The sequence below is a fragment of the Polypterus senegalus genome, chromosome 11 (assembly GCF_016835505.1).
Source record: "Polypterus senegalus isolate Bchr_013 chromosome 11, ASM1683550v1, whole genome shotgun sequence".
Taxonomy (NCBI): domain Eukaryota; kingdom Metazoa; phylum Chordata; class Cladistia; order Polypteriformes; family Polypteridae; genus Polypterus; species Polypterus senegalus.
In genome coordinates, this window is record NC_053164.1 from 26,853,209 (window position 1) to 26,914,156 (window position 60,948).

At 38.2% G+C, this 60,948-nt stretch overlaps 1 protein-coding gene across 1 annotated transcript; it reads left to right on the plus strand.

Moving 5' to 3' along the window:
* Positions 1-3,984: 3,984 nt before the first annotated feature.
* On the plus strand, positions 3,985-59,322 carry LOC120539727 (cytochrome P450 2B4-like). The gene is made up of 9 exons (XM_039770110.1): positions 3,985-4,158; positions 11,573-11,735; positions 22,757-22,906; positions 33,667-33,827; positions 33,942-34,118; positions 42,585-42,726; positions 54,479-54,666; positions 55,334-55,475; positions 59,141-59,322. The coding sequence occupies exons 1-9, from the start codon at positions 3,985-3,987 to the stop codon at positions 59,320-59,322; spliced, it is 1,479 nt and encodes a 492-aa protein (XP_039626044.1).
* The last annotated feature ends 1,626 nt before the right edge of the window (positions 59,323-60,948 follow it).

Here is a 60,948-nt window from a genome sequence, read left to right on the forward strand (position 1 = left end):
AGCGCATTTCCGTTGTTGCCAAACGCTTCATAACGGCTGTTCATCGATCTCCTCTCCAGACCACTGATCTTCTGCAAAGACTTCTTGAACACAGCTTGTAAGGTGTATCGCGACAAATCCCAGGAGTTATTAATAAGTTTAGAGTTTCCACAGTGGCAGGCCGATGTTCATCATGCATGCATTCAACCCTGTCTATGTGTTTGAAAATGCGTTTGAGTGGTAAACCAGATGCAGCTGAAGTTTCTTTTTTTAATGGTTTCGGACAAGTGTACAAGGTCATGTTTGCTTGTTTTTGAAATAACGTTGAAAGTTAATATAAAACGAAGGACCTATAAAGTACAGGGTATATCGAACAAGTGAAGAAGTTCTGCTGTCATTACATAAGATACTGGGTGCCATCAAGATATTAACAAAAAAACGAATTTCGAAGGGATGGGATGTATTTCATAAAAGGACGGAACTGGCCCCAAAAAAGCTAATGGCTTGATGCTTGAATGTGGCAGAAATATGGAAGTTCAGCAAAGAAAAAATAAAACGAAAAGAATACAGTCATTCGAGATGTGAGCATATGGAGGTGAACGTTGATCAACCGTACGTGATTATTTTAACAGAGCAGCCAATTCAGAGTTTCACATTCTTAAAAATAAAGTTGTCAGGGTGGTTCTTCAGAGCAATGCCCAAGAGCACTGTTTCCCAACATATCTTTTAGGGTGGCGCACTTTTTGTAACCAAAAACATCCTAAGGCACACCACTGCATCTAAACACAAACACGTTCTATTCACATCCTTTCTCAAACGTCAAAAGAGAAGCTGATTAAAAAAAACAGTTTGGATTTCATCGTTCGCAGCCACTACTCTTAAAGAGCGTTTCTCCCACCTGCTTTGTCTCTTTGCCTGTCCCCATCTGCCACAGAGGCAACTTGTCATCTATCCACCTGCCCTAAGACTCGCTAGCGATCACATATTCTGGAAGATGGACTCTAGCAGCCCCGAATCGCGTCTGAATTGCCCTGTGCTGTGTCTGCAACATATGGAGCCGCTTTTACGCGTTTCGACCACCTGAGGAGCGTGTCCTTCTGAGGTTTAGACCAGGTGTGCTACAGTCCACGGCACACAAGGTAGCTCTCACGGCGCCCCACTGTGATGCGGCACACTGGTTGAAAAAACTATGCCATAGTTGATCCGTTTTTGGTTCCCAAAAGAACCATCCACATGAAGGTTTCAGAAATAGCCTTTTTAATTTGGATCCTCAACAGCCTCTATACAGTAAATAACCATAGACAGATGACTGGAAGCAGATTTGTGAAATACCAATAAGTCATGATTTGAAAAGGAGTCATGCTTACAATAACACAAACTAAGTCCAGGTTTTCTTAATTCATTCGTGTCCTAGGTGTAGCGTACGCACTTTCGTTTTTTTTTACTACATATAAGAAAGTTTTTCAAAATACAAGGAACCAAACCCTTCCCAGAATAAAATGATGTTTGTCAAGCAGAATGGCTCAATTAGGAATCACAATAACCCACGAAGAACCATAAAATACCATTATCCATTCCTCTATATCAGGGTCACGGGGGTCTGCTAGAGCCAATCCCACAGGGCGAAAGGCAGGGACAAATCCCGGGCAGGTTGCCAGCCCACCACAGGGCACACACTAGGGAACATTTAGAATAATCGGACGAAACCCACGCGGAGGACATGCAAATTCCACGCAAGGAAACGAACAAATCTCCTTACTGCAAGGCAACAGCGCTACCACTGCGTCACCGTGCCGCCCATTAAATGCCATTAAAAAACATTATTTTTAATAGTAAACAAACTAATCTAATCGCCAGTCCAGATTTAACTTAACGAGAGGTTTAAAATGTTTCCGCACTTTTTTTAACTCTGTTTAAGAATTTCAAAAACATATTATATCACTTTTCTACACTTCTTTTGCGTCGTACTAACTTTTTAATCACCAATTGCTATACTCTTCCCACCTTTACCGTTTCAAATGAAAATATAAAAATGCAGAAACTTTTTGAACGTTCATCGTATTTGTATTTTGCTTTTAAAAATAGATCTAATAGTTTCCTCCCACAATCCAAAGACATGCAGGTTAGGTGGATTGGTGATTCTAAATTGGCCCTAGTGTGTGCTTGGTGTGTTTGTGTGTGTCCTGCGGTGGGTTGGCACCCTGCCCAGGATTGGTTCCTGCCTTGTGCCCTGTGTTGGCTGGGATTGGCTCCAGCAGACCCCCGTGACCCTATTCGGATTCAGCGGGTTAGAGAATGGATGGATGGAAATAGATCTAATTATCTCTCCATCCATAAAACCATTAATATCAGTTAATAAGCGCAGTATGGGACGTTGGTGTACTGTAAAAATGTAAATAAAAAGTAATATCAAAAAAATGAAATACTGCGTTTAAGATAACAGGGATAAGCCTACTTTAATCAGTATCATTTAATTCATAAAGGTATAAAATATATGCTCAAAACTTATTATGGTGGACTAATGAAGCTGCACTTTTCAATACGTTTAGTCTTCATCAGGTGTGTATTTTGTTAACTTTTTTTTCGTTTGCAGTATTACATATAAATGATGTTATCAACATTACAGAACATTCCATTCATCAATTCAAACTTAACGTGTTCTGGTGTCTACCATTACGCAGAGGCTGTCAGCAAATAATCGTTGACGGGTCGCCAGTGTTTTGTAACACGAACTCACTCGCAAATATCTGGCGGTTCTAAATACTCCAGTAAGTGAAAGTCATATTTAGAAAAAAACAAACTTCCAAACTCTTTCATCAGTTTGAGTGTTGAACCCTTGTAACTAGAGGCGTACAGGCAATATAACGCGCCTTCTGACCACCCCAATTAAACACATGCATATGATTACAAAAAAAAAAACAATATGCTGTTGAGGTACATTATTCTCTTATTTTGTACTAGTAAATACAAAAGTGCAGTGGCCAAACGTTTTGACAGTGACACAAATGTTGTGTTTTGCAAACTGTGCTGCTTTCGCATTTTCAGATTGTTTTTTACATGTTTCTATGGTATATTGAGGAACAATTATAAACATTTCAAGTTTCAAAGGTTTTTATTGGCAAACACATCAAATTTACGTAGAGTCAATATTTACATTGTTGACCCTTCTTCATAACTTCTGCAATTTGCTCTGGCATGGTGGATATCAGCTTCTGGGCGAAATCCTGACTGATGGTGATCTAATCTTGCATTTTTTGTTCTTGGAGTTAATCACAATTAGTGAGAACTGACTGTGTGTTCTCTAAGGGTTTAAGAGGGGGGTTTCCTGCAGGTCCAAACGTTTAATTCTATGATCTCAGAGTCACTTCGTTATCACTTTTGCCTTGTAACATGGTGCTCCATCATGCTAGAAAATACATAGATCATCACCAAATTGCCCCTGGATTGGGGGAAGTTGCTCTTGGAGAACACTTTGATATAATTCTTTATTTATGGAAGTGTTCTTGGGCAGAATTTTTATTAAGCCCACTCTCTTGGATAAGAAGCAACCCCACACATGGTTTGTCTCAGGATGCTTCACTGTTGGCTGCATGGACACAGGACTCATGGTATAGTGTTTACCTTTTCCTTCTCTGGACAATCGATTTTCCAGATGTCCCAAACAGTCCTTGTACTTCATGTAGAATTTCAGTGTGTCCCTGGTGTTTTTCATGAAAAGAAGTGGCTTCTTTGCTGCTCTTTTTGACAAAAGGTCAGTTGTCCAAAAGTCATCCCCTATGGGTGCAGAGGCACTCTGCGCTGCAAATGCGTCACTGCCAAAACCTTTGATCACTACTGTACATTTGATTGGTGTGCTGCCAAAGAACTTAATGTTACAGACTACTGCTAGTGACGGAAATGCCTTTTGACTATTGATAAACCAGCCACGTGAATTTGACCGTATTTAGGCATAACGTCCTTGTATTTACTTTATTTTTTCATCCTTACTGGCTTCAACGCTTGAGCATGCAGCTCTTCTGGACACTGGTTCTGTCCGCGATCGTCTTGGGTCTGTTGCTGTTGTTATTTCAGGAACACTCGTCTCGATACACAAAGATGCCGCCCGGTCCGACACCACTGCCTTTAATTGGGAACATGCTGCAGCTGAATTCCAAAGCACTCCACGAGAGTTTTATGGAGGTGAAAAACGTTTCATTTTAAAAGTGGTCTTTGCACTTGAAAATCACTGAAAGAGGCTTTTAGATGATTTATATTATTTGTTTTCTGCCCCGCAGCTGAAAGAGAAGTTTGGACCCGTGATGACGGTGCACTTGGGCACGATACCCCTCGTGGTTCTTGTTGGGTTTGAAGCGGTTCATGAAGCGCTGGTTCAACAGGCTGACACGTTTGCTGGGAGAGAGGTGCCGTCTCTGATTAAGGAGCTCTCTCTTGACTTCGGTAATATTTTTTTCCCTAACTGGTACCTGACAAAAACTTCAGAGAACTGCACGTCTCTGCTCCCATTATGCCATTTGATGTCAAGTTTAATACCCTTCAGAAAGTTACAATGTCTCCAGAAGGAAAGGTGTACATAATGGCCACGTTTCAAGTTATTAAAAAAGTATATTTCGGGACAGGTGAAATAAATGAAACATTTGACATTCACGTCGATTATCCTTGTGCGATCCGCGTGGCAGTCAGGATTCGTAACAGATATTGTTGAATCCAAGTCATCCCCTGCACCCCCCATTATCCCACCAACAACCCCCCCACAACACACTCATACCCACATTTAAAAATGTCAATCGAACTGGAAATCTGTGACGTTTCACGATCAGGGCTTGCACAGAATCAAAGATCACGCATTTTCTCTACGGATCACTGCAAGGTTCTAATTGAATTCTCTGAAGAATAGTTAGCCGCAAAGACGCGGGAGCGCGCGTTTTATGTGGCTCATTTACCAGTGAATATTGTGGGCATAATGCTTGATGCTTTTAAGGTGTGGACATCAGAGAATAAATGAAGTTTCCCGCAAAGGAACTTTTATACATAAAATAGATTATTTCACTGCTTTTTGTGAAACTTGCTTGACTAAGCGGTTTAATTATCAGATGTATGACATGCAGCCTCCCCAAACGTTCGCTAGAAGGGAGAAAATGATTATCTTGTGATGTCTCGAACTGAAATCTCATCAGTTACGAGAGTACATGTCTGTTCCTTATGGCATCAATGTTTGAATGTCTGCTACATTAAAGTATGCATAAAAAGCATCTGTCATTTCTCGTGATACTTTTTTCCCAGTAAATAATTTGCATTCTTATAAATTTTAGATGGAAAGATTTTGGAGATACAAAGTAATTAAACACAATTACTTCATGTCAATATAGGGGATCTAACACTGACAAATTTTTTTTAGCCACCTTTTGTTGAAAAAGAACAAAGAACAGAAAAACATAGACGAGAACAAAGAAGGGGGGACATTACCGCAAAAAAAAAAAATTCTATTTCTCATAAGGTAGGAAAAACACAATCTTAAAAGCATATTTCTACTCTAATAAAATATATATATATATATATATATATATATATATATATATATATATATATATATATATATATATATATATACGTTCTTACTCTGCTATCTTGTTTCATTAACTGAAATGGCACTTACCTGAATCATATGTGGGTTACGATTTCCACTTTAAATATAAAAATCACAAAAGTGGAAAAATGTGTAAACCCCTCTTATATCTTACAAAAAATAGGAAAAGGAAGTCAGAGGTAGACAATTTGCGGTGGTTATTAACTGACAGATAGCCATTATCCTGTCTCAAGACAAGGAAAAAAGTTAATTTTGTTGTATATGAAATTTGTTCCTCAAGCTTTAAAAGTGCTGCTAATATGAGGACAAAACTAAAATCTTTAATAGATAGTAGTTTATACCTAACATTATACTAACAGTTAAAGAAAATCAAAATTTAGCCATGCATGTGCTATGCAGCAAAAGTCCTTTTAAAATCAGAAACCCATTGGTGTTTCACATATCTGTTATCATCTTCCCGTGGTTATTTATGGAGACTATGATTAAAATAAATGGTTCTTTCTGGAACCTTTACTATTAGGAATCATAATGGTTCCAAAATGGTCTCACTCTGAAGAACTACTCTGGCATCTTTATTTTAAAGTAGGTGGAAAACTTCAGCTTTAATATCTAATTGACAGCTAGAGGCACATGCTTACCTATCATGATGTGACGAAATAGTTCTCTTGTATTTTGTTCCAGCTTCCCACAACACTTTGTGTAAAGAAGTGCTTCCTGGCTTCAGTCCTAAACACACTTCCCCTTAATTTCTACTGGTATTCTCAAATACATGATTCATTAAGAAGAAGAAAGATTTCTGCTGTATCTACTTTATTAAACCTTTTGAGAATTTTGAGGACCTGGATTAGGTATCCATGCAGTCTCCTCAGGATGAGACTAAGCAGGTTTAACTCTTAGAGCCTGTTATAGTAAAATAAGTCCTTAAGTCCTGGGATTCATCTGGTTGCTCTCATGTCTTTCTTGCAGCACTATGACTAGAACTGCACATAATATTCCAGAAGAAGTCTCACTAGAGCTATACATAATCTGAACATAATGTCCCTTCATTTATTTTTAAGTCTTTATGACATTGCCCTTTCATTTTATATGCCTTTTTAATAGCTTCTAAAAATTGCTTAGATGATGAAAACATTGTGTTAACATAAGCCCCTAGATCCTTTCTGATTGTTGCTTCCTTTGAAAAGTGTCCCCCATCATGTATTTATAATTTATTTTTGCCTGTACATGTTTCTGCATTAAACTGCATTTTAAAGGGTTCACCAAATTATGCAGCTTGCCCAGGGACCTCATGTTTAAATAGTGTGCATGACAAGAATGCATACTCCCGTTTCCACGCTCACATTAACTCCTTTCTGAGTTACAGCCTTTAAAAGGCAGCTGCTTATCACTTTCAAATGACACTCAGATGAGGACTGTGATATCTGGCAACTTCTTTTTTATTTCGGGCACTGTGCGACTTTGTGAACTTGAGTTTCTCCGACACTCTATGTCACTCGATCAACTTCCGTTTGTTGTTTATACCACTGTTTAAACCAACAAATAGTTTGTTTGTCCTTGCCTCCAGTTGGTATTCGCTGATATTCTTCTCTTTTGCTTTTGCCATTGCCTTTTCACAGAACACTGAGCTTAAGTGCTGTTTATATTGATTTCCATATTCAAAGTGGCGTAATTCTGGGAGGATGTGGGGAGTGGCAGCAGGCATGTGCACGTGCATTACTTTTCACGCTGACTGGGATTTATGCAGCGGAAGACCGTGGAAGTTGGCGTTCAAACAGATTGATGCATTTGGATTTTTTTGTGCATAAGCACATTTCCGTTTTTGTCCTTATGCCATGTTTTAGTGTGAATTCTACGAAAGGCATTATGCATGATGCCCCAGGTCTTTTTAAATTGTTGCTACTGCCTCCTCAGTATTCTTTACATATATAGCACTTTCTCACAAATTAAAGCACTTTTTTCAAAGTTAGTTGGGGGCCACTTCTGCCACCACTAATGTGCGGTATTCACCTGTATGATGCAATAGCAGCCATTTTTGTGTCATTCCTCCAATTGTCTTGCAACTTTCACAAGTTTTCTTCAGACTCAATTGAGCTGATAGGTGGCCAATGCCCCTCATTTATTGATGAATGTTGTGTTCCCTTTGGGTTTCAGTAAGCCATTGCAAATAATGTTTAAACAAAATCGCTTTTTGAACACTTTGACCGTACAATGTATATCTGGCATATGGATTATGCAATACGATTTAAGTGAGAAATTTCTTTTTTTTTAATAGACGTTTTTCACATCGTTTGGCATTGTTCAGAGCTGACCACCTATCGACTGAGTTTGAATATTCAGTATTTAAATTTATCCACAACAACATGATATGTTTTTCTCGGCCACAACTACAAACTACATGCGGTAAACACTCTTTTTTTAAAAAAAAAAAAAAGAATCCCCATATAGTACATGGACCATATTTTATGTCAGACATGCAAAATGTCACCAGAACGGACCATCTGTTACCATATACAACCATTATTTGTGTGCATTATTCTTTTAGAAAAATAATAGTAATAACATGGGAAACGAAATTCAAATCATTGTGCAAATATAGTACTTACGTTTTAATGTATGTTCTGTTAAATGTTTTGTTTTAAATAAAATATTCTTAAATACTGTAATGAACGCCGAGAAGTACAGCCGCACACCAAATGATATTTAAGATTGGTGCATTTATTTAACAAGAAAAGATCGTAGAAGTAGCGCATTCCCATTGTTACCAAACGCTTCATAACGGCTATTCATCGGTCTCATGAACGGTAAAGTCTCATGGATACATTCTTAAAAATAAAGATGTCAAGGTGGTTCTTCAGAGCAATGCCCAAGAGCACTGTTTCCCAACATGTTTTTTTTTAGGGTGGCGCACTTTTTGTAACCAAAAACATCCTAAGGCACACCACTGCAACTAAACACAAACACGTTCTATTCACATACTTTCTCAAACGTCCGACGGGGTGGGACTACACCAGAAAAGCTGATTAAAAAAAACAGTTTGGATTTCAGCTTTAGCAGACACTGCACTTAAAGAGCATTTCTCCCACCTGCTTTGTCTCTTTGCCTGCCCCATCTGCCTCAGAGGCAACTGTCATCTATCCACCTGCCCTAAGACTCGCTAGCGATCACATATTCTGGAAGATGGATTCTAGCAGACCTGAATCGCGTCTGAGTTGCCCTGTGCTGTGTCTGCAACATATGGAGCCGCTTTTACGCGTTTCGACCACCTGAGGAGCGTGTCCTTCTGAGGTTTAGACCAGGTGTGCTACAGTCCACGGCACACCAAGGTAGCTCTCACGGCGCTCCACTGTGATGCGGTACACTGGGTAAAAATACTATGTCATAGATGATCCATTTTTGGTTCTCAAAAGACTGTCACATAACCCACGAAAGAACCATAAAATACAGTACAATTATCCATCCCTCTATATCCTAACACAGGGTCACGGGGGTCTGCTGGAGCCAATCCCACTGGGTGCAAGGCAGGAACAGATCCCGGGCAGGGTGCCAGCCCACCACAGGGCACAATTTAGAATAATCACCACTTTGGGACGAAACCCACGCAGACACGGGAGAACATGAAACTTCCACGCAGGGAAGCGAACTCAGATCCCCTTACTGCCAGGCAGCAGCGCGCCACCGTGCCGAGTGTTAAATACCATTAAAGAACCATTATTTTTAATAGTAATAGTAGAGGCGGAAACAAACAAACCAAATCGCCAGTCCAGATTTAATAGTTCCATTTTAGTGACTGACAGTCGTCTACAGTAAAATTTAATTGGTTAAACCCAACTTACGATAAACGTTTAAAATGTTTCCGCACTCTTTTTTAACTCTGTTTATTAAGAATTTCTAAAACATATTATATCACTTTTAGTTAATAGTTACCTTCTTTTGCATCGTACCAACTTTTTAATGTCCAATTGCTACTCTTCCCGCCTTTACCGTTTCAAATGAAAATATAAAAATGCAGAAAATTTTTGAACGTCCACTGTATTTGTATTTTACTTTAAAGAATAGATCTAATAATCTATCAATCCATAAAGCCGTGACTGTCAGTTAATAAGCGCAGTATGGGACGTTGTTGTACTGTAAAAAATGTAAATAAAAAGTAATATCAACAAAATGAAATACTGCGTTTAAGATAACAGCGCTAAGCCTACTTTAATCAGTTTCATTTAATTCATAAAGGTATAAAATATATGGTTAAAACTTATTATAGTGGACTGATGAAGCTGCACTTTTCAATGCGTTTAGCCTTCATCAGATGTGTATTTTATCAACGTTTTTGGTTTTTTTTCGTTTGCAGTATTACATATAAATGATGCTATCAACATACAGAACATTCCATTCATCAATTCAAACTTAACGTGTTCTGGTGTCTACCATTACGCAGAGGCTGTCAGCAAATAATCGTTGACGGGTCGCCAGTCTTTTGTAACGCGAACTCACTCGCAAATATCTGGCGGTTCTAAATACTCCAGTAAGTGAAAGTCATATTTAGAAAAAACAAAATTCCAAACTCTGTCATCAATTTGAGTGTTGAACCCAGAGGCCTACAGGCACAATAATGCGCCTTCTGACCACCCCAATTAAACACATGCATATGATTACATAAAAAGATAATATGCTGTTGAGGTGTTGTCTATAGTAAATACAAACGTGCAGTGGTCAAACGTTTTGACAGCGACACAGATGTTGTATTTTGCAAACTTTGCTGCTTCAGCATTTTCAGGTTATTTTTTTACATGTTTCTATGGTATACTGAGGAACAATTATAAACATTTTTTCGGTTTCAAAGGTTTTTATTGACGAACACATCAAATTTACGTAGAGTCAATATTTACATTGTTGATCCTTCTTCATCATAACTTCTGCAATTTGCTCTTGCATGCTGGATATCAGCTTCTGGGCGAAATCCTGACTGATGGTGATCTACTCTTGCATTTTTAGTGCTTGGAGTTAATCACAATAGTGAGAACAGACTGTGTGTTCTCTAAGGGTTTAAGATCTGGGGAGATTCCTGCAGGTCCAAACGTTAAATGCTATGATCTCAGAGTCACTTCGTTATCACTTTTGCCTTGTAACATGGTGCTCCATCATGCTAGAAAATACATAGATCATCACCAAATTGCCCCTGGATTGGGGGAAGTTGCTCTTGGAGAACACTTTGATATAATTCTTTATTTATGGAAGTGTTCTTGGGCAGAATTTTATTGAGCACATTCCTGGGATTAGAAGCAACCCCACACATGGATTGTTTCAGGATGCTTCACTGTTGGCTAGACACAGGACTCATGGTACTAGTGTTTACCTTTTCCTTCTCTGGACAATCGATTTTCCAGATGTCCCAAACAGTCCTTGTACTTCATGTAGAATTTCAGTGTGTCCCTGATGTTTTTCATGAAAAGAAGTGGCTTCTTTGCTGCTCTTTTTGAAACAAGGCCAGTTGTCCAAAAGTCATCCCCTCGCTATGGGTACAGAGGCACTCTGCGCTGGAAATGCGTCACTGCCAAAACCTTTGACCATTACTGTACATTTGATTGGTGTGCTGCCAAAGACCTTAATGCTACAGACTACTGCTAGTGACGGAAATGACTTTTGACTATTGATAAAGCAGCCACGTGAATCTGACCGTATTTAGGCATGATGTCCTTGTATTTTCTTTGTCTTTTTTCATCCTTACTGCCTTCAACGCTTGAGCATGCATCTCTTCTGGACACTGGTTCTGTCCGCAATCGTCTTGGGTCTGTTGCTGTTGTTATTTCAGGAACACTCGTCTCGATACACGAGGATGCCGCCCGGTCCGACACCACTGCCTTTAATTGGGAACATGCTGCAGCTGAATTCCAAAGCACCCTACGAGAGTTTTATGGAGGTCAAAAAAGTTTCATTTTAAAAGTGATCTTTGCACTTGAAAATCACTGAAAGAGGCTTTTAGATGATTTATATTATTTGTTTTCTGCCCCGCAGCTGAAAGAGAAGTTTGGACCCGTGATGACGGTGCACTTGGGCCCGATACCCCTCGTGGTTCTTGTTGGGTTTGAAGCGGTTCATGAAGCGCTGGTTCAACAGGCTGACACGTTTGCTGGGAGAGCGGTGCCGTCTCTGATTAAGGAGCTCTCTCTTGACTTCGGTAATCATACTTTTTCCCTAACTGGTACCTGACAAAAACTTCAGAGAACTACACGTCTCCGCTCCCATTAAGCAATTTGATGTCATGTTTAATACACTTCAGAAAGTTACAAGGTCTCCAGAAGGAAAGGTGTACATAATGGTCACGTTTCAAGTTATTAAAAAAGTATATTTCGGGACAGGTAAAATGAATGGAACATTTGAGATTCAAGTCGATTATCCGTGTGCGATCCGCGTGACAGTCAGGATTCTTAACAGGTATCGTTGAATCCAAGTCACCCTCATTCTCCCACCACCAACCCCCCACAACACACACTTACAGTATACTTACAATTAAAAATGTCAATCGAACTGGAAATCTGTGACGTTTCACGATCAGGGCTTGCACAGAATCAATACTAGATCATGCCTTTCTCTACGGATCACTGCAAGGTTTTCTAATTGTATTCTCTTAAGAAAAGTTGTCAGCAAAGACGCGAGAGCGCGCGTTTTATGTGGCTCATTTAGCAGTGAATACTGTGGGCACAATGCTTGATTTTTTTAAGGTGTGGACATTACAGAATAAATTAAGTTTCCCGCAAAGGAACTTTTATACATAAAATATATTAGATTATTTTACGGCTTTTTGTGAAACTTGCTAGACTTAGTGGTTTAATTCTCAGGTGCATGACATGCAGCCTCCCCAAACGTTCGCTAAAAGGGAGAAGAAAGATTATCTTGCGATGTCTCGAACTGAAATCTCACCAGTTACCAGAGTACATGTCTGTTCTTTATGGCATCAATGTCTGAATGTCTGCTTCATTAAAGTATGCATAAAATGTAATTTCTCGTGATATTATTTCCCTTTAAATTTGCAATCTTGTAGATTTTAGATGGAAAGATTTTGGAGATACAAAGTAATTAAATACAATATACATCATGTCAATATAGGGGATCTAACACTGACAAAATTTTATAAGCCTCTTTTTGTTGAAAAAGGTGTCTTCTCATAAAAACATAGACGTGAACAAAGAAGGGAAAAAAAAACCTTCTATTTCTCATAAGATAGGAAAAACGAAATCTTAATAGCATATTTCTACTCTTTAAAAATTATATATATATATATATATATATATATATATATATATATATATATATATATATATATATATATATATATATATATATATATATAATTAACTGAAATGGCACTTACCTAATTCATGTGTGGGTTAAGATGCTCAGACAAAAGATTTCCACTTTAAATATAACAATCACTTAAGCGGAAAAATGTGTAAAACCCTCTTATATCTTACAGAAAATAGGAAAAGGAAGTCAGAGGTAGACAATTTGTGGTGATTATTAACTGACAGATAGCCATTATCCTGTCTCAAGACAAGGAAAAAAGTTAATTTTGTTGTATATGAAATTTGTTCCTCAAGCTTTAAAAGTGTTTCTAATATAAGGACAAAACTAAAATCTTTAATAGATAGTAGTTTATATCTAACATTATACTAACAGATAAAGAAAATCCGAATTTAGCCATGAATGTACTATTGTATGCAGAAAAAGTCTTTTTAAAATCAGAAACCCATTGGTGTTTCACATTTTGTTATCATCTTCTCGTGGTTATTTATGGAGCCTATGATTAAAATTAATGGTTCTTTCTGGAACCTTTACTTTTAGGAATCATAAATGGTTCCCAAATGGTCTCACTCTGAAGAACTACTCTGGCACCTTTATTTTAAAGTAGGTGGAAAACTTCAGCTTTAATATCTAATTGACAGCTAGAGGCACATGCTTACCTATCATGCTGTGACGAAATAGTTCTCTTGTATTTTGTTCCAGCTTCCCACAACACTTTGTGTAAAGAAGTGCTTCCTGGCTTCAGTCCTAAACACACTTCCCCTTAATTTCTACTGGTATTCTCAAATACATGATTCACCCTTTAAGAAGAAGAAAGATTTCTGCTATATCTACTTTATTAAACCTTTTGAGATTTTTGAGGACCTGGATTAGGTATCCATGCAGTCTCCTCAGGTTGAGACTAAGCAGGTTTAACTCTTAGAGCCTGTTATAGTAAAATAAGTCCTTAAGTCCTGGGATTCATCTGGTTGCTCTCATGTCTTTCTTGCAGCACTATGACTAGAACTGCATACAATATTCCAGAAGCAGTCTCACTAGAGCTATACATAATCTGAAAATAATGTTCCTTCATTTATTTTTAACAGTCTTTATGATATTGTCCTTTCATTTTATTTACCTTTTTAATAGCTTCTAAAAATTGCTTAGATGATGAAAACATTGTGTTAACATAAGTCCCTAGATCCTTTCTGGTGGTTGCTTCCTTTAGAAAAGTGTCCCCCATCATGTATTTTTAATTTTTCATTTCATATGCATGTTTCTGCATTAAACTGCATTTTAAAGGGTTCACCCAATTCTGCAGCTTGCCCAGGGCCCTCGTGTTTAAATAGTGGGTACGCACAAGAATGTTGCGTACTACGATTTCCACGTTCACATTGACTCCTTTCTGAGTTACAGCCTTTAAAAGGCAGCTGCTTATCACTTTCAAATGACACTGAGATGGCGACTTTGATATCTGACAACTTCTTTTTTATTTTGGCACTGTGCGACTTTCTGAACTTGAGTTTTCAAGTTTCTCTGACACTCTGTCACTCGATTAACTTCCTTTTGTTGTTTATACCACTGTTTAAACCAACAAATAGTTTGTTTTTTCTTGCTTCCAGTTGGTATTCGCTGAAATTCTTCTATTTTGCTTTTGCCATTGCATTTTCACAGAATGCTGAGCTTAAGCGCGGTTTATATAGATTTCCATATTCAAAGAGGCGTAATTCTGGGAGGATGTGGGGAGTTGCAGCAAGCATATGCATGTGCATTACTTTTCTTGCTGACCGTTATTGATGTAGCGGAAGAGCATGGAAGTTGGCGTTCAAACAGATTTATGCACTTGGATTTTTTTGTGTATTTAAGTACATTTCCGTTTTTGTCCTTATGTCATATACACACATATACATACTGTAAATACATACATATATATACATATATATACACATATACATATATACATATATATACACATATACATATATATATATACATATATATATATATATACACATATACATATATATATATACACACATATACACGCATATATATAAGGGGAAGTCAAAAAGTAAAGGGACATTTGAAAAAAGGCCATTTATTCTAATGATAGAAATGTGAAACATACCTTATTTTTCTACATAACCTCCCTGGACTTCAATGCACTTTTCCCTACGTTTCACAAGTTTTTTGATTCCATCGGAAAAAAAGTTTTTCGGTTGCATCTGCAACCAATTTTGCACCACATCAATGACTTCTTCATCACTTGCAAATCTTCTTCCCCTTAGCGCTTCCTTTAGTTTCCAAACCATGCTCGCAGCCTTACTTTCTGGTTCGTGATGATGAACCCAAGTTTCATCTACAGTAACGATTAGCTGTAAAAATACATCTCCCTTGCCACGATAACGGGCCAAATGTTTACGAGCAATGTCCACCCTTTGCGCTTTATGCTGTGCTGACACTTCTTTTGGGACCCACCTTACACACACTTTCCGAAAATTTAGCCTGTCGTGTACGATGGAATATGCTGAACCATGACTGATATGTAAAGTATTGGCGATTTCGTCCATTGTGATTCTTCTGTTTTCCTTCACCATAGCCTCAACGACTATCACATTGTCCTCAGTGGTTGACGTTGATTGCCTGCCCGAACTTTCTTCGCCACATAAAGACGTTCTTCCCTGTTTGAAGCTCTCTATCCATTTGTAGATCTTGCTTCACGACAAACAGTTGTCACCATACTGTGCTTGCATTCGACGAATAATGTCCGCAGGTTTAACACCTTCCACAAACAAAAAGTGAATCACTGCCTTCATTTCCTTCTTGGTGCAGATCGCAATGGAGCTGTCATGTTTAACGGTCTGCTACACTCCAACGAATAACACGGGAATAAGAGTTACAAGTTGTATAGAAGTGTTGGCGACTACACTCATTCAGCGCTGGATATGAGCAGTGTTACCAAACTCTGAAAAGAGAAATTAAAAAAATCCCTTTACTTTTTGACTTCCCCTCGTACATACAGTATACTAGCAAAATACCCGTGCTTCGCAGCGGCAAAGTACTACCTTAAAATTTTTTTAAAGAAGAAAATTAAACCTTTTAAACTGAGGGATAATATACCAATAATTATTTGTTAAGGATCTCTTTGTATACCACATTGTGAGTTCGGCCCTCCGGTTGTAATATGACCAAGCTGTGCTCTGAGCTTACTCTTGAGCATGCAACGTACAGTTGGCCATGTGAACAGTAATCTTGTTTCAAATCTCACAACATGAATTGCTGCTGTCATAATCGGTTTGAGTTTCATGGTTTGTTTCAATTACAACAGTATTTATTGGACTTGTGTTGAAGAGACATTCGGCATCTGTCAAGTGTTGTAAGCATACAACCGGTTTCATCATTAACTTCACATCCAACTTTTGAGAGTTTAAACATTCATAAACATCAAAGTGTCCACTACTGAAATCGTCACCTGTGAATCTAAGATGTTTAAGAGGCATTGGCGGTTGTTTAAAGGTGTAAAATATTTGGCCATTTCGGTACACTTGAAAGCGACAACCGAACAATTCAGCGGCAGCCATCAACTCACATGCAGATGCATAGGTGAAGGGCTTAAGCATTTCACTCTTCTAGTGCTCCTGTGTAGTATAATTATCTCCTGTACCATCATCAGTCCACACCTTGAACCTGTCCCAGTCATTCAATACATAAGACACAATGTTCCTCCGGATATCAAGAGTGAGCCTGATATGGCCGTGCAATATGTAACAAAGAGAATGGAAAAGGTAGGTCCCATCTCTGGGCATGGAAACCACTCGGTAAGTGACAGTTCTTTGATCGATGGTCATCACCTAGATAGACATGGCGGTACGGTTGGAATGATAAAGGAAATGGGTACCTGAACAATGTAAAGTAAGTCTAAAATACCTACACAATAACTATAATCATAATAAATGAACAATAAAACAGCGGAGAAGCCTTGGATTAAATAAAAAGGCTGTAGTTATCAGCAGGGAGACGTGAATCCGTGGTGAAGCAAGGAAGGAATGTAGAGACTGGAGTGACGGACGGCCTTATATAGGCAGGCAGCCAACAACGTGGGAGGCGTTGGGATGGGGGACCCAACGCCGCCTCACACGGTGACCGAGCTGCAGGCTATGGACGATATATGTATGTAAGTAGGATTCAGTTAACGTTGGGAACCCGTACCAAACTTCTTGAAGATGGGCCCATAAGTAACAAAGACCATTGAAAAGTTCAATATGGCGGACGACAGTGGCATCTTACCATCGAAATAAGTATGTACATTGGTTTGGTTAACACAGGAAGCCGCCACCAAATTTTGTGAAGATGAGGCATAAATAAGAAAAGTTCAACATGGCGAATGTTGTCAACTGTTATGACTGTTACGCGTAGAATTTTGAAATGAAACCTGCTTAACTTTTGTAAGTAAGCTGTAAGGAATGAGCCTGCCAAATTTCAGCCTTCTACCTACACGGGAAGTTGGAGAATTAGTGACATTGGAAACTTCAATATGGCGGCCGACAGTGGCATCATAGCACTGAAATAAGTACGTACATCGGGTTTGGTTAGCACAGGGAAGCCACCTACCAAATTTCGTGAAGATTAGGCCATAAATAAGAAAATTCAACATGGCGGACGTTGTCAACCGTTATCGACCGTTATGACCGTTATATGTAGAATTTTGAAGTGAAACCTGCTTAACTTTTGTAAGTAAGCTGTAAGGAATAAGCCTGCCAAATTTCAGCCTTCTACCTACACGGGAAGTTGGAGAATTAGTGATGAGTCAGTGAGTGAGTGAGTGAGTGAGTCAGTCAGTCAGTCAGTCAGTGAGGGCTTTGCCTTTTATTAGTATAGATCCCTCCACCAGAGCAATACCGTGACAACACTACATATATACAGTACTCAATGACAAACCCTCCCTTGCCCCAGTAATATATAACGAACACAAAACACAAATACTAATAAATGAACACAGAAAATGGCAATGATATTGAACTTGAGTCCGAGTGTACAACTGTCCTGAATGTGGATGACTGGTCAACTGATAAGAGATGAGATGCGTTCGTATTTCCTGGAATAAAAGGAGCAACCTCACAGTGAATCCTTGGCTTGTGGTGGATGATGTAATCCGACCTCGGGGTCTCTGGTGATGAGGGAATTGAAGTCAGTCCAGCAGAATGAAAACAAACTGGCTGCAATGGCGCATTGTGGTAAACAGCTGGTAAGTTGATGCATCGGGGTGAAATGTGATCCTCGTCTCTCTTCTCTCTCTCTCCCATGTTCTCTCCCGATTGTTTATATAGTACTGACGGATGTAATTGATTGATAGTTAACAGGTGTTGTCCAATTTGGGGCTGCGGTCTCTCCATCATCCGTTCCCTTTGTATTTACGGGAACAACATTTACTGATGCACACAAACAGCAAACAGGACAATGGAAACAAAACGCACTCAGTACAAACAATAAACAACACTATTACTGTGTAGCCCTGCTACATACTAACTACACTGGAGTCTACGTCTTTATATAAAAAAATCAGAAAAAGTAACAGTTCCAGGGTAGACCCTAAAAGACTCCAATGAGGATTTTAACCAGCTGAATGATAAAATTTGTCAAGATGTTTGGGAGGGGCGGCACGGTGGCGCAGTGGTAGCGCTGCTGCCTGCAGTAAGGAGACCTGGGTTCGCTTCCCGGTCCTCCCTGCGTGGAGTTTGCATGTTCTCCCGTGTCTGTGTGGGTTTCCTCTGGCTCCGGTTTCCTCCCACAATCCAAAGACATGCAGGTTAGGTGGATTGGCGATTCTAAATTGGCCCTAGTGTGTGTTTGGTGGGTGTGTTTGTGTGTGTCCTGTGGTGGGTTGGCACCCTGCCCAGGATTGGTTCCTGCCTTGTGCCCTGTGTTGGCTGGGATTGGCTCCAGCAGATCCCGTGACCCTGTATTCGGATTCGCGGGTTAGAAAATGGATGGATGGATGGATGTTTGGGAGTTCCGAAATCCTCTAATATACTTGTTGAAGTTATGGTAGAACATTTTTGAAAAAAAAAAAAAGTTAATTTACATTAAAAGAACTAGCAGCTGTAGTTGCCAGAATTTTATTGTAAAAAAATAAGGTTTAAGGTTTCTTTATTTAGTCATGTTTACACAAGAAAACATGAAATTTGCTTTCTCAGTTGCATCTAATAACAGACAGAATGAGATAAAACAGACATATAGAAACAAGAAAGGTTAAGGTAAGGCAGTTAGATAATACACATTTACACAAAAAAAAAGTTACAGGATATATCTATCAAAACCTTAATCATTATCTCCGATATTTCTTATTGAAAAGTCGTATGGCACGAGTTTGTGGAGCAATTTATGTGGGTTTTCAAAGCGACTATCCTTCCTGATTTACTGAACTTTAGTTCTACATGTAATTGATGACTGTCATCAGTTGAGATGATTCCCAGTTTCTTTAACATTGCCCTGTGCCATACACTACTCAAATCATCTACTGTACATCAGCCCCAATAACGTTAGCTGCATACTTCATGATCTGTTGGAGCTTTTTTGAGTTTTGGTTTGTCAGACTATTAAACCAGGCAATGAAACTGAAAGTGATCACAGACTGGATCATACTGCGATTGAAGGACAACATGAGGTCCTTGTCCACCTTAAATAGTTTGAGTTTATGGAGGAGAAATAAGCACTGGTTGCATTTAGAGAATCATTTTTTTGTATTTGTATTCCAGTTAAGATTGTTATCTACAACAACAACATTTATTTATATAGCATATTTTCATACAAAAAATGTAGCTCAAAGTGCTTTACAAAATGAAGAATAGAAAAATAAAAGACACAGTAAGAAAATAAAATAAGTCAACATTAATTAACATAGAATAAGTAAGGTCCAATGGCCAGGGTGGACAGAAAAATCTAGGCAAGTTCCTAAGTATTTATATTCAGTCACTATTTCTACCTCCTCTCCCAGAGCTACAATAGGTAAACATACAGATTCTTAGGTCTACAGTGTAATGTTTTGTATATTACACAGTAAATAACTGTTTTTGTTTACAGCATATTACAATAGAAGTGAACGTTTAACCATAAACGGAAATGCATGCACTGTTGTCATCCTACATTTCTGAGAACAAAGTGGTTCCTGATGACCCAGAGAACGTCTTTCACATTGCACATGAGACACAAGCATGTTATGCCATTTAATTGTAAACACTGAAAAGAATAAATGTTTAATGAAGTTATGGCATGTTGTCTGGTGGAGAAGAAAAGTTTGATTTTGTTGTGTACGGTGTCCTACAGGTTTGTCAGTTTATCAAAATCATCCCACCATAAATCCAAAACCTCAAAAAAAAAAAAATAATAATAAAAAATCAGCACTCTTGGGGGAAATAAGTTTGATGACTCTGCTTAGGTTTTTCCCCCGCTGTGCAAAGGTATGCAATTCACTGGAAACACTATGGTAAAAGATGGTGTTTCCTTATGTAAATATCATAACTGAATGCAAATTTAAAAATTGGTGCCAAGAAAAAAATCTAGAAAATGTTTAAGTTTTGGAAAATTGCATCATTGCTCTCTATGGTAAACATACAAACTTTTTTACCTTGGGTGCACATTAATTAAAGTTAATATTGAAATAACAGCTATATAATGTAAATACACAATCATTTTGAGTTAAAATAATGTAAGGTAGCCGTTTAAAATTAAAGAATATATATTCTTGGTAACCGTGTGAGAGTGTATTGGATCAGACTGCACATTGTCAACAAACAGCAACTTTTCTTTGAAAAGGTTGGTATAGTAAAATAGAAGGTATAATACAATTTTTTTTATGGCATTAACATGTTTTTTGGTTACTATTTTTTCACAGAAAAAGAACATGTATATTGTGAAGATCAGGGGGTGTACAGTTCCCCTAACACCTGGAACAACAGTAACAGGCAAAATTCTCTGCACACAAACATCTATTATTCATTTTTCCTTGCTTCCCACAGGAATGCATCATCTCTTCTACCCCTCCACTCCTTTGTGGGCAAGCTTCCTCTACCTCCTCTCGACTCTGGCTCATCTCTGTGAGGTAGCTGATTCCTTTTAAGCCGCACCTGAAAGCACTCCAGGTGGCTCATTAGGGAAGTCTGGAATTACTCCCAGATGTGGCAGAAGCCCAAAGTAGGGCTCTTCGGCTCCCACAGCTTCCCGTGGTGGCATCCCTGGAACCCTACAGGGCTGAGATGATGTATACCAAGTCCCATATAGCCCTGTGGTACTCCGATGGGCCGTTGGACCCTATGGGGCTACGAAATAGCAGTTCAGGGGAGAAAGAACTATTAATAAGTCATCTCCCTCGTCCTTCCATTATGGAGGCATCCCAGCTGGGTAGTTGGGTTGGCAGCCCCCCCATCACAATATATATATATTTTTATGGGTTAACAATGTTAAAAATATATTGGTCTGTACATTTCATTTCAGGGCTTACCATATTGTATTTTACAATTGTTTACCTTTGCTGTTTAACAGTTTTACACTGTAAAATTAACAGCCATTTTTTACAATATATAGGTAAAACTAGCAAAATACCCGCGCTTCGCAGCGGAGAAGTAGTGTGTTAAAGAAGTTATGAAAAAGAAAAGGGAACATTTTAAAAATAACGTAACATGACTGTCAATATACAGTATTTGTTTTGTGAGTGTTATGAGTGTTGCTGTCATCAAGGATTTGATTATCATTATTTCTTTCAATCAGGTTCGTATTTGTACGATGTGTTGTGTTCAACAGGTTTCATTCATCGATTCATTTCTTACTGCATCAATAAACAGCTCGTCTTCTTCTTTATCTGAGACCTGACACACTGCATGCACGTGTTTTTTTTTTACACTGTCTTCCTTTAGCGGGACATTGACTTTTTCCACCGTGTGCTTTGTTTCCACAGTAGCTGCACTTATGAATATGCTTGTATGTATCACACGCTTCATATTTTTTTGCTGCTTTCTCAATTGTGTAATTCGGTTTTTGTTCAGCACTCTTTGGAACTGTTGCTTTTTGTCTGTGCACTGCGTCACTTCATGTGAGCCGCTCGGTGTACATGCATCGAAGGTTCACAGCTGTACTAGTGCCATCTCGTGCTATGACCACGGCTGTATTTAATGTTAGCTAAGACCCGGCACTTAAAAGTTTCTCTCGCAGTTTCGTTGAGTTTGTACCAAACACCACCCTGACCATCTCATCTTCCTCTGCATAAGCACAGTCCTTCACCTGTGAATATTTAGCGGCAGTGTTTCTATTGGATTGCCGCTGACGGACGGCCATATATGGGCAGGCACTAAATTACTCTGACTCCCGCGGGCATTGAGCAGAAGTCTAATATAGCCTATGGACGAAAAAATAGGTACCAGTTATGACCATTACGCGTAGAATTTCAAAATGAAATCTGCCCAACTTTTGTAAGTAAGCTGTAAGGAATAAGCCTGCCAAATTTCAGCCTTCTACCTACACGGGAAGTTGGAGAATTAGTGAGTGAGTGAGTCAGTGAGTGAGTGAGTGAGTGAGTGAGGGCTTTGCCTTTTATTAGTATAGATCACAAAACGGACTCAGTGTCTCCTCTGGCTAACAATGACATGTCTCAATGCTTGGTGAAAATTTAACAGCCAAACATTGTGTTTCTAGCCTATGTCTTATTGTTACAACGGGTAAATGACATTTACTCATTTTTCCCTTGGAAGATGCTCAATGATACAATTCTTCTCCATTTTATTATACATGTAATACACATTTTTACTGAAATTTGAAAAAGTATATTAAACATTTCATTTACATGCTTGCAACATTTGATTTGTATGACGTAAAGGAAGAAACCATTTTGATTTTGTTTGTTTTAATCAGGTGAAGTTTTTTTTGCAGGCTTGCTGCAAAGCAATGGAGAACGCTGGAAACAACTCCGTCGGTTCTCTCTGTCCACCTTGCGAGATTTTGGAATGGGACGGAGCAGGATTGAGAAGTGGATTCAAAAAGAGGTTAAATATCTCACTGAGGAATTCCGAAAAACCAAAGGTAAGCCAAGTCATCTGAAATTTGACAAATGTAGATCAGTGTGTATCTTGGGATGCAGAGTGCTATTGTTAGCCGCTCTTATTGGGTGACCAAACACAATTATACAAGGATAGTTCTCCTGCATATCATTAGACTGTTGGAGAAAACAGAAATTCCTTTGAAAGTGCAAAGAACCACACTAGTTTTCAATTTAATACTTTAATTGTAACCATTGTTTTACTGTATCATTAGTATGATTGAAATATTTGTTATCACTTGTGTATTGTTCTCTTAAAAATCTGGGCAAAAGCTTTCCCCTTAATTACTCTTCATAGTCATAATTTTTATGTGGTCATGTGATCTTCTTTGCTTTCTCCAAAAACATCTCAATTCTTATAATCAATGGCTACACTTATCAAATAAAAATATGTCACATCTCAAAAACATTTAAATTAAAAGATGTTCTCAAACAGTTTAATTTTATACAAGCCCACATGCAGAAAACAGTGCACAAAAAAGAATTCCTCCCAATTCTCAACTACACAACCAGCCATGTACCATACAATCTGACTTTTACATTTCCTACTGGTTTGTTTCCTACATTCAATCTGATGTTTTTGTAGTCTCCTTGAGGCTTTCACTGCAATATCAGCTTTCAGTATCTTCTTCAATTTCGTTTCAATTTAAGTGTTCCAATGGCAGCTCCTCATATACACAGCAAACCTTTGACATTTTCCTAATGAAATCACACATTTGCTCTCTGGTTTGTCATTAAAACTCTTTGCCACATGAGAGCATTTTTCCGCAATTTCCGCCTGAAGGGAGAACACCATAATAAAGTTTTATTATGGATTTTTTTCACTAAAACTTGCCATACAACTTCTCAGATGTGGTATAAATTGTGTTTGTGTCAGATTTAAACATTTCCTTACTCAAAAACTGATGCCAAAATAACAAACAAAACATCGGCGGTCAATGTGATTTTTCCAAATTTCTGTTTTAAAATACAGTATATTTCAAATACAAGCATTGCCAGTTGAGTTTTTTTCACCTCTGAGGTGTCCCAAGACATGTCAACTGTACCTGTGAAAACTGTCATGTAGATAAAACAAAGAAATAAATAATTACATTTGGCACCATATGGAGGAATATTTCGGACAAAATGAAATAAATAAATAAATGCGTAAATAAATAAAAGTACTGTGAAATGTGAGCATAAATAAATAAATGTGTCATGAAATGACAGCCTTAATAAATAAATATGTCATGAAATGAGAGCATAAATAAATAAATGTGTCATGAAATATGTTTTTCGTTGCTTATTTATTTATTTCATTTTGTCCGTAACATTCCTGCAAACCGTCATGAAATACGGCTTGAAATAAAACTGTCACTTTCACTCGTCAAAGTTGAGAGGGTGGGCTCTAACACGCCCTCTAGTTACTGATTGGTGAATCGATAGCACAAGAATTAATTAGAAAAATGCTTACTACTGCCGATGAAATGGATTCTGCCGAAGATATTACGTATTTCAGAGAGAGAACTGAAGATTTATCGGAAGAAATTACAATGTTGGCGGCCCTTTTAGACTCCGATATAGATGAAACTGTTTTTGAAATTATCGAAGAACAGGTGGAACAGACTCTACTACACTGCAGTTCAGGTGACGCAGTTCCCTGCTCTGGACGTCCATCCTTTGACATTCCAGCTGAGTCAATAGAATACCTTCTGTTATGCGGTTTAAAAGTACAACAGATTGCAGATCTGTATGATGTATCAGAGAAGACGATCACAAGGCGAATGAGCCAGTTTGATATACGGTAAGCTGCAACGGCTGTATTAGTTTAGGTACTTTGACATGGAATGCCCAAAGCAGCTCCACCTAATATTTTGAACTGAACAACTTTACCACTGATCAGAGCTGTACAGTTTTTGAAAAAGTAGCTGCGAATATGCAACTGACTTTCTACTCGTAAAACAAGGGTCAAATACTCAGTTCTAAAAGGGCCGCCAACATTGTAATTTCTTCCGATAAATCTTCAGTTCTCTCTCTGAAATACGGAATATCTTCGGCAGAATCCATTTCATCGGCAGTAGTAAGCATTTTTCTAATTAATTCTTGTGCTATCGATTCACCAATCAGTAACTAGAGGGCGTGTTAGAGCCCACCCTCTCAACTTTGATGAGTGAAAGTGACAGTTTTATTTCAAGCCGTATTTCATGATGGTTTGCAGGAATGTTACGGACAAAATGAAATAAATAAATAAGCAACGAAAAACATATTTCGTGACACATTTATTTATTTATGCTCTCATTTCATGACATATTTATTTATTAAGGCTGTCATTTCATGACACATTTATTTATTTATGCTCACATTTCACAGTACTTTTATTTATTTACGCATTTATTTATTTATTTCATTTTGTCCGAAATATTCCTCCATAGCACCATGGGTACCCCTCCTACCTCCAGAACCTTTCCCAGCAGGAATGCCCAAAATATAAATAATTCTCAATTTATATAAAATCTAATTGATTTCTCACATATGCACGCACAAGCTCATTTAATTTATCATATATGCACCCCCCCACACACACACACTCCCATACACCATATTTATTTCTGTCATCTTTGGCACTTTTCTTTTTTCAAAATTGGACATATTATATATCATTGGAAACATCTCAGTTTCATCTGTAAAATGGTATAAAGCTTGAGATAGCACAACCCACTGAGCCAGAGCCAAACCAACCGGGGCCGCCAGATCACTGATACAAGGCTGTCTTACTCCCTTGCTCTTTAATGATAAATATCTCACTAATGTTTTATCTCTCCATGACAAACTTGGGCTAATATTATTCAGCAGAGGTCCATGTGAATTTTGATACATACCTTGTCTATATTCATTGTTGCTGGGTGATCAATATTCACAATAAAAGCCAGCCCATTGTTCAAATATTGTTCACCATGTTTGGTGACGTTGAGAATGTCATAGTCTCAGCTGCCCAGTGGTGTGAATTTTGCAATGGCATGACCCATTCAGTATGACCTACTTACCCAGAAACACCAGGTGGTTCAATCCCATAACTGCGGCTATGGTGATGGATTATGTTGTTTTTTCAAGACTACTTCAGCGTACACACACAAGTAATGGTTCAATTTGCTCAGGAATACCTGCAGTAAGTATTGATATGTTACATGCTTATTTTTGCTGTTGCTTTCTGGAGTTCTATGTGACAGTAGGTGAAAATGAACATGTGAGATGTTATGACTTGCTGGTTTTTGACACGCGGTTGCTGTTTGCTTGGTTGTACCAGAGGCATCTGTTGAAATCTACTGCTTGAAACATTTCAACTGATGTATAAAACTTGTTCTTGTTCTGAAAAATTTTTAGGCTGGTTTTATTATTTTTTTAATGACGTTGTTAGACATGGCACACATATGATTTTATGCCAGATTAATAGTCATCTGCAGGTACTGTAACAATGTGATCACTATGAATGTCTAGTAGATACCTGTGGCTTTCAGACAAGGTATTGTTTGTGTTTGTGCCTGTGTGTGGTATAGTTCATGTGTATGATGCGGTGAAAGGTGTTTGACTTGAAACATATGCAAAGCTGAATTCAGAAAGAGCCTCTTGTTTCCTGCTAAATTGAGACTTATTGTTAATGGCCAATATTACATCTTTTGATCTCCCGAAGCAGCAGAAAAAGAGCTAAAAAGACTGTTCCCAAAATCATCTAAAATATGAACATGAGTCATATTTTGTCCTGATAATGTGAAGAAAATTCTTGCAGCTTGGTCTATTTGTAACTTAACATTTGCTGTAACTATAAATTCTATTTTCTTTTTTCAGTTACTGTAATTTACATTTATTCTATTAAATATATGTACAGTATAGTTTGGTATCCATTAAATAACTGTCAATTTAAAGTGTCATTTCCTCCCTTTTATTTATTTTTTTGTTTGCTAGGGGGACTGTTTAACATCATACACTAGGTTTATTGTATTTGGACTGTACTATCATAAGATAATATAATAAAGAAGGATCAGTTTCAATTGCAAAGAGATTGGATAAGCCAAGTCTTTCGCTGCAGCAATAATAAGAAAACTAGAGTGTGGGACTCTTAATACACAGAACAATTCCATTTGTAGTATCAGATATAGCATCTGAGCCCTAAGGATGATATATCATAGCGATGGATAATTTTATTTAAACCTAAAATAATTCTGATAAATATCTATGTTCCTAATATGGATGATTGAGATTTCATCTGAAATGTGTTTGCATTTATTCCCAGCAGATAAAAACTTTAGAGAATCCATCTCCAAACAAATTAATTATTTTTAGAGACAATACATCCTCAGAGGTATCTGCAGGAATATTCTGGGAAACTTCAAACATGGCACTCCTATCACCATTGCTTTTTGCAATTGCCATTGAGCCATTGGCAATTCACTTTTGAAATACATCAGAGATAAAGGGGATTACCAGAGCGGACCTGAAAAAAACTACTGCTATATGCAGATGAGATGGTACTGTGTAAATCGGACCCACAAACTTCCTTACCAGTAGTCTTTAATGCACTAGCAGAAGTTTATATCGACTCAAAATTAATTTAAATAAAAGTGTGCTTTTTTCAGTGAACTGTCTAGCACACAGTATAACACTGGACAGCTACCCATTTATTTTAACAGATCACTTTAAATACCAAGGGGTAAATACCACAAGTAAAAATAAAGATCTTTTTCAACAAAATCTTCCAGAAATTAACAATTTTTTACAAAATAACAAAACCTTGTATATACAACATCAAACATAGGGGCGTTGTGTGTGCAAAAATTAAAGGCTACAACACAGATAATAATAATAATAATAATAATAATAATAATAATAATAATAATAATAATAGACACAAGCATGGTAATGTAAAATTACACAATCAACACAGTAGACTTTGGATGCATTGCTAAATACTGAATCTCTAAATTTACGCTTAGAATAAAACTCTTTCTATTGTACACCACCATCACTGACAACAACAACAACATTTATTTATATAGCACGTTCACATACAAATTATGTAGCTCAAAGTGCTTTACAAGATGAAGCAAGAAAAATATAAAAATAAGATTAGGCAATACTAATTAACAACAAATATAGTAAGGTCTGAAGGCCAGGATGACAGAAAAAAAAAAAAAAGAAACTCCAGAGGGCTGTAGAAAAAAAAAAAAAACATGCAGGGGTTCTGAGGCCATGAGACCACCCAGCCCCCACTGGGCATTCTACCTAAAATCAATGATCTAAATCAGTCCTCATGTTTTTCAGGCTTTACGTGGAAGAATCAGATGATGATGGTCATGTGGACATTTGGCCTTCAATCCATCAATGTAGGGACTGCATAGTGCCTTGATCAGGTGGGGGTGGATTGCCACCACAGAAAAATGGAAAAACAACAGCAGGAAAAAAAGGGGTTATTACGGAGTGTGGGGCCATGATGAAAACAATTCAATGCATATATAGAATACCAGGGTTACACTTAAATGAAGCTATGAGAAAACCATGTTACAATAATGGGTTTTTAGCAGTTTGTTAAAGTACTCCACTGTATTAGCCTTGCAAACTTATATTGGTAAACTATTCCAAATTTTAGGTGCATAACAGCAGAAGGCTGCTTCTCCACTTCTTTTAAGTTCAGCTCTTGGAATTATAAGCAGACACTCATTTTAAGATCTAAGGTTAGAATCTGGAGTGTAAAGTACAGGCATTCCAAAATATAGAATGGAGCGAGATTATTTAAGGCTTTGTAAACCATAAGCAGTATTTTGAAGTCAATTCTAAATGGCACAGGTAACCAGTGTAGTGACATTAAAACTGGAGAGATGTGCTCAGATTTTATTTTCCTAATTAAAATTCTGGCAGCTGCATTCTGCACTAGTTGCAATTGATTGGTCTTTTTTCAGTAGTCCTGAGAGTAGTGTGTGACAGTAATCTAGTTAACTAACAACAACAGCATGAACTAATTTTTCCGCATCTTGCAAATTTATAAGGGACTAACTTTAGCTATATTTCTTAAGTGAAAAAATTATGTCCTAGTCATCTGATTAATATGAGTTTTAAAATTTAGGTCAGAGTCCATAACCCCCCCTAAATTCTTTACTTCTGTCTTGACTTTTAAGCTTAATTGATCAATTTTATTTATAACATTCTCATTATACCCATTTTTGCCAATCACTAAGATTTTTGTTTTTTCCTTATTTAGATTGAGAAAATTACTACTTATCCACTCAGAAACACAAGTAAGACATTGGGTCAGTGAACCAAGAGAGTCGGGGTCATCAGGCGCTATTGATAAATACAGTTGTGTTTCGTCAGCATAGCTGTGGTAGCTCACGTTATGCCTTGAGATATCCGGCCTAATGGAAACATGAAGATCAAAAAGAGCAGTGGACCCAGGATAGATCCTAGTGGAACACCTTATAAAATATCTTGCGTCTTTAAAGTATAATTACCACAACTAACAAAGAATTTTCTACCTGTTAAGTAAGACTTAAACCAATTTCAAATCAAATCAAATCAAAACCTTTATTGTCATTGTAGCATTGAGACATTGTACAATGAAATTTAGGTGCAACTTCCAATGCAAAAATAAAATAAAAACAAAACACAATTACTCAAGCTAAAACTAAAAAATTTCCATTCATACATATGTCATATTGAACTTGTCCCATAGCCAATGTTGACTTAGAGCTGTACTGTAAACATGAGAGTGTATTATATTGTAAACATGAAGGTGCACTAGGTCAGATTGACCACTTAGCAGCATTCAGCATGGTGATGGATGAAGGATAGAAACTGTTTCTCAGTCTATTTGTCTTAGTCTTTATGGATCTGAAACGTCTGCCTTAAGGCAGCCGTTCAATCAATGCATGTCTTGGGTTTTGTTTTGTCCTGAAGAATTTTCTTGACGTTCCTGAGGCAACAGAAACTATGTAGTTCTTCTTGTGAGGGGAGAGGACAGCCGACTATCTGCTTGGTAACCTTAATGACCCTGTGGAGCTCTTTCTTCTGTGCTACTGTGCAGCTGGAGAATCAGGCACAGAGACAGTAAACCAGGATGCTCTCTACTGTGCAGCAGTAAAAGGACACCAGCAATTTCTCAGGGATGTTGTTCTTCCTGAGCACCCTCAGGAAGTAGAGTCTTTTTTGGGCCTTCTTTACTACCACAGCAGTGTGTGTTCCCCAGGTCAAGTCCTCCCTAATGGTGACTCCCAAGAAGTGAAAGTCTGAGACCCTCTCCACACAGTCCCTGTTGATGATGAGTGGCTGGATGTTGTTTGCCTTCTCCCTTCTCCTCCTTGGCCTTGGCTATATTTAGGAGCATGCTGTTATTCCTACACCACGTTTCCATCCGCTCCACCTCATCCCTGAAGGCGGACTCATCCCCCCCAGGGATGAGCCCTACTACTGTGGTATCGTCGGTGAACTTAACAATGGTGTTACTGTAGTGGGCAGGAATGCAATCAAGGGTGTAAATTAGGGATGGGAATTGATAAGATTTTCACAATTCCGATTCTATTTTCAATACTGTTTAATAATTTGATTCTTTATCGATTCTCCTATCGATTTTTATTTTTAAAAAAGGAGAACACACTGGTCGATTAACTTAGAACTTTGTTTTATATCTTATCTTTGAACAAGATAGAAATTTAGGAGTAGCATGACCTTACAAACCCAACAGTGAGATCTTAAGAGATCCACAGCCTACGGCTCCTCGATGGGGTGCCACAGGGTCCCCAGAAAAAAAATTTGTAAATGTAAAGTAATAATAAAATAAATATTCTTCTGTAGCAATAACAAAGTATAACATAAATTATTCTGTGGCAATTACACACGAATGTCCAGTAACATTTACACTCTCCTTTTTAAAAGTATATATGAGCTGAGCACTCAAAAATAAAACTACATTAGCCAGCAACAAATACAATCAACTCAAGTCCAATGGAACTGTGCACTGTGCAATTCTGCAACCATCAACTATGGAGAATTAACAATTCTTTTGCAGAAATATAAGCATACTGTATCTGCTTTTTCAGGAAGGATACGTGATCTTTCTGGACTTATGGTCTCTCCAGCTGTGGAGAACACCCACACCCATTCTGTGGAGGATGCCTGCACACACTCTGTGAAAGGAGAAGCTACCGGTAGACTGCAGCGAAAACTGCCAGCATCTGAGTCAGCCAGACTCTGTCTGTCTCTCTCGCCATGGTCATCTAAATGCAATGCACAGTAATAGCAGGTTTTGCAATAAGGCAAATCGCGCTAACATAATATGCAATGTTAGTTGATTAGTTACCTGCCGTATTAACAGGAGAGGACGTGCAAACGTTACCACTGCTGCTGGGTTGAGATTCACTAGTCCGGAGCGGATCAAAAACACAACATTCATTTAAGGTTATCGCGTGTTTTGTGAGGAAATGCTTTTGCATATTCGTAGTGTTTCCTCACTTTGATGAAATATCTACTTTGCAAGTATTGCAAGTTGTCCTGTTGTCATCCTTTCTCGTAAAGTATAACCAAACTTTTCAGCGTTTGTGCCGCTTAGGGACCATGTTTCCTGCTGGGTAAATGACGCTATGCAACGTGGTGACGTCATTCGAGGCGACTGGAATCGATAGGGGAGTCATTTGCAAAAATGGCAAACAATTCCAAGGAATTGAAACAGTGGGAACCGGTTCTCAACAAGAACTGGTTTTCGATTCCCATCCCTAGTGTAGATAGTATAGAGCAGGGGGCTCAGCACACAGCCCTGTGGGGAGCCAGTGCTGAGGCTGATGGTTGGGGAACCCTCTGAATGCAATCACTCAGGCAGTCCTTGATCCACAGGCAAGTGGAGTGTGGAAGTCCTATTTTTGACAGTTTGGTCACCAGTCTGTGGGGTAAGATGGTATTGAAGGCACAGCTGAAGTCTATGAAGAGCAGCCGTGTGTAACTCCCCTGCTGCTCCAGATGGGACAGAACAGCATGGAGAACAGTGGCCACAGTGTCCTCCATAGACCTGTTTGCTCTGTAGGCAAACTGGTGCGGATCAAGCGTTGGAGGAATGAATGTCATGATGTGGTTCCTGATGAGCTTCTTGAAGCACTTCATAACCACAGGGGTCAGTGCAACTGGCCTGTAGTTATTAAGACTGCTGATGATCTGTTTCTTGGCTAGAGGCACTATGACAGAGGATTTCAGGTAAGAAGGCACATTGGACTGAGACAGAGACTGGTTGAATATCCTGGTGAAGACACCAGCCAGTTGGTCTGCACAGTCTTTCAGCATGCGTCCTGAGATGCTGTCAAGTCCAGCTGCCTTCCGTGGGTTGACAGCCCGCAGCATGTGTCTCACCTCGTGCTCCCCCACTGTGAAGATGGGGCTGTTGTTGGTTTCTGAATGAGGTTTGGCTCGATCTTCCTTTTATAATCTGACTTGGCCTCTCGGATGCCCCTCTTTAGGCTGGTACGGGCTGTGCTATAGAGGACCTTGTCACCAGACCTGAAGGCAGTGTTTCTCTCTTTCAGTAGCCTCCAGACTTCCCTGGCCATCCAGGGCTTCTGATTATGGGTAGACCTGGATACATTTATCCACTGTGACAGTGTCTGTGCAGTTCTTAATATAACACACATATCACTCTTCTTATAGAATTTCATTCATGAGCAAGGAATGTTTAGGTACAATAGAAGCTCCAATCACAAAAACATCACACGGGGTTGCCAGCATGGTGAGGGAGCAGAGAGGGTTGAACCAGTTCTGGATGGAGATGCTTACCTGAGCCAATGGAAGTGATTTAGTCTTAAACCTCCATCTGCATAGCTGAAAAAGGCTGATTCCTCGTCATCATCGTAGTCACTACGACACGGGCATGGGGGTTACTTGGCTCTGAGAGTGAGCGGCACAGCGTGGAGTCAAGGTTGCTGAATCGCGACGATGATTTCAGATGTAGGGGAGGACTCTTTCAGCAGGCGAGCCTTCAGTTCCTTCAGGTGCCTCCATCTGGACAGGAGTGTCTGAATCTGGTTTTCGAGAGAATGGAGTTCTTCGACAACATGCTCCATCTCACCATTAACCATTGTCTTCTTCCACTTCCGCTTCCACTTTGTGTACTAGGAAAGAGAGAGAGGGCTATTTTAGAGAATCAACCTTTAGATGGTATTACTATTCACATCCACTCTTGGCACAATAAACATTTTCTATAGTTGGTCTTTTGATGTGCATTGATTGGATGGTGATATTGCATTCTTTGTATACATTAGTGAGTACAAAGTAAACAAGAATCATGGGTAAATATTTATTATTCTATTTCGTTGACTTTTGTCATTGTATTATGCTGTTTCCTTTAATTCAAGGACATTTATGTCACCTATAGTGTTACTGCATATGGGGCTCCATTGTAAAATTAAATATATGTAAGCTATGCCTGTGTTTGTCTTAATGTACACCTCATTTACTTTAAACAATGCATTGGATTTGTTTATATAAACCACTTTCTTTACTAAAGTATTGAAAAATATTAACACTTAACACTTCTGTAGGGTTTAGTACCTTTTCTGTAAATGTATGAGCATGAAGAAGAAATGAAGATTTTAAAGATTTTAAAACATTTTGCCTACTGCAGAGTCTAAATGGCACCTTGAATCATTCTGTTTCCTGATAACCCTGATAAATATTTTTTGTTATGTTCATATATTTGTATGAAAATTTCATCTATTTAAACCATTTTGTTTTCCCAAAGGTTCTCCATGTGAACCCACCCTGTTTTTGAGCAGGGCGGTGTCCAATGTTATCTGTTCCATTGTATTTGGCCAGCGGTTTGATTACCAAGATGAAAACTTTATCAAACTCCTGTCTTTGGTTGATGAAAGTCTACATTTGTTCAGCAAACCAACTTCACTGGTAAATCTACTTGCATGCTCCTAACTATTTAACTATGACTCAGTATTTGAACTGATATACCAAATCAAGTAAGTTTGACTAATTTTCTAATATTTCTGTTGGTGTTTTATCCAGCTGTATAACATTTTTCCAGCACTCATTAAATTAATACCTGGACATTTCAACAAGATGTCATTGATCGTGAATGAAATAAAACAATTTACTTCAGCAATGATTGAGAAACATAAAGCAACGCTGGTTAGTGACAGTCCTCGGGATTTTATAGACAGCTTCCTCATCAAAATGAAACAGGTAACCTAATACTTAAGGGAGGGATTGTATAAAGTACTGTTGTAATCTGTCAGTGTTTGGTTTAAGGCGAATTTTGAGACCGTTCCCTGACTTCGTTGTATGGCTTGCTCAGCCTTGTAAATTTATATTCAAAATTACCTTGCTGTGTGTGCTTTGCTTGCCTAGAAAGCTGATTTTTTTTTTTATCTATCTACAGTGGGATGCAAAAGTTTGGACAACCTTGTTAATAGTCATTATTTTCCTATATAAATCGTTGGTTGTTACCATAAAAAATGTCAGTTAAATATATCTTATAGGAGACACACACAGTGATATTTGAGAAGTGAAATGAAGTTTTTTGGATTTACAGAAAGTGTGCAATAATTGTTCAAACAAAATCAGGCAGGTGCATAAATTTGGGCACCACAAAAAAGAAATGAAATCAATATTTAGTAGATCCGCCTTTTGCAGAAATTACAGCCTCTAAACGCTTCCTGTAGGTCCCAATGAGAGTCTGGATTGTGGTTGAAGGTATTTGGACCATTCCTCTTTACAAAACATCTCTAGTTCATTCAGGTTTGATGGCTTCCGAGCATGGACAGCTCTCTTTAACTCACACCACAGATTTTCAATTATATTCAGGTATGGGGACTGAGATGGCCATTCCAGAACGTTGTACTTGTTCCTCTGCATGAATGCCTTAGTGGATTTTGAGCAGTGTTTCGGGTCGTTGTCTTGTTGAAAGATCCAGCCCCGGCGCAGCTTCAGCTTTGTCACTGATTCCTGGACATTGGTCTCCAGAATCTGCTGATACTGAGTGGAATCCATGCGTCCCTCAACTTTGACAAGATTCCCAGTCCCTGCACTGACCACACAGCCCCACAGCATGATGGAACCACCACCATATTTTACTGTAGGTAGCAGGTGTTTTTCTTAGAATGCTGTGTTCTTTTTCCTCCATGCATAACGCCCCTTGTTATGCCCAAATAACTCAATTTTAGTTTCATCAGTCCACAGCACCTTATTCCAAAATGAAGCTGGCTTGTCCAAATAAAGTGGTTTGAAAAACTATTTGCCCCCTTCCTGATTTCTTATTCTTTTGCATGTTTGTCACACAAAATGTTTCTGATCATCAAACACATTTAACCATTAGTCAAATATAACACAAGTAAACACAAAATGCAGTTTTTAAATGATGGTTTTTATTATTTAGGGAGAAAAAATCCAAACCTACATGGCCCTGTGTGAAAAAGTAATTGCCCCCTGAACCTAATAACTGGTTGGGCCACCCTTAGCAGCAATAACTGCAATCAAGCGCTGCGATAACTTGCAATGAGTCTTTTACAGCTCTGGAGGAATTTTGGCCCACTCATCTTTGCAGAATTGTTGTAATTCAGCTTTATTTGAGGGTTTTCTAGCATGAACCTCCTTTTTAAGGTCATGCCATAGCATCTCAATTGGATTCAGGTCAGGACTTTGACTAGGCCACTCCAAAGTCTTCATTTTGTTTTTCTTCAGCCATTCAGAGGTGGATTTGCTGGTGTGTTTTGGGTCATTGTCCTGTTGCAGCACCCAAGATCGCTTCAGCTTGAGTTGACAAACAGATGGCCGGACATTCTCCTTCAGGATTTTTGGTAGACAGTAGAATTCATGGTTCCATCTATCACAGCAAGCCTTCCAGGTCCTGAAGCAGCAAAACAACCCCAGACCATCACACTACCACCACCATATTTTACTGTTGGTATGATGTTCTTTTCTGAAATGCTGTGTTCCTTTTACGCCAGATGTAACGGACATTTGCCTTCCAAAAAGTTCAACTTTTGTCTCATCAGTCAACAAGGTATATTCCCAAAAGTCTTGGCAATCATTGAGATGTTTCTTAGCAAAATTGAGACAAGCCCTAATGTTCTTTTTGCTTAACAGTGGTTTGCGTCTTGGAAATCTGCCATGCAGACCGTTTTTGCCCAGTCTCTTTCTTATGGTGGAGTCGTGAACACTGACCTTAATTGAGGCAAGTGAGGCCTGCAGTTCTTTAGACATTGTCCTGGGGTCTTTTGTGACCTCTCGGATGAGTCGCCTCTGCGCTCTTGGGGTAATTTTGGTTGGCCGGCCACTCCTGGGAAGGTTCACCACTGTTCCATGTTTTTGCCATTTGTGGATAATGGCTCTCACTGTGGTTCGCTGGAGTCCCAAAGCTTTAGAAATGGCTTTATAACCTTTACCAGACTAATAGATCTCAATTACTTCTGTTCTCATTTGTTCCTGAATTTCTTTGGATCTTGGCATGATGTCTAGCTTTTGAGGTGCTTTTGGTCTACTTCTGTGTCAGGCAGCTCCTATTTAAGTGATTTCTTGATTGAAACAGGTGTGGCAGTAATCAGGCCTGGGGTGGCTACGGAAATTGAACTCAGGTGTGATACACCACAGTTAGGTTATTTTTAACAAGGGGCAATTACTTTTCACACAGGGCCATGTAGGTTTGGATTTTTTCTCCCTAAATAATAAAACCATCATTTAAAAACTGCATTTTGTGTTTACTTGTGTTATATTTGACTAATGGTTAAATGTGTTTGATGATCAGAAACATTTTGTGTGACAAACATGCAAAAGAATAAGAAATCAGGAAGGGGGCAAATAGTTTTTCACACCACTGTATGCTTGAGCATACCTCAAGCAGCTCTGTTTGTGCTGTGGGTGGAGAAAAGGCTTCCTCTGCATCACTCTCGTATACAGCATCTCCTTGTGTAAAGTGCACCTAATGGTTTAACGATGCACAGTGACTCCATCTGCTGCAAGATGATGTTGTAGGTCTTTGGTGCTGGTCTGTGGGTTGACTCTGACCGTTCTCACCATTCGTCGCTTCTGTCTATCCGAAATCTTTCTTGGTCTGGCACTTCGAGCCTTAACTTGAACTGAGCCTGTGGTCTTCCATTTCCTCAATATGTTCCTAACTATGGAAACAGACAGCTTAAATCTCTGGGACAGCTTTCTGTATCCTTCCCCTAAACCATGATGGTGAACAATCTTTGTCTTCAGGTCATTTGAGAGTTGTTTTGTGACCCCCATGTTGCTACTCTTCAGAGAAAATTAAAGGAGGAGGAAAACTTAGAATTGACCCCCTTAAATACTCTTTGTCATTATAGGATTCACCTGTGTATGTAGGTCAGGGGTCACTGAGCTTACCAAGCCAATTTGAGTTGCAATAATTAGTTCTAAAAGTTTTGGAATCAATAAAATGACAATGGTGCCCAAATTTACACACCTGCCTGATTTTGTTTGAACAATTATTGCACACTTTCTGTAAATCCAATAAACATCATTTCACTTCTCAAATATTACTGTGTGTGTCTCATATATGATATATTTAACTGACATTTTTTATCGTAACAACCAACGATTTATACAGGAAAATAATGACTATTAACAAGGTTGCCCAAACTTTTGCATCCCACTGTATCTATCTATCTATCTATCTATCTATCTATCTATCTATCTATCTATCTATCTATCTATCTATCTATCTATCTATCTATCTATGTTCATGTTTCATAATTTGATAAGAGTTTTCATTGTTCAGATTGCCATTTTAGGATTCACTGATACACACATACAGTATATCTAAAATTCATGTTTCTGTGATGAATACTGAACTATATGATGAAGAGTAAAAACAACATGCACACATATGAAGAACTTTAAAGCTTCACAAGACTCAAATCCAGGGTGCTGTATTTACAAATCAGCAGTACTGACCACTTTGCCACCATGCTGCCCTCTTTCAGATTAGTTCTTGCTACTGTACGTTTGTAGAGCCTGGTGAACAGAAAAACACACACATAACATATTTTTAGCAGAAGATCCACAAGATTTCATCCATTTTAATACTTACCCCTCAAACGACATTATATCTCTTCAGTATATTAGTAAAAGATTTGTTCATAATTTTCTCTTTTTAAAATACTCCAAATGCTTCTAGAGCGCTGTCTGACATATCAATATAAAAATTCATGTAATAATGATCAGACTTTAGAGAAGTAATTGCTAATTATCAGTAGACATTCCACTGCCTCTTTTACAGTTGTGCTTGAAAGTTTGTGAACTCTTTAGAATCTTCTTTCTGCATAAATATGACCTAAAACATCATCAGATTTTCACTCAAGTCCTAAAAGTAGATAAAGAGAAACCAGTTAAACAAATGAGACAAAAATATTATACTTGGTCATTTATTTATTAAGGTAAATGTTTGAATATTACATATTTGTGAGTGGCAAAAGTATTTGAACTTTTGCTTTCAGTATCTGCTGTGACCTCCCTTTGTAGCAATAAATGCAACTAAACGTTACCGGTAATTTTTGATCATTCCTGCACACACTGGCTTGGAGGAATTTTAGTCCATTCCTCTGTACAGAACAGCTTCAATTCTGGGATGTTGGTGGGTTTCCTCACATGAACTACTCGCTTCAGGTCCTTCCACAACATTTCGATTGGATTAAGGTCAGGACTTAGACTTGGCCATTCCAAAACATTAACTTTATTCTTCTTTAACCATTCTAGTTCTATTGGTAGAACGACTTGTGTGCTAAGGGTTGTTGTCTTGCTGCATGACCCACCTTCTCTTGAGATTCAGTTCATGGACAGATGTCCTGACATTTTCCTTTAAAATTCTCTGATATAATTCAGAATTCATTGTTCCATCAATGAAGGCAAGCCGTCCTGGCCCAGATGCTGCAAAACAGGCCCAAACCATTATACTACCACCACCATGTTTAACAGATGGGATATGGTTCTTATGCTGGAATGCAGCGTTTTCCTTTCTCCAAACATAACGCTTTTCATTTTAACCAAAAAGTTCTATTTTGGTCTCATCCGTCCACAAAACATTCTTCCAATAGCCTTCTGGTTTGTCCACATGATGTTTAGCAAACTACAGACGAGCAGCAATGTTTTTTTTTTGGAGAGCAGTGGCTTTCTCCTTGCAACCCTGCCATGCACACCATTGTTGTTCAGTGTTCTTCTGATGGTTGACTCATGAACATGAACATTAGCTAATGTGAGAGAGGCCTTCAGTTGCTTAGAAGTTACCCTGGGGTCCTTTGTGACCTCACCGACTATTACACGCCTTCCTCTTGGAGTGATCTTTGTTGGTCGACCACTCCTGGGAAGGGTAACAATGGTCTTGAATTTCCTCCATTTGTACACAATCTGTCTGACTGTGGATTGGTGCAGTCCAAACTCTTTAGAGATGGTTTTGTAACCTTTTCCAGCCTGATGAGCATCAAAAACTCTTTTTCTGAGGTCCTCAGAAATCTCCTTTGTTTGTGCCATGATACACTTCCACAAACGTGTTGTGAAGAGCAGACTTTAATAGATCCCTGTTCTTTAAATAACACAGTGTGCCCACTCACACCTGATTGGCATCCCATTGATTGAAAACACCGGACTCAAATTTCACCTTCAAGCTAACTGCTAATCCTAGAGGTTCACATACTTTTGCCACTCACAGATATGTAATATTAGATCATTTTTCTCAATAAATAAATGGCCAAGTATACTATTTTTGTCTCATTTGTTTACCTGGTTTCTCTTTATCTACTTTTATGACTTGAGTGAAAATCTGATGAGGTTTTAATCATATTTATGCAGAAATATAGAAAATTCTAAAGGGTTCACAAACTTTCAAGCACAACTTTAAGATTACAAATATTATTTAAAAGAATGGTCAATTTCGGTTTCCCCAAAATCATTGCCAGACTAGCCTAGATAATGTACATCACATGTTTTATAGTCAAATAAAGGGATTCACCCCTAAAACATGAGAGTACACCTTGAAAAACAATAAATCTCCATACATAGCTCTGCTTCAATTCAAGCATATCCAAATAAACCACAGTTTGTAAAGCTTCAGATACAAAATGGACACCATCATCTAAGAATAATGTCTTTCCCAGATTGAATGTGGAAACACACTTGGTGATGAAAAATTAAGTAATTGAAAAGGAAGCAAGGTTCTATCTGTTGATTTCTGGGCTCTGCAAGACATAAGTAATCTGGAGACTCAGTTTCTTTTACAACCAGACTTTATTCCATGCTCAGGAGAATCATTGCAGAGTTTTACAAAACAATCTAAATACCTTAAAGAAAGCTTGGTTTGTGTTGTAGGTTCAGTTGGCTTCACTCTTGTTTGGTCAGATCAAATAGAATTTGAAGATTTTGTTTTATCACAGCTTCTCTCCTGTAGCAGGGCAAGTGTGTTCCATCCACAGCCTGGGGAAGATGTCTTGCATTAAAGAAACAGATACTCATAAAATACTTTAACTCTTTCAGGGCTGATGTCGACTTTTGTCAAAATTCAGGGGTAGAGGACGGTAATCGGCCATACATTTTAGTTCGACTCTCTTTGCTAGAAGGAAAGTTACATAGCTTTGTTGATTTAACCTCGATTCCCTACGCATGCCTGAGTAGCGAAGAGCAAACAACCTCTAAAATGGCATCGACATCTGGAGAGAGACCAAAGCGAATGTGCAAAGCAAAACACTCCATGGACATTTTACATAATTTCATTGAATAGGACTCTGACTTGTCAGACACCGAGTTTGACACAAGTGATCTGGAGATAAACGAAACTGAGGTACCAGTATCATCTGATCGGTCCCCATCTGATTGTGGTGCTGAACACTTTCATGTAACTGATGCACCTACAGCAGCGTTACACTGCAACCACCACCAACCACCCACCTGCTGTGCGAAGACAGCCAGTCAGCAGGCCCACCGTGCATTCCTGCTGTCCATCGAGGTGCAGAACATGCGCCAACAGCAGCCACGGCACATAGCAACTGATGTTTCAGGTTGACTTATGTGTGAAACAATTGCTTTGTGTGCTTTTCAGAAAAAAATATTCAGCCCTCAAAGAGTTAATTAACATGAGATATGAGACTTACAAGCTGGGATAGCATTCATTTCATTTAAGTTAATAAGAAACAATGTGTTCTTATAGCAAAACCATCCTGTGAAATCACCGCCTCTCTAGCCTCACCCCACTTTTGGTTTATGTCATGTTGTAGAGGCTGTACAGAATATTCTGTAAAATTTAAAGGCATTTTCAAAAGAGCATCTATCCTGCAGTGTAGTGACCACACTACCTTCCACTATGTATAACACTCAAAATTAAATAACCATTACCAAACGTCATCATCATAATTCTTGTTAAATGTATGAGCACAATCAGGGAACCAGCCACAGTGGGATCTCAGTCCACCCTAGGACACACTAATGCACACACATTATATACTCCATTACACTGGCCAATTTAAAACCAATTAACAAATTTTGAGATGAAAGATTGAGCATTTGGAGAAAAAGACAGCACTGAGAAAACGAGCAAACTGATTCTCAACATGATTAAGTACTTCGTATTTTCAAAGGTAGGCAGTTTGATGGTGAAATGGGAAGTGCTACTGCCTCACAGCTCCAAGAGACAGGTTTTAAATCCAGCTGAGTCTGCTGGCACAGATGGTATGAATGGAATAATCTTTATAGAAAATGCGATCCACAGTAATTAAAGCTCTGGTAGCTTAAATAGTAAAGAGTCAAAATGACATAAACAGCATGTTACATAATACATGTGTATAAAAGTGACATTTTGCAAAAAGCAGTAAAAAGTAAGCTGACTACAAAGAAAGTTTTGGCAGCATCCGTAACAATCTAAAGTCACTGTAAAGGTAAAAAATAAGATACACAATCTTTTTTGCCATATTTTTAGCATCAGTGTTCTTTTTGAATGCAGTGGAGTCTTAACAGGAAATAAAAAGAAATTAATAAAATAAGGCAGTTGTCATCAACTGAGGAATCACACATGTGCACCAAAGAAATGTTTTGGCACCAGCCAGGTCACTCCTTTTAATAACTAAGAAGTCCAACAAAAGAAACAGGTGATTGGTAGTGCAAACAACATAAAACAAAAATAAGACAGTATTGTTTTATATGGCTAAATATCAATCCAAGTCTCAGGTCACAGTGTTAGATTGGAGCCCCGTCCTGTCGTCAGCTCTTCCCAAAACATAACAACCCCTGCCATAAGTGACTCAGCTTTATATTCCCTGGACCAGAAGGGGCGGAGTCACTTGTCCTCATTAGGCAGTTTCTCTGAGTTGTGGGTGGAAAAAGAGACAGGTCAAGGCTGGAATGGTGGCATAATAGTTAGAACTGCTGCCACACAGTTTTAATGGCTAAAGTATGAAATCTTATTCTTGGTCTCTGTCTGTATGATCTCGATAATTGTCTTAATGCAGGTTACTTAGGTAATCTATTCTGTCCTAGTGTGGATGGGTGCTTCAATGGACCTTGTGATAGACTTGTGTCCTGTTCAAGAGTTATTCCTGTCATTCTCTATGTTATGTTGGGTGAAAGTGAAAGAGGAAAGATTATCTTATCAGAGCTTTAACCTTCACTTATTTTAACACTGGATTAACATTTCTCATCACACTCAAGGAAAGCAACAATCCAGATTCAGAGTTCAACTATGACAACTTAAACATCACAATTTTAGATCTCTTTATGGCGGGGACGGAGACTACCAGCACCACACTGCGATATGGGCTACTGATCCTCATGAAATACCCACACATCCAAGGTAAGACATTTTCATGGTGTATATGGACTCTTATGAAGAAAACTTTTGAAGTTTTTAAAGTTCAACCATATCAGTGAAAAAACAGAAAAGATAGATGGAATGTAAAATCATTTCTGCTGCTTACAATCTTCATTTAGAGTGATGTAAGACATTTTAGGAGGCATAAATAGACACAAAGGACTCGGGTAAACATCTACAAGTAAAGAATCCTATTTGTAGTACTGTATGTACTAACACACACATAGAATATTAATACAATTTTAAGGCACTGGAGGTACATATACATATTGTAATAGACACATTGATTAGTTAAATTTGTTTTTGGTACAGTTTTATTTCACAGTTAACAGGATTATTGTTTTGTGTCGTCTTTCAAAGATGCAAGAAAAAGAGTTACCATTAGAGTAAATATAGAAATAAGATCTAAAGAGACAAGTAATACTGTATTGATCTCTGAGGGGAAATTCACTATATTTATCCTTTAGACTATTTAAAGCAACTTTTTAATAAATATTTAAGAGAGCTGTAGTCAATTCTGGACTCATTGGGTGAAATGTCAGCCTAATGTGTGTCCTGCGGCTGTATACACCTAAACTATTAAAAGTAACAACATGCCATTGGGATCTTAGAGGATACAGGAGTACTCAGATAAATATGAATGTGGAGTGATCTTGCAGACTCTACAGAAACTGGAAAGTGAATCCTTGACCCAGTGACTGAGTATTAAATAGAGAATCATCTCTTATGGTTTGTCTCCACCTGCTTGTTTTATTAGAGAATTACAGGGAGCTGGTTCTACGAAGGAAGCATCAATGTGCAATCCTAGAGTAACCAAAATACTTTTCAAAATTTTAATCCATGTTAGAGTGTGTGGTCAATATATTCACTCAAAAATTTTCTTTTTTTTGGATCTTTTATTGAATTTATTAAAAACATCTAACATTCCATACAATCAAGTCAAGCCCAGTGAAACTGGAGCTCGACTGCAACATTCGCAGGTGGCTCTTGCCCTGGAAACATTTTGGACAATTTTAAATGAAATAAATGTGCTCAATAAAAGATTTTAATAATTGCATGCTTTGCGCATATGGAGCTAGAGTGAATTCTGTGCGTGGCTGCCTTCGACTCCATTTCTGAAATGCTGAGAAGAGATGCTTTTCCCATTGTACTCTGAGATCTTTAAAAGGAAGAGACTCTAAAATGTTTTTATACTGTATATTATAGAAATGCTGTCTGAGTCCCCAAATAAATTCCATATAAATGAGCAGTGTTGTGCAAGTTCACACCTCACAAGAACTAGCTCAAAGTTCAGTTCACACAGATTTAGATGAATAAATTCATGTTCATAGTTCATCATTTCAATTTTGAACTAATTCATGTTCAGTTCATTTTACATTTTTTAAGGAGTGAGAATAAATGACCTATGAGTTTACGTTTTTCAATTTTGGATACCTTATATTAGGCTATTACAGTGTTCTTGGATAAAAAATAAAACAATTATGAAGACTTATTTTTTTTAAATACACTTAATTGAGTTATACCCAGCAACAAACATGTATAACCATATAAGCTAATAACCCCCCGGTCAAAAAAGAAATTAAATAAATGCAAGTATACATATAAATTACCGCTCTATTTCCAACAGTGTGACACAAATGGTAACTGTTGATCAAACATGTAGGTGAACTAACCTATTACGGTGCCGGTCAAATTACGCTGATGGTCAAAATTTGCATCAAATATTGCATGTCCAACGGGGGAAAATATAAATTGGCCTCACGAAGTACAACGTTTTCTTAAAAGCGAAACCAAAGCTTCACCACGTGCTCGTGTCAGCAGGGGTGCAGCTTAAGCACAAGCAGGCAGACACAGACAGTGTCTACTTGACTTTACGTTATTTTTTCCAAATACAAATAATGGCAAAACATTCGTATGAAATAAATATTCGTAACAATCCACTTTTGTGCTCATCCAAATATCGTATTCAGATTCGGCTCCACCCAAATATTACAGGGTAAGGCAAAAAGTAGGTCACGCTCAAGTTCTTCACTTGCAAATATGTTACGTTAGGCTCACCATTCTTACAAAAATGAGCTTGTTCAATGAACGCGCTCTTTTGAACTAGTTCATGCACAACACTGTAAATGACATTATGGTTAAATCTAATTTCTTAAAAAAGATTTGTTTATGTATTTGGAATATTTTGAAATTAGAATAGAAGCTAAGGGAGAATATTCATCTTGACAATGTTAATTCTCCCTGCTAAAGTAAGATAGAGGGGAGACCATCTATGCACATCTTGTTTAATTTTGTCCACGCAGACAGCAAAAGTTTGTTGAAAAAGAGATTTATATTTACTTGTAATATTGACCCCTAGGTATTTAAACTGATCTGCAATGTTAAAAGGGAAGGTGTGCAATCTAATGTTGTTTGCAAGAGAATTCACTAGAAAGAGTACACTTTTGTTCAAATTAATTTTGAGTCCAGGTATCTTTTGAAATTCTGCTAGTGCTGTTAGGGCTGTAGGCACATAATTGTGTGGGTCTGATATACACAGGGCCATATCATCAGCATATATTGATATTTTCTATTCAGGTCCTATTCTGAAAATCCGCTTTATTTCTGATGCATTTCAAAAGTAAACAGCCAATGGCTCAATGGTGATTGCAAATAGCAGTCGTGATAAGGGACATTCTGGCCTAGTACAGCGTTCTAGTTTGAAGTAGTCTGAGATAATGTTGTAATACAAACTGAAGCTTCTGGACTGGTATACAGTAGTTTGATCCATGCACATATGTTTGGGCCAAACCCAAATTTTTGCAAAGTGGTGAACAAGAATTCCCATTCAACCATATGAAATGCTTTTTCTCCATCCAAAGATATGATTTCTGGAGTGTTAGACTTTATGGGTGAATATATTATATTACTGCGGTGGGTTGGCACCCTGCCCAGGATTGGTTCCTGCCTTGTGCCCTGTGTTGGCTGGGATTGGCTCCAGCAGACCCCCGTGACCATGTATTCGGATTCAGCGGGTTAGAAAATGGATGGATATATTATATTAAATAGGCGTTGAAGATTGGAAGTCAAATGTCTACTTTTAATAAATCTGGTTTGGTCTTGTGATATTGAGGGACAATATATGATGAGGGACACTCATCAATTTTCTGAAAGTAAGTCACAGGGGGCTGTGTGACGTTGCAGGTCCTGCTCCCTCTTCTTGTTTTCGGGGCCTCTTGAATCTGGCATCGCCGATAGTCATGACCGGGATGAGCTATGCAATGAGGACACCACATGAAGAAGGGGAAAGTGCAAAGTGCAAGTGCTTTTATTAACAAAAAATGAAACCAAAACAGTGTTCAAATAAACAGTGCAGTGTTCCAAAAATCATCCATAAATACATAATCCATAAAAGCAGGTGGAAAGTGGAGGTTAAAATCCAAAAAATAAACCCTTTAAAGCAAGGTTAAAACTATGGCAGGAAGTTGTCCTTTAAAAAAAAACCCAGTGCCTTTTATCTTCCTTTTTACTGGCGGCTCCCCTGCTTATCCCATATGGGCCTTGTAGCTGGGGAGTCACCCTATGAGCAGGTGCAGCTGACCTTCCTCTGGTCCAGTTGCCTTCCATCCCCTGGGTATGTACAGCTACCTCTCCCTCCCAAGCCTCCTTGACCTCTGCTGCCTTCCACATAGAGCCATCCATAATCCTGGTCACTCCTGCTTCTCTGAAACACTCAGCAGGAGTTGCCCAATCCATCCGCCCCAACTGTTGGTCAAACAGTCTTCCAGGACTCTCCTCCCAGCTGCCTGGATTCACCAGCAAGCCTGCCCTCTCATGCACACATGTGCACAAACACATTCACACACAGAGGCTTTTATGGCCTCCTGCTTTCTTCTCTCCTTAACCTCCGTCTTCTACTCTTTTTCTTTTCTTTATCTCTTCCCTCCACACTTGCGCTTCTCCCCTTTTATAATGGGTATGTGGCACAGGTGTGGTGATTAGCAACTCCCTGCATTAATTATGGTCATAGGCGACCCCGCACCAGTGCACTTAAGAGTAGAAACACCCGCACTGCATTGCGGCTGGAAACTGCTCCTGCCATGCTACCACAACCCCTCCTTAAGCCGTGAGTGCACTGATTATTTATTTAAAAACTGGATATTTGTTTAGAGCCACGGACACTCAGTATCACAGGATGAGCCCATCATAGCATTAGGCAGATGGTAATAAAAAGCCCTCGATGGTACACTTCACAGTGTACTCTTGCATACATGAATATTGTTACTAGGACAAATGTACCTAGTATGCTAATGTTTTGGATATGGAGGAAAAATCATAATCTGTCAGTGATTGGGCTGATCAATTCCAGAAGGTGTAACACAGCAGCCCTAATGACTGTGTAGGTGTGAAACAACATGTGGCTGCCTCAATAACTTACCTGTGTCCAGTTCTTGGCATTTAATATTTATCCACTCTGTTTTTATGTAAATCAAGCAAAGTTTGTTTTCCTAGTTTTGTATTTCCACAGTTATACAGTACCATTAAAAATTAAGACAGGAATGGTAAGAAAAATGTGTTTCCACTGTGACAGATAGGGGGTGCTATCGCTCCCTTGAACCCCTGTCCAAGACTCCAGACACCAGATAGTCCAAAAGTTGACTTTATTTATTATCCATAGTGCACAAAGCACCCTCTCCACCACTATACTCATTAAATAAACCAATAATCACTACAATAATCAATCCTCCACTCCTAGACGCGTTGTCCTCCTACCACCCAGCTCACCATCTGGGAGCTCCCACAATCCTTTTATAGTCCCTGACCCGGAAGTGTTCCAATCCCCAGTTCATGTGATCCTTATCACTTCCGGGTCAGAAAAAAGTCATTTTCTTCATCCCGGAAGTACGTCACTTCTGCTGTCGCTCTGCCTATGATGCGCTTCCAGGTTATAGGGCACATATGACTCTCTATTCCTCCCTGCAGTGTCCTCTGTTGGCCCCTGGGGTATCCAGCAGGTTTGTAAGGGAAAACTCAATGGTCCATGATTCCCTGCTGGCATCCGGTGCACCTCCATGTTGCAGGGAGAGCTCCATCTGGCGGCCTGGGGGTATTGGCCGTGGTGAAAGCCGGCCATAGACCACACACATCTTTATCAATCCACCCACAAACTTACAATACACTGTGTGCACATTTATTAAGCAAGTTGTATTTTTTAGGATTCATTTTAATATGGAACAAATACAGTGCTATCAGTCAATCCAAAATGTTAATAAACCTGTAACTTGAATGTTTTACAAAGGAAATGTGAGTGTGAACATTCTCAGGGTAATACATATGTGTACGCAATTATTAGGCAAGTATTAGTGTGCAGAATTATTACTCAACTAAAGGAAAAACAAACATTTTCCCATCTCACTTGTTTGTTTTCATCTGTTAAAGTGAGAATAATAAGCAACTCAAAATTTACAAATAAACATTTCTGACATTTAAAAAAAAAGAAAAAATCAGTGAAAGTAAAAGAAATCCTTCTTTTAAATAACAGTCATAAATCTTTTATTCATGGAGTCTGCCAGTTTCTTGATCTGTTGACAACTTTTTGTTCAGCAGCAACCACAGCCTCTCCCAGACACTGTTCAGAGAGGTGTTCTCTTTTCCTTCTCTGTAAATCTGTAAATCGTTTAAGAAGGGCTTTAGGTCAGGTGAGGAAGGGGGCCATGTCATTTTTCTTTTATCTTTAAGGCCTTTACTGGCTAGCCACGCAGTGGAGTACTTTGATGTATGTGATGGAGCATTCTCCTGCATAAAAATCATGGTCTTCTAGAAAGATGCAGACTTTTTCTTTTACCACTGCTTGAATAAAGTGTCTTTGTCAGTTGATTTTGAGTCCATCTTAAACCTGAAAAGTCCAACTAGCTCATCTTTAATAATACCAGACCATACCAGTACCCCACCTTCATCTTACTGGTGTCTGGGTCAAAGTGGAGCTCTGTGCCTGTTACTGATCCAGCCATGGGCCCATCCATCTGCTCTGTCAAGAGTCATTCACATGTCATCAGTCCATAAAACCTTTCAAAAATCTGTCTTCAGATATTTCTTGGCCCAGTCTTGATGTTTCAACTTATGTGTCTTGTTCAGTGATGGTTGGGTTTCGGCCTTCCTTACCTTGGCCATGTCTCTGAGCATTGAACACCTTGCACTTCTGGGCACTCCATATAGGTTGCAATTCTGGAATATGACAGCACTGGAGGATAATGGGTTCCTGGTAACTTCACGTTTGATTCTTCTCAAATCTTTGGTAGTTAATTTCCATCTTTTTTTTCCCAACACTTTTCTTGTAGCCCTGTTGACTATTTGCAACAAAACGTTTGATGGATCTGTGATCATGTCCCAATATCTGTACAATTTCAAGAGCGCTGCATCCCCCTGAAAGACTTTTTACAATTTTTGACTTTTTAGCGTTGGTTAAATCTCTTAAATCTCCTGAGGAAAACAAGCTGCCTAATAATTATACACACCTTGATATAGAGTGTTGATCTCCTTAGGCCACACCCTCCCTCATTACACAAATACACATCACCAGATATGCTTAAATCCAATAACTATTCAAGTTTGTACAGCTTAGAATCAGAATCCTTCTATATAAAAGCGGTTGGGATTGTCCTTCCGTCCCGTGAGTGCTACGTAGGCGCAGAGTTTCACACACGCCCCGTCCATTTTGCAATGCACGATGGGATTTGTAGTTTCATTTTTTCCAGGTAACAGATGATTTTCTACTCCAGACTGTGCAATATCTTCTTCTTCTTTCTTACTATATAAAAGCGGTCAGGATTGTCCTTCCGTCCCGTGAGTGGAAAGCGTAGCGGTATTCCGCTTATCACAGACTTACTACTTGCAGCTTGCGGTACGAAGCGACATGATGTGAGCAGAGTTCTGGTGCTACCTTCATTCCCTTGCTTTTGTGTGCGATGCGCTGGAAAAATAGACAAAATGATGTCTCTGGAAATAATTAATGTTGATGGAGTGCAAATGCCTCACCGTGTAGTAAATATCAGGGGGTTTCAAAAGGGCAACCTCAATATAGAAAAAAAGTTTCATTTCATCACAAAAATAACAGAAACTACGAGTATTAAAGTAATAGCGCTCAAATGCAATATAACCAAATTAATGAGTTTGTATAAAATATCAAATTGATCTGCATATTGAATTGCCTTAAGAAGTGGTCAACTTAAAAGTCGGTCACCTTAAATGGTGGGTCAGCCTAGTACATAAATAAAAATGATGATATGGTCAAAATACTCACTTGCCTAATAATGTGTACACACAGTGTGCTTCCTAGTTCCCATTAAATCAGGCAACCCTTTCTTAAAGAAACAATATCCTATTAAAACTCCCATTATCTACCCATATTCTTAATACATAAACTAATCTTGACTTACAAAATAAATTTATCATATCATCAAATTAACAGAATATAAAAATGTTAATATAAACCTTGGCTCACACAGAATGTGCCATAGTAACTCAATCACTGCTGTGGTCTATAAATGATATAAAACTATACACACATTCTTCTCTTTATATAAAGTGCAGTAAAATAGATATCACATTTGTTTTAGTTGTGCTAAAAAGAACATATTTTTAATTAATTTCAGTACCTTTTTTCGTAGTCCCACTTATGTAAAAATACACAGTACTGGGTATTACAATGCAAAAAATGCAAATTATTAACAGTACAAAGATAATAAAAATGTCTAATAATCAGCCTTGAAAGGATGTGTCTCTGTGTCTATCTGTGTGTCCATTGCTATGTTTCTGTCATTCCAAAAGATGGTGCATCACAAACATGTTTAGTAATAAAATGCAATCCAACAGATGGCATATTACAACCGTTAACACTACTTTTATGAATCCCCTACTAAATATACAACTGTGACACATGCGTTGCATAGTCCTTTGCAAATGTTAATGCTGAGGTCTACTTTTATTACCCAGATTTCAACCTGTCTTAGATGGGTAGCACAACTCATTACATTTATATCGAAATCATTTTTTGCTTTGCACTCTCCCCAACCATAACCTATGGGGGAGGAGTAAAAGCTATAGATTCGTCAAAAAATTCGATCTATGGTTTTTTATGGATTTTGATGTTTTAAGGTCCCCTGATACCGAAAACATTGATATCTTGATGATGAGTGTGTACCTGTCTGTCTCTTGTGTTTGTTCATGTGTCACAATTTTTTTTGAGGATGGACAGCTGAACAGAAAAACAGCAAACACAAAATTTTAAGTGTGTTATGAGATGATGATGTGCCAAATCATGCATGAGAAAGAGGCACTCTAGAGGTACCCTAAAATACCATAATTCTGCAATTCATTATGAATTCTTCTTGTCAGTTGCTATCATAATAACATATTTTATGATCAGAAAGATCAGCATCAGAGCAGTAAATAATTACTGAAATGTTATAGAATAGTTTGGGTAACTTGGTTCCAAGAGCGCAAAGCATACTAACACTCACACCCAAATTATTCAAATTATTTTGAATTATGCACTGTGGTGTACTTCTGTTCCTAAGAATCTGTTTTGTTGTTTTTTCTGTTATTGAATTTAATTCAGGTAGAGAATTAAACTACAAGTTCACATCTGCTTCAACTGTAGCTGGACAAAGTTCTTTGCTGATGCTGACTTTAGACCTTGGTCTACATAGAGCACAGTTTGTTCTACTCATAGGGCTCCCTGTGAAAGTAACTGCTTGAGGCTTTTAGCCATTGAACTCATAATCCCTATTATTGGGAATTACCAGTCATCCTGCAGTAATATTTTATCCTGACACTTGTATCATGAAACAATAATGCTAAGATATATTAAGTTGTATAATATTAAGTATTACAATTAAATTCTGATATAGAGTGCAATGTATTTCCTTTAAATTTTACTGAGAGAAGCTGACTGCACTCAACACTGAAATCATATTTTTATAAGCAAAAGTATGTAAATGGATTCCACCTATTAAGAAAAAAAACACCTGATATTTTAATTGAACTTAAATCTTTTATCACCTATAGAAATTTATTTAGCTATGGACCGGCCTCTGTGAGATGTGCATTGGGTCACTTATTAGAATTAGACTGGTGGTGCTTATTTAAAATTAAAGATGCCAAGTGGTGCATTTTGATAATGTGATGTTATGACAACTATTATTATTAAACTTCCATACACATGTAAAACATGTTGATTTTTTTATGGTTGCTTGCAGGTCAGGGCAGAGTAACATTTTGCATTATTTTTTTGATTCCCCGCTTTCTGTACAGTGCATCCGGAAGGTATTCACAGCGCATCACTTTTTCCACATTTTGTTATGTTACAGCCTTATTCCAAAATGGATTAAATTCATTTTTTCCTCAGAATTCTACACACAACACCCCATAATGACAACGTGAAAAAGGTTTACTTGAGGTTTTTGCAAATTTATTAAAAAATAAAAAACCTGAGAAAGCACATGTACATAAGTATTCACAGCCTTTGCCATGAAGCTCAAAATTGAGCTCAGGTGCATCCTGTTTCCCCTGATCATCCTTGAGATGTTTCTGCAGCTTAATTGGAGTCCACCTGTGGTAAATTCAGTTGATGTGACATGATTTAGAAAGGCACACACCTGTCTATAGAAGGTCCCACAGTTGACAGTTCATGTCAGAGCACAAACCAAGCATGAAGTCAAAGGAATTATCTGTAGACCTCCAAGACAGGATTGTCTCGAGGCACAAATCTGGGGAAGGTTACAGAAAAATATTTGCTGCTTTGAAGGTCTCAATGAGCACAGTGGCCTCCATCATCTGTAAGTGGAAGAAGTTCGAAACCACCAGGACTCTTCCTACAGCTGGTCGGCCATCTAAACTGAGCGATTGGGGGAGAAGGGCCTTAGTCAGGGAGGTAACCAAGAACCCGATGGTCACTCTGTCAGAGCTCCAGAGGTCCTCTGTGGAGAGAGGAGAACCTTCCAGAAGAATAATCATCTCTGCAGCAATCCACCAATCAGGCCTGTATGGTAGAGTGGCCAGACGGAAGCCACTCCTTAGTAAAAGGCACAGGGCAGCCCACCTGGAGTTTGCCAAAAGGTACCTGAAGGACTCTCAGACCATGAGAAACAAAATTCTCTGGTCTGATGAGACAAAGATTGAACTCTTTGGTGTGAATGCCAGGCGTCACATTTGGAGGAAACCAGGCACTGCTCATCACCAGGCCAATACCATCCCTACAGTGAAGCATGGTGGTGGCAGCATCATGCTGTGGGGAGGTTTTTCAGCAACAGGAACTGGGAGACTAGTCAGGATAAAGGGAAAGATGACTGTAGCAATGTACAGAGACATCCTGGATGAAAACCTGCTCCAGAGCGCTCTTGACCTCAGACTGGGACGACAGTTCATCTTTCAGCAGGACAACGACCCTAAGCACACAGCCAAGATATTAAAGGAGTGGCTTCAGGACAACTCTGTGAATGTCCTTGAGTGGCCCAGCCAGAGCCCAGACTTGAATCCGATTGAACATCTCTAGAGAGATCTTAAAATGGCTGTGCACCGACACTTCCCATCCAACCTGATGGAGCTTGAGAGGTGCTGCAAAGAGGAATGGGTGAAACTGGCCAAGGATAGGTGTGCCAAGCTTGTGGCATCATATTCAAAAAGACTTGAGGCTGTAATTGCTGCCAAAGGTGCATCGACAAAGTATTGAGCAACGGCTTTGAATACTTATGTACATGTGATTTGTCAGTTTTTGTATTTTTAATAAATTTGCAAAAAACTCAAGCAAACTTTTTTCACGTTGTCATTATGGGGTGTTGTGTGTAGAATTCTGAGGAAAAAAATGAATTTAATCCATTTTGGAATAAGGCTGTAACATAACAAAATGTGGAAAAAGTGATGCGCTGTGAATACTTTCTGGATGCACTGTATAATTAAATAGTATCATGTGCGTGGCAAATTCTAAATTCAGTTTGACCTTTAACTGTTTGTGTAGGCTGAAGTTTGCTTTACCATTCTAGTTTGTAGTACCTAAATTACTTGATTTTAATATGATACTGCTGGCTACATTCACCTCACACATTATACTGATACTCTGTTGTAACAATACAAAAGCCAACTTGAACTGAAATTCTCAACCTAAGTGTGGACAAATCATTCAGTATGGCAATGATGTCTGTAGCAGTGCTAATATTTTTGGTAGAACATCTGTGGAAATTAAGAAACATTTTTTTTTTCTTGTTATGCAAGTACCCAAATAATTTTTACATCCCCATGTTTGGATCAACAAAATCATTAACAATGTTGCAGCAATACATCAACCTGTACATTTCACCAAATAAAAAAAAAATCTTAATAACTGTCATTAGTGCCGTAGTGATTTGTAACTACAACAAATATTGCAATACTATAGTCTTTCACATTTTCCTCCTTGCATAACACTATATGATGGCAGATACTTCAAAGTGCAGAACTACATTCAAATTGTAAATAGTTCTTGTTTAAAGACAGATGGACAAAACAGGGTGCCCTGTAGGGTCTCTATGTAAAGTAATAATTACAGTAGCATTGTACATTTCAAATCTACAGAAGCAATTCTTGTACACTTGAGAACAGAACAATAATTTTCTTTAAAGGGATGAAAACTCTTTGCATGGAGTCCTCAATTTATTTAATATTTTGAATGTTCAATGATCCTGAGATATCAGTTTTTAGCCACTTATTTCTTTAAATTCAGAAAAGGTCCAGAAAGAGATTGACATGGTGATCGGTCGAGACCGTGCCCCTGCCATGGCGGACCGGAGGAAGATGCCCTACACTGATGCTGTACTCCATGAAATCCAGAGGTTCATTGATCTGCTCCCCTTAAATGTCTTTCATATGACAACAAAGGATACTGTCTTCAGGGGCTACACTATTCCAGCGGTGAGGCTCTGTTTTTAGTTGAAAACATTCTGCTTATTATATTTTGTCAATTTCCTAGCAAAATAAAAGTTTTTGTCCTTACTGAATTTAATTATATTTAGAATGACTCTGTTATTTTGAATAAAAGATTCAATAATGGCATTCATGTGGAGTTTGCATGTTCACCTCAGGTGCATGGATTTTTCACTGAGTGCCCCAGTTTTCCTCATACATCACATACTTTGTGTTACATTAACTGGTGATTCTAAATTGGTCCTGCATGAGAGTGGGAATGTGTGTGCTTTAGTGGGTGTTACAAAGGACCTTGTTCAGTGCTTGTTCCTAAGTTGTGTTTGGTGGTGTCAGAAAAGACTCCAACCCCTGTAACTATGAAAGGCATTAGAGAATGATATGTGCTGTAGTATAGTATATATGACTCTCTTGTGCTTTCTACTAACTCCCATATAAATTTAACCTCTGGCAATAATAACATTACATTTTCAGGTTCTTCCTCTCTGTGTTAATATTTCACTGTTACTTACTGTATATCATATTTAGAAAGTTCTGGTTATCCATCTTCTTACCTTATATTACTTTGTAAATTACACCTTTGTAAATTACACCTTTGAGCAGTCTTTCTTTGTTCTAATTGAATGAGCACTTTGTTTTCTTTGTAATCGTAATGCAGGGTACAATGGTGGCTCCCTTGCTTCACTCTGTGATGTTTGCAAAAACAAGTTGGGCAACCCCAGAGACCTTCAACCCCAATCACTTCTTGGATGAAAATGGCTGCTTCAAAACAAATTCCTCATTCATGCCTTTTTCTACAGGTACAAACTCTTTAGAGAAATTTTCAAGAGGTAACTTTTATTGCAGTAGTTTTCAGAACCACTGCAAATTAGATGTGAGAAAGCGGTTATTCTTGTCATTTTTGATTTGTCTATCTGTGCAAATACACTGTGCAATGTTTTTAAAGAGAGTTGTTTGCACTAACAAATGCACTTGAAAATATTTGATTCACATTAAAATACTGTTAATATAAGCATTGTAAACAAACTACACTAAAGACCACAAAAATTAAAGTCAGGAAACATTGAACACTTTCATTTAAATAAAAAAACAAAATTTTCATTATATGACCTCTAGTTGTGGGATATGTCAGATCTGCTTACCACAGGTTCTAATCGCGTTGATGGTCCATGTAATTTTAACAACTAAAAATTGCTGACTATGTTAAATTTAGTGACCAAGTACCAACCATTCAGCACAGTCAAGCTTGCCCCTTTCTCTGACGGTGAATAGCATACTTTATGAAAAGTTAACGAGTTAGGCTGTAATCTCAGCCTTTTTTTGTCTATTCTGTTGTCGTACATAAAACACAAGGCATCATTCAAACAAGCATTTTTTATGTATTTAGGTTCAAAACACACATGTTTCGTATTCCCCATTGCTATCTTATACACATTTTACTGACGAACATTCTTTAGTTGTTAACTCTCATGCAAACAGAGCCTATCACTACAAATAAAGTCAAAATCAAACCTGCTCAGTTTTATCAAAAAGAGTTGCAGAGTTGTTGGAGCGAGTTACTGGGTATATTACATTAGGTGACCAGCTTCATGGGCATGCATACCGACTGCTTTTGATTCCCTAAGATTATGTAAATGAATGGTACGACTGAAAATCACCGTAAAAATTGTATGATGTGAAATAGACTTCAGGAAATCTAAAATGGTATTTGACATTTTACTGGTTAAATACTGTGCAATGAATACTTATCTTTCTTGCATGATCTGTGTTTAATGTCATATGTTAGTAAGTGTGTGTTTAACTCTAGATTTACAAAGTGTTTCATTTTTTTTATTCTGTCAAGGAAAGAGAATGAGAAGCATCCAGTGTTTCTGTTGGCTGCATTTAAGTAATGAAGTGTGCTGTTTTCACTCTCATTTGCCATTGGGCTGCTACTTCCTAATAAATATAATTGCATAGTAGGTTAAACCTTATGTGGCTGTCTGAGAGAATGATAGGCTCAAACAAGAATAGATTTTGTGGTGCCAACACAGCCATCCCCATTTACTTAACGGTATCAACAAAAACAACCCATGATGGCATAAAAAGGACATTAAAAACTGTAGCTACCAGAATAATGTGCCTTGCATAATAATGCCTGTTTCATCAGCCATCAAAAGGCTGAGAAGCTCCTTTGCTCTGTTCACTCAGGAAAGAAGAGACTTCATCTTCAACGCAGCTCTGTTTTTATGGCCCAGGCGATGAAAGAGCCATAGACAGTTCCTCTCATTGGCCAGTTACTTTGTACTGTGGAGGATGAAAAAGACAAGACAATTTGTGGTAGAGCCCCCCTCTTGGCCCGGGGTGGCACCACATATCTGAGAAGAACTTTCTAAGATTGCTTCTTCTTCTTGAAGTGTGACATATCAAGTGGACATAAATAATAGTCCATTATTATTTTTTTCCATTAATTTGATCACATTTCATCACAGTTTGTTTATTTGCTTTAATTTTAGACACCATGTTTTATCACTAAAAATTAGGCTACAGGAAGGGTGTCAAAATTCTTAAATATGGAAGCTAACAAATATTATGTTATACAGTATATAAAAGGGTGATAAGGCTGATTCAAGTTACTATTGGCCAGTGAGCTTAATATGTATCACAGGTAAATTAATGGAGGCAATTATTAAGGAAAAGATTGAGAAACACATGACAAGAAAAAAATGCGTGTTAACAAATAGGCTCTCAGGTGTTAAAACATATCCTAATAATATCCTGGAATTCCTTCTGAAAGCAACACAAGCATGTGGCTAGAGAGCTGCAAATGATATTATTTACCTTGATTTTCTGTAGGATTCTAATAGGATACCACATGAGAGGCTAGTAATCAAATTAAGAAAAGTGGTAAATCAGGCTGCTGTGTGTACAGTAAGTACAAAATTGGCATAAACAAAGTTTTATGGTGAGATGAACTTGTTTAAAATTACATATTATTAAAACCAATGCCCCGCATGGATAAGTGCTGATTTTTTTTAATACACATAAACCGTTTGGATAAGAATGCAAGCAACATGTCAGTCAACTTTGAAAATAATAAAATAAGGGGAGATATCATATAATGTAGAGTCAGTTAAAACGCTAGAGAAACCTAAGCAACACACAGGCTATGGCAGATTTGTGGCAGGTGAAATTTAATGTAAGTAAATACAAGATATAACACATAGGAAGTAAAAATGTTGGATTTGAAAGTTAAATTGGTGTTCAGAAAGTTGAGAGTACACCTTATGTGTAGCACTCAGTGCTCATCACAGAGTTGTCACTATTTACAGAGCTTGAGCTTAAGCTACATTTATAACTCTAGTGAAGTCTCAAGTAGAGTACTGTTTTGGTGTACATATTGCAAAAAAGGACATAGTAACACTAGTAAAAATCTAAAGATAAAGAAGAATGACTAGGCTAATCCTGCGATTAAGTAGTATGAGCTATGAGGAACAACTGAAGACGTAGAACCTACCCAGTTTAAGCAAACAGAGATTAGAAGATGACACAAGTGTCTAAAATTAAGTAAAGAATTAGTACAGCAGATAAATAAACTCTATGGATGCTTGCTAAGGGCAAATTCCGCACACAAAGAACATCAGGCATGTGAAATACATTGCCAAGTAGTGTACTGGAAAGCAGGACTTTACCTACCTTAAATTATGACTTGATGTTATTTTGAAGAATATAGGTGAAAACAGGCTTGGTGAGCTTATAGGGCTGAATGGCCTGTTACCATCAAAACTGGTCCAGCATTTTACTGTTTTCTCCAGTTATAATAGTTTTTCTCCAACAGGCCAGAGAAGTACAGTTTCAATTGAGTGGCTATTTAAAACTGACCCATGGAGAGTGAGAGTGAGCCTTGGGTTAAACTAGTACCTGCCCCTACACTGAATTTAGTACTATGTTTAAAGCGAATGGATTAAATCTTAGGCTGAATATAATGGTTAAGGTTTCTGCTTTACAGTTACAGGGACATTGGTTCAGTTTCCTTCTCAGTTAAAGACAAGGAGGTTTGTTTTAATCTGGCTGTACTTTTTAATCTTATTGGGTGACCCTTTCATCATTCACAGCTTAATCTGTGACAATGAATTGGATTAAGAGGACCTAAGAATGTTATGCTTTGTTCAAAAGGATAGACAATATGGAATCACATTTTTGAGTCTGTTTATAATAAATGTGTGTAGTATGTGTAAAGTTTTTCCTTTTTACTCTTTTCCAAAAAGTCCTCACCACCGAGGATTAGCAATTAAAGCTCCATTTCACAAATGCATGCCTATCATAATGGTCTTCATATGCAAATCTGTTTTATTGCCAAATACAGTATTCTGAATGCACTCTACGTACCAAAGAAGTGCTGGATAGCATTCATTCAGTATAATTCTTTTTGTTTCTTATGTGAAATGTATGAGATTAATTAACATATCATTATTTTATATTGCAGGAAAGCGCAAATGTGCAGGTGAAGGTCTAGCCATGATGGAGCTCTTCTTGTTTTTCTCAACCCTCTTGCAGAACTTCTCATTTCGCCCCACAGAGGATCCTACTAATATCAGCTTGTCACCAGATTCCAAGATCATTTTTAAGCTTCTCAGGCCATATACGTTTATGGCTATTCCACGATAGCAGGAGAGTAAATATTTGAGCACAGAGAGCTAAGTAAAACACACAGGACTTTCAAAACTCGACTTGATGTTTTCTTGGAGGAAATAAGTGGATAGGACTGGCGAGCTTTGTTGGGCTGAATGGCCTGTTATCGTCTAGAGTGTTCTAATGTTCTAAACTTATTAACAAGAAGAGATTAAACAAGGAAGGCAACACATACTCTGAATTTTCTTAATGTTAACACTTTTTCACTTTAGTAAAGTAACTTGAGAAGTCAAGCAAAATTATACATTTCTTGACTAACTAAAAAGATTACAATATGCAAACATTTGAGGCAACTCAGGCCCCTTCTTCAGGAAAGAGGTAATCACATTACATTGATAAATCATGTTTGAAGAAGGGGCCTGAGTATCATTGAGCAGTCAAAATAATGAATACAGTAAGGTGAGGACCCCACACAAATAGTTTTTATTGCTTCAATGAAAATTATTCTTCCATCCTCATGTGTGCAAGCATTACCCCTGTATACAGTATTTACAATGTACAACTTTACGGCAAATATTCAGATAATCCAATTACTTTATGTAGAGACCCCTTCATGAGAAATACAGAGTTTGAAAGTGGTACTGTATTGTCAAGTGCCTCTTGTCAAATGGTAAGTGTTAGAGGTTGAGGAAACTTTGACAAAGCACAGTGTTGCATTATTTTTGTAGTGACAAATCACTGAAGGACTAATGAAAATTACTGGGATTTATTTTTTATAGTTCATCATTTCATGTATAGGTAGGTGTATATCTGCACATTTCATTGATCTCATCTTGACTGAAGAAGGGACCTGAGTTGCCCCGAAAGCTTGCATATTGTAATCTTTTTAATTAGCCAATAAAAGGTGCCCTTTTGCTTGACCTCTCATTTCATAATGGCTAACACAGTACAACACCCTAGTATCACTTTATTAAATGAATTCTTCTACTCCCATTCTGTCCTTCTGTTAATCTTTTTGCTTTATAATGTAATGTAATTTACTATGGAAGGTACTGCATAGAATATTTATTAATAAGAAACTAAAATAAAAAAGTATTTACAGATTTCATCATCATCACTACTTCGGTCTGGTTGTTTTTAATAAAAGAAATTCCCAAAGCATATCATACTCTGCATTTTACAGGGTAATGCCAATGACTGTTTTTACAGCAGCTGATATACTTTTTGGTTTTATGCAATTTCATTGGACATTTTCTTTAAAAGTTCATTTAGCTTCTGGTGCCCAGATGAAAAAATGTCAGTGCACATTTTCGGATTTTTATTATAAAGGTGGTTTTCAGGATTATAACATAAAAACGACACAGCTCCGAAACAGCAGACTCCTTTCTGCTCTCTGTGGGAGTAGCTCTCCGCAGTTGCCCACAGGAAAGCTATTCACATTATGGAAGGGATGGGGGAGAGCCCTTGGGAGCCTCATCCCTAGAAGATTCGTAACCATTTGAGAAACATTTGGGTCAAGCCTGTTGGGGATTGAAACTGTGGTGGTGCTGAGGCATTGACAGCTGAATGGCAGCCTAATTTGAGGCGGCCCATCTGTGTAGGCGCGTGGAACATCTTGTCTCTCTGGGATGATGACCTTCTTCCTCAGCTGTTGGAGGAGCT

What these genes read in the sequence shown, in the direction of transcription:
- LOC120539727 (XM_039770110.1), top strand. Translation starts at nt 3,985, where the DNA reads ATGCAGCTCTTCTGGACACTGGTTCTGTCCGCGATCGTCTTGGGTCTG. An exon ending in GGGGCTACACTATTCCAGCG is followed by an intron (nt 54,667 to 55,333) that starts GTGAGGCTCTGT and finishes ATCGTAATGCAG; the next exon opens with GGTACAATGGTGGCTCCCTT. An exon ending in ATTCATGCCTTTTTCTACAG is followed by an intron (nt 55,476 to 59,140) that starts GTACAAACTCTT and finishes TTTATATTGCAG; the next exon opens with GAAAGCGCAAATGTGCAGGT.